This window comes from Pelophylax lessonae, assembly GCF_965119305.1.
Source record: "Pelophylax lessonae genome assembly, chromosome: 13".
Classification (NCBI taxonomy): Eukaryota; Metazoa; Chordata; class Amphibia; order Anura; family Ranidae; genus Pelophylax; species Pelophylax lessonae.
The window spans coordinates 150,718,518-150,790,606 of record NC_138780.1 but is presented as its reverse complement, the minus strand read 5'-3'; the positions used below and the strand labels follow the sequence as shown (position 1 = coordinate 150,790,606).

The following is a 72,089-nucleotide window of genomic DNA, read 5'->3' as shown; positions in this document are numbered from 1 at the left end:
AATTTACACTCTTCTTAATGACTTCTTCCAATGCATCAGATGAGGGCGGAAAATGATTTACAGAGAACACAAAATGCTTCAGGCTATTGTGAAATATTGTGCTATGGAAACAAGATGTTCTGTGATCCTGTCACATGAATCGTCTAATTTCAATATCACAGGACCATGGGGACTCCGTCTAATTGCATTCTGTTGAAAAAGCTGTTTGCTCCAGATTTTGAAGAAATTACTGAACAGTAATTTAGCTTAGTTAAAAAAAAAAGAAAAGGAAACTCCTCACAATACAAACTATATCCAAAAGCATCACCAAGCAGCAAGCAGAATTATCTGATGAGATGCTAATGTTATCCGTGTGTAGGAACCCTGCCAATTCTATTGTGTCCCCAATTTAATTGAATGTGTTTTGCAGCTAGGCTGTAACCAGCCCTAGCTCTGTTTACATTTTTCTAGGCTCTACTGGTTTACCTAAACTCAGTGGGTTGATTGCTTCTGCCTGTTACTGTAAAAAGGGATTCCCGTAATCTGAGTGGAAAGGACAATCAGTAAGTTCTGAAAATGTATATCTGACCCAACCAATCCCTGAGGTCCTTGTATGGTTTGGGAAGAGAATAAATATTTGGGTCAAACTTCCAAAGTGTTCTGTCCCACTAGGACTTTTGTTGGAGAAGAAGTGTGTCTAGATGGAACTCTACCTGGGCCTTGCCTGAGCCTGGGGCATGTGCTGGAGGCATGTGCTGGTAATGGCCTGTTTCCTCAGGAGGATAGGTACATAAATACTCTAGAAATGTAATCAGAACAAAGAGGTAATGTACAGTATATATACAGTGTCTTGCGAAAGTATTCGGCCCCCTTGAACTTTGCAACCTTTTGCCACATTTCTGGCTTCAAACACAAAGATATAAAACTGTAATTTTTTGTGAAGAATCAACAAGTGGGACACAATCATCAAGTGGAACGAAATTTATTGGATATTTCAAAGTTTTTTAACAAATAAAAAACTGAAAAATTGGGCGTGCAAAATTATTCAGCCCCCTTACGTTAATACTTTGTAGCGCCACCTTTTGCTGCGATTACAGCTGTAAGTCACTTGGGGTAAGTCTCTATCAGTTTTGCACATCGAGAGACTGAAATTTTTGCCCATTCCTCCTTGCAAAACAGCTCGAGCTCAGTGAGGTTGGATGGAGAGCGTTTGTGAACAGTAGTTTTCAGTTCTTTCCACAGATTCTCAATTGGATTCAGGTCTGGACTTTGACTTGGCCATTCTAACACCTGTATATGTTTATTTGTGAACCATTCCATTGTAGATTTTGCTTTATGTTTTGGATCATTGTCCTGTTGGAAGACAAATCTCCGTCCCAGTCTCAGGTCTTTTGCAGACTCCATCAGGTTTTCTTCCAGAATGGTCCTTTTTTGGCTCCATCCATCTTCCCATCAATTTTAACCATCTTCCCTGTCCCTGCTGAAGAAAAGCAGGCCCAAACCATGATGCTGCCACCGCCATGTTTGACAGTGGGGATGGTGTGTTCAGGGTGATGAGCTGTGTTGCTTTTACGCCAAACATAACGTTTTGCATTGTTGCCAAAATGTTCAATTTTTGGTTTCATCTGACCAGAGCCCCTTCTTCCACATGTTTGGTGTGTCTCCCAGGTGGCTTGTGGCAAACTTTAAACGACTTTTTATGGATATCTTTAAGAAATGGCTTTCTTCTTGCCACTCTTCCATAAAGGCCAGATTTGTGCAGTATACGACTGATTGTTGTCCTATGGACAGAGTCTCCCACCTCAGCTGTAGATCTCTGCAGTTCATCCAGAGTGATCATGGGCCTCTTGGCTGCATCTCTGATCAGTCTTCTCCTTGTATGAGCTGAAAGTTTAGAGGGACGGCCAGGTCTTCGTAGATTTGCAGTGGTCTGATACTCCTTCCATTTCAATATTATCGCTTGCACAGTGCTCCTTGGGATGTTTAAAGCTTGGGAAATCTTTTTGTATCCAAATCCGGCTTTAAACTTCTCCACAACAGTATCTCGGACCTGCCTGGTGTGTTCCTTGTTCTTCATGATGCTCTCTGCGCTTTAAACGGACCTCTGAGACTATCACAGTGCAGGTGCATTTATACGGAGACTTGATTACACACAGGTGGATTCTATTTATCATCATTAGTCATTTAGGTTAACATTGGATCATTCAGAGATCCTCACTGAACTTCTGGAGAGAGTTTGCTGCACTGAAAGTAAAGGGGCTGAATAATTTTGCACGCCCAATTTTTCAGTTTTTTATTTGTTAAAAAAGTTTGAAATATCCAATAAATTTTGTTCCACTTCATGATTTTGTCCCACTTGTTGTTGATTCTTCACAAAAAATTACAGTTTTATATCTTTATGTTTGAAGCCTGAAATGTGGCAAAAGGTTGCAAAGTTCAAGGGGGCCGAATACTTTCGCAAGGCACTGTACAATAATCTATTATGAAGAATGGATATACAACTGTCTAAAGAATACAAATGGTACAAGAGAAAAAGGGGAAAAAAAGAAAAATTAAAACATAGTAGATGTCTCTGCTCACCAGTAGTACAATAGGCACCAAGATCAGGTGATAACCCGACCGAGTTACATAATAATAGATTATGGTATATTTTGTGTATATATGCATTACCTTTTTGTTCTGATTACATTTCTAGAGTAGTTACGTAGCTATCCCCCTGAAGAAGCGGGCCATTACCGTAAAATATGTAGAGGAACAAGCGCACAAAGTGGATTCATTACACCATGTTTTAAGTGCACCAAGTACCAATAGATACTGTTTAATACTTAGTTGGAAATGCTATCAGCTTTGTGTTTTTTTTTTTATTTGTTGTCTCTATAATTTATCATTCTTTCTATGTAAATATATTATTGAATAAAATGTATATATTTTTATATATATTTCCGATACATGATTCTATATCCAACGTACCTATAAAGTCCAACATACACACCTTCCCCCTTTTTGATATCTGGTGATTATTTGTTTGGGGAAATAGTTTCCTGCCTCCAATTAATCACTCCAGTCAAATGCCCTCTGAAAAGCAATCCACTACAGATCCCTGTTAAGAGGGGCAGCAATAAAAACCACGTCTAATCAAGCCTTTAGGAGGTCAAAAGCCAGATTTATTAGAGAGAACACTACAACTTAAGAAAAGACTATGGTTGCTCTAACAGGGTTAAAGATCTGTCTGGTGGCTCTCACAGGGCCAGCAATTACCAAGTGGCTGCTTTTAATGGGCCCATTACTTCTGTCAGAATATCTGCCCTATTTTTGTGCTATTTTGGGGTATCCTGAACCCCTAAACTCTCTCTCCTAGAATTGAGTTCAGCAATAAATGTTGAAAAAGCTAAAGTGACTGGCACACAATTTATTTTTCTCCCCACCATACATACAGTACCTCCCAACTTTTTGAGATTAGAATGAGGGACACCTATTAGCAAAGGTATATAGGCATAGGACACACACCTTAAAGGAGAATAATACAAAAAATGATTAGTTAAACCCACAAGTGCCTTTTTTACCACTACTATTCCTTTATACTGGCTTCTGACATTTACCAATGCAGCAATTTAGAAATTGGATGAAAGGTTTAGCACTGGGAAATACTTTTGGAAAGATAAAAAGTGCATTTTATATACAACTATATAGATTAGACCAAAATGTGGGTCACATGAGGAGGAAAGAAGGACGGAAGGACATTGTTTCAAATCAGGGACAGCCCCTCGAAATCAGGGACAGTTGGGAACTATGAATATACAAAAAACAAAGATCCAGACCCTGAAATGGAAATGTTAGCCTGCCACACTACAGAGGGGGTCATTCTGCATCACCTGAAAAGGAGGAAGAATACACTACCACACTATGTACAATCAGATTAAAGAGGAAGTAAACCCTGCACAAAAAAAAATTGAAAAAAAGCCTCTAAGACAAAGGCATAATGAGCTAGTATGTATAGCTCATTATGAAATACTAACCCTAGAACTAAGCCCCCGCAGTGCCGCCCGCACAGCGACAGGACGGCCAACATGTTCGGCCATCCTGCTTCCTGGATTGCGTCCTCCGGCCATCTAATTGGCCGGAGGCGCGATTACATCACTCCCACACATGCACGTGGAAGCCGCCGTTCACGGCACTGGGCTCTGAAGGACCGGCACGGGTGGCCGTTCCTTCAGAGAGCATGCGCCGGTGACGTAATCGGCTGCATTAAAAGTAAATATGCAAGTTTAGGAGATATTTACAGTACCTATAGGTAAGCCTTATTAAAGGCTTACCTATAGGTACAACTTCCAAGAGAGGGTCAACCACTTTAGGCATTAAACTTCAATTCATGAATTCAAGCATTTCTCTATTTCCAGACTAATCTGAGCAGGACAACAGCCTCTTGCAACTTATTTAATTATGTGTCACATATCTTGCTAAGCTCTCTGCATGCAGTCCTTCGTGTAGAGCAGTGATTCTCAACCAGGGTTGCTTCAGGGTTGCTAGGGGTTCCTTCAGCTGTGGCTAATTGACATCCCATGTGATGGTTCTTGAATAGTTCCGGAGTCGATGCCACTTGACAGAGATAGCCACAGGACACCAATGATTTTTTTAGCTGTCTGTAAAGTAGGCATTCTGGCCACCAATGTAAGGGCAGCCACCAATTCTGGTCACCAATGTAAGTGACGTTTTTTTCCCACTCACTCCCAATGAATTGGTTTTAGCAGGGGTTCCCTGAGACCTAAACATGATTTTAAGGGTTCCTCCAGGGTAAAATGGTTGAGAAAGGTTGATGTAGAGTGTGGGAGTGTAGCGGGTGTATGTACAACTGAAGCAGATCTAAACTATATTTCCACTTTTGCCTAGGACTATACAGACAATAAAATCTCTTTGCTTCCCCTCTCTCTCTGTACCCCTCTATCCTTTCTCTGTTCTTCTTTCTTTGGCATTAGGAGGCATTAAATGCTGCAGACAATGGTGCACCATTGTCTGCAGCATTCTTCTATGAGCCTAGGCTTGAGTGATGACACAGGGCAGTTCCGGGACAAGGTCCTTTAGTGACCACGGCAAAAAGGCCAAAGTACACCCCTCATAAGCTGTGAACCACAGCATAGATTGCTAGGTGGCTGCCTCTTCTGCCTACATGTTGGTCCAGCCCCTTGTCTCACAAGACAATGCTGCAGAGTGCTCATCTTATTATGACAGTATGCGTTCAGGGACATGCACCCACAACTCAAGTTGGGAGCAGTGGCTGTGACCATGTAGCCGCTGCGTTTCAACTGATATGAATGGGATTGCCTGCATGGGGATAAACAAAACACCTGTGTATTTCTGTAAGGGCAACCATGGTCTGCATACGGGCGTACACTTAAGTGTGCCAATGTGAACGAGGCCTAAAAAGTTTAGGGAAATCACCATTTTCTGTCCTGGTGTCAACAGTCACCAGGCAAATACCCAACAGATGTTCTAATCCTTCCCCACTCTATGCAAAACGTCACCCTCCCCGGGTTAATTTTGATCTTAACCCTCCTCTACCATCTCCTCTGGGTTGAACTGAAATAGTATACTCGCACTTCTAGCATATCCAGCACTGCCCTTCTGTGATTCAACAAAAGTCACTGCATGCAGGGTCCCTTGCGACCATCTTCTTTGCTGAAATCTTTAGGAGTTGTCTTTCCCTTCCAGGACCCTGCAGTCGGCCCCCTGATGATCCTAAACTGTGTATGTCCATGCCCCAAAGCTTACCGGAATGCGTGACATAGATATCGCTGGTGGGATGTAATTCGTGCCTTGGCGAGGAAGTTGGATGCACATGTAGGCAGGTCTACTTTCTCCAGTGTTGGGAGTGTTCAACCACAGCAACATTGCAGGTTGAGAGGAAGTCAAGAGGAACATGGTTCCTCTATGATTTCCTGGGTCACTAGGGAAACTACCTGGTTGGATGTTGCTTCCCCATGTGACATTGGCGGCCATCTTGGGTTAAGCAGAGTCTATTTAGGACTCTGACTCCCGGGCTAGGCGTGCATTTCTCTTGTGGTTAGTGTAGGGACAGGTCACCAGTGTGACAGGGACAGTGATTAGCAACAGGGAGAGTTTCCAGATGAGTAGGAAAAGGATAGGGACATGCCATCTGAAGACGGTGTGAACAGTGGTTTAGCCATTTTAGTTACCTTAGTTACTAGAAGCCATTTTATAATACTGCTGTGATAGAATGTTTTGTATTCTGCATACGACCTTTGTCCACGCTAATTCTCACAAGATAAGAGTCCCGCCTTTTATTGTAAATAATGTTACTTCCCCCGAAATGACGTGCATGTGCTTTCCAGCAGTCTGGGTCAAGTTGACCAGATGTCATATAGGCGCAAATAATACCCTTGTGGAGGGTCCCATGACCCACAAGGGGTGCAGATTGTTATGTATAGATTCTTGTATAACTGTGGAAAGTCCCATGACGTGTCAGGAGCGTATCTTAATGTACAATGTTTTTCTATGACAATGTTTTCGTTTATAAGCTTGTACGAAATAAACCGATGTCAGGTCATTCTGAACGAACCATACTCTGCGTGTGTATTGAGTTTAATCAGAGTGGCCTCCAGGCCTGCAGAGTCCAGAGGTCAACCGGGTCGAGTCCACAAGTCTACCGCTTGGAGTGGTTAACGCCAACACCATCCTTCCTGGAAGCCTCCCCATTTGGGTACGGACCTCCCAGGCCACATTCCGCCCCTCAAGAGAGATGCTGTTGGCATATCTGAGACCTGCTTTGCTGCACACTGCTGTTATATACTGTGAGTATTCCCAGTTGGGTGCCTTCCTAACGGTTTTGTTGTGAATTAGCAAAATCTACCTTAATACAAGTTCTGTTCTCTGCAAAATTCTGAGTGTTTACTGCCACCCCACCATCCTGCACCTCCCCAAACATATTCTGCGCTCCCCTTTGAAAAGGAAGAATATATATATATATATATATATATATATTTATTTATTTATTTTTTTTTGGGGAATTTGCTGAAGGGGGAGTAAGATGGAAGGAAGTAGAAAAAGTAAATGAAGGTCCACTGAGATATCCACTAAGATACACTTGAAGTTCATGTCAGTGTGTGCCTTGGGTCAAGGGATGCCTCAAAAGCACATCAAATACTTTTTATAATCCAGAATTGCTATTTATACATTTCACTTCAACATTTGACTCTATCCATCATCCACCTCTTTCCCCAAATGGCACACTTTTGGTATCTGTATAGAAAATGCTTAAATTATTGCTGTTTTAGCATTTCTGCAGCTCAAAATCAGCAAGCACACTGTACTTGTAGTCCTTTTGCACTATGCATTATTGCTTAGTCATGTATTGAAAACCATCAGTGATGAAAATGAATTCATGCCATGCCCCATCCACAAATATAGACACTGCAGCTAACATAACCTTTTTGTAAGAGAGACATTTGTAATCCCCTGCCTGATGGCTTTCCATGGCTAGTCCCTGCTTGGGTTTTGGCCAGCTTCTGCAGTTGCTCTTAGTTAAGCATCCTGCCACTCCCACGGATTCCTCTGACTGCCCACAAAAATTTGTAGCTTAGAGCAGATCAGAAATTATACATGAGCCAGCAGTAACAGAAGCGCCTTCTTTAGCAGAAAAATGTAATGCATCATGTAGTCTTGAACACAGAAATTGTACCTTTTGTGCACAAAGGGCATACAATAGTAATGTTTCTGATGCAAAAGTTTTGAACAGTCAACTTTGCTCAGGCTCCATCCAAGGTCGGCATCTACTTCCTGTACCGAGATGTCTGACACAGATCAGCCTCTGCTGCAACCTCCCACAGTGTGACTTAATAAGAGCTCAAGGACTGCATTTTAACAGTAAAAAGTAGAGATTTTTGGAAAAAATTAGACTGTTGGCCAATATATTAAATCTAAACATTCAAGGTCCAGATCTCGCAGGCTGCCAGTATAAATGATGCCTCTTCATGGACGAAGTCCTCTTGTTTCTGATTAATTCGGATCTTGCCAAATCTTCTGTTCCTGTTAAACCAGGAGTGTCCAACTCAATTTCATTGTGGCCTGCATCAGCATTAGGGTTGCCCTCAAAGGGCCGGTTGTATCTGTAAGACTATGGATCTACTTGGATACTTAGAAGTATGAAGTGTACAGAGTGTAGCGTTCACGAGCGCGCTAAATACAGATTGCAGAGTTCAGGAGTGTGCTGTGTACAGACTGCAGGGTTGGGGAGTATATGACATACAGAGTGCAGGGTTTACGGGTGCGCTATAAACAGAGTGCAGAGTTCAGAAGTACCTGGCCTGCAGAGTTCAGGAGTGTGTTGTGTACAGACAGCAGGGTTGGGGAGTATATGACATACAGAGTGCAGGGTTTATGGGTGCGCTATAAACAGAGTGCAGAGATCAGAAGTACCTGGCCTGCAGAGTTTAGGAGTGTGCGGTGTACAGAGTGCCCCCACCCCCAAAAAAGCTTCCTCACATCACATCTCATCTGCCTGGCTCTAGTATCTCCGGGCAGTGTAGGTGGCTCTGCATCTCTCTCACTTGCAGGGAGATCATTGGTCAGCACTTCTGTGCCCCGCTGTGAGTGCATGCAGAATAGGCAGGGACCTACAAGATCTGGAGGTGGCGGAACGGAGTTCTACCACATTACAGCTGGAAAAAAAGCTCTGGGTGCGAGGGCCACATTAAAATAGCCTGGCAGGCTGAATTTGGCCTGCGGGCCTTGTGTTTGACACCTGTGTGTTAGACAAACTCCAGTTATCTTGAGGCTTGAAATCAATAAATAATGAATGTCATGCCATGTATATGTGTCATGTATATATATATATATATATATATATATATATATATATAGATCTATTTACTTATGATTATTGTTGGAGTCGTCTGTGTGCCCCTTTAAGTCTGCTTTTAGAGGAAATCAGCCTCTCACAGGAAGTAGAAGAACAGGATTGTGGGAGATATAGTTCTGAATTGATAGCAGACTGTTATCTGGATTGCTGAGGGAACTGTTCTCCCAGGGAGCAACAGGGAAGCAAAGGGCCATGGGAGAGACTATAAATCTATCTGCTCCACAGTGTGAGGCTCTCTTGCTTCACGGACTCAGTAAGTGCACATCAGCCTGTCGTGTGTGAAGGACTGGCTGCAGCTGCGGCCTAGTGCACAAGGCCTGACCTGTTTTCGGGAACTCATCCTCAGCGGAGCGGATGCTGATCGTTGTACAGTGAACGCTGTCACAGTATAGCTGAAGAGGAAGTGAGTGAAGACCAGCCGGACAGCCTGAAGAGGCAGAGCATTGCTCGTTCCCAGATGCCGTAGCATGGGAGAGCACATTGCATATCTTATTGGGCCCTCATTGGCGGACATCCAGGAGAGAGGGTGCCTGTGTCGGGTTCTGATCGCAAGTATAACCTTTTCATATACACACTGACTACAGACACTGCAATATACATCACTTCCCATGGGATTACAAATTAACATTTGATTTTCCTACTATTTTATAATCACCTTGGAAAGTGTTTAAGAGCTCCAACTGCCGGTGAAGATATAGCAAGGCCTTGCTAAGGGAGGGGTATTGATATCTACTACTTCTTAAAGGGGACAGGTTCCATTTAATTGCAGTATTGCTGGTTAGGATATTAATGGTACAACAATAGTTCTCCTTTAATCTGAATATTACATTATTATCATAGAGAGTTGTTCTAACATTTGATATTGCAATTTATTGTTCTGGTTATTTTGTGTCAGTCTTGTTGAACCCCGCTGTTATTGGTGGGATTCGGTTGACTGACATAACTATATCAGTTTATTCACTAAATAAAAGGTCAAAACTAATTTATATGGTGTCAGTTTGTTCTTAAAGGTCCATACACAATGTCAGAACCTAGAGTGTTAGGTGGGCTGGATGGTTCACAGGGTCATAGGAGTGCTGAGGAACACCCATCAACCAGCAGCCCTCAAGGGGGAAGTGCTACACCCGCATGAGTCATGGACCATGGCACAGAGCTCTGAAGGAACGGCACTGGTATACCGCCCCTTCAGAGCGCATGCGCTGGTGACGTCCCTGGCTGCATGCAGTGAGAACATCTCCTAAACGGTGCAGGTTTAGGAGATATTCACTGTACCTAAAGGTAAGCTTTATTATAGACTTACCTGTAGGTAAAAGTGCCAAAAAAGGGTTTACTACCACTATAAATTAGTAAATGGACTAGAAGTCTGCCATAAGAAACTTCACAGGTACAGTATTTAGCAACATGACAAGTTCTTTCAAATAGGAAAACTTTATTAAAAAACAAAAAGAGAAAACAAACAGACATACTTTTATCTTTCCTCTTCCATTTTCCGCTGCAGTTTTTTTCAGATGGTTGCCCTGTAAAAACATAAGTACCGTATATACTCGACTATAAGCCAACTTTTTCAGCATGTTTTTTATGCTGAAAAAGCCCCCCTTGGCTTATACTCGAGTCACTGTCTGACTTACCTTTTAAAAATGGCACCGCCTGGCGCCAACATGTCACTGCTCAAGCGCCGCCTGCTCGGGAATAGCCGAACGTGTACGGGCTTTCCAGAGCATCAGCGGCGCATGCGCAGTGACGTGTTGGCGCCGGGCAGCGCCATTTTTAAATATAAAGCGCCTCACCAACAGGTAAGTGAGACTCCTCCGCAGCCCCTGCATTTCCTCATGCAGTGCTGCGGGCATGGTACAGTACATTCTACTGTACCATGCCCGCAGCACTGTATCTCCTGTACAATCTGTGCCATGCCTGTGTACCATCACCTGTGCCATGCTTGTGTACCATGCCTGTGTACCATCTCCTGTACAATCTGTGCCATGCCTGTGTACCATCTCCTGTACAATCTGTGCCATGCCTGTGTACCATCACCTGTGCCATGCCTGTGTACCATCTCCTGTACAATCTGTGCCATGCCTGTGTACCATCACCTGTGCCATGCCTGTGTACCATCTCCTGTACCATCTCTTGTGCCATGCCTGTACCTTCTCCTGTGCCATGCCTGTACCATCACCTGTGCCATGCCCGAATCATCTCCTGTGCCATCTCCTGTACCATGCCTGTATCATGCCCACAGCCCTGCATCTCCTTCACCATGCCCGCAGCCCCTGTTTTGTGTCTCGTGGAGGTCCAGTAGCTGCTGCATTTCCCACCCTAGGCTTATACTCGAGTCAATACGTTTTCCCACTTTTTTGTGGTAAAATTAGGTGCCTCGGCTTATATTCGGGTCGGCTTATACTCGAGTATATACGGTAGTTATCTTACATATCTATATATTACATATCTGACACTTGGTTAATAAGCCTGTCCCCTAAGCCAACTGTCTTGTGTAGCACTCTGGTCCTAAACTGGGGCTATCGTGTAAATGTAGTTTTTGGCTGGGCTGTAGACAGTTTAGGTTGATTGTACAGTTTATCTGGTCTTTTTCCAATCTCAATTAGGTTGTTCATTTATCACTGTCACCAGTATTTTAAGGTGGAACTAAGGTCAGGAATACCTATTCTCCAGCAGTGTGACAACTGTGAGGTCCTTAACCAGCATCTTCTTACCAGCTTGTTCCATGTGATGGACTTCAGCTGTCCTGATTGGCCAGTATGGGACGACGTTTCATTCATCCTGGCACACAGGCACTGTGCCGCTTGCGAACAGACAAGTAAGCGTATTTTGTTGAAGAAGAGGCACTGGGGATGATTTATTAAATGCAAATAGACTGTGCACTTTGGAAGCACCAGAGCTTAGTGAATGTGGTGAAGCGTCACTTTGTAAAGAATACCCAATCAGGTGCAAGGCAAATAAAATGCATTTTTGCTTGCACATGATTGGATGATGGAAATCAGCAGAGGTTCACCACATACACAAAGCTTTGGGGAAAATTGGTGCAACTGCACTTGCATAGTACACATTCTATTAGCCTTTAGTATGCATGTCTCTTCTTTAATAGTAATTGCTCGAAATTTTTTGTTTTACTTTTAGTTTCGCTCTAAGTCACTTTCGCTGTAAGCCCACCCTAACACTAAAATCCCTGCATCCAGGGCCATCTTTGATTATCATTGAGCCCTGGGCAAACATCCCCCCCTCCCCATGCAATTTCACTCTCTACCTGCTCTGAGACATGCAATAAAAATAGCAGCTAGACTCAAAATCAGTTTACTACAGGTGCTGAGATTACAGTTTATCAATCCCACACTCTAATTGGTTGCTAGAGGGTACAACACATTATGACCACTCACTGATTGGTTGCTAGAGGGTACTACACATTATTATCGTTCACTGATTGGTTGCTAGAGGGTACTGCACTTCTTTACCGTTCACTGATTGGTTGCTAGAGGTTACAGCATATCATTACCGCTTACTGATCAGTGGCTAGGGGTTACTGCACATTTCTGCTTACTGATTGGGTGCTAGATGTTACTGCACATCAATACCACTCATTGATTGGTTGCTAGAGGTTACTGCACATCATTACTGCTCACTGATTGGTTGCTATTGGTTACTGTTCATTATTACCACTTACTCATTGGTTGCTAGAAGTAAACGTTGCAATCCCTCTATGGGGGCCCCTGGACTGAACGTGGCAGTCTCCCTATGAAGGGGCCCTTGGAATGGTGGGTGCAATCTTTCTATGAAGGGAAGACTGGACTGGAGGTAGCGGTATCCCTATGGAAGGACCCCTGGACTTGAGGTAGCAGTCTCCTTATGAAGGGGCCCCAGGACTAGAGGTAGCAGCCTCCTCTATGATGGAGCCCCTGGACTAGAGGTGGCAGTCTCCCTATGGAGGGGCCCCTGGACTGGAGGTGGCAGTCTCCTTATGGAGGGGCCCATGGACTGGAGGTGGCAGCCTCCTTATGGAGGGGCCCATGGACTGGAGGTGGCAGTCTCCCTATGGAGGGGCCCCTGGACTGAAGGTAGCAGTCTCTCTATGGAGGCCCACAGAAGAGAAACTGCTTACTCCATTGAGGGACTACTACCTTCAGTCCAGGGGCCCCTTCATAGAGGGAGACTACTACTCCAAGTCCAGGGGCCCCTCCTGTTGTATAGAGACATAGAATGGAAAGCCTCAGTAGTGACAATAGTGACAGTAGTGAGGAACATTGTGCTTCCCCCGACAGTGTAGGAGTAAAGGTGCCCGCCCGGTGTGTGCCCTTATTGTGGGTCTCACCTGAGCTAAGTTGAGCCCATGTGGCTCTCCCCTCCTCCTTTACAGCAGGCAGGTGCCAATCAGTGTGGGTGCAGGGCGCTTTCTCAGAGGTGAAAGCAACAGAACTGTCACAGTGGGGCTGGGGGGTTTGAGGAAGCAGACAGCCCCAGACTCACAGCACGCACCAGCGCCACCTAGTGGAAGTGAAGCTGTGCAGGGAGAGGCAGAGGACAGATCACTCCACCATAACAGGGCTGCAGCCGGGACTACAGGAGTAGTGTCGGCAAATGCGGCCGACTGCTCATTCTATGGCACCTGCCCAGCGGTGACAGCGTCTTTTGATGGAAGTGGCTACCAGAGCCAAATATACTATTGGCAATGGCAACCCTGGACAGTGGGCTTAAGGGGCAGCTGCTTTGGGCCCCACAACAATGATTGGGCCCAGGGCAGCTGCCCCTTTGGCCCTGCCTTAAAGACGGCCCTGCCTGCATCTACAGACATCCACCATCTAACACAATCCTATCTAACCCTGTAAAGAAGAAATCCATATCCATACCATTTTTTAAGCCAATCTGATCCTGATTCTAGCGGCAGAAGCTCTGAAGAGGAGACAGCCGACAATGGCTGTGAAATGAATGGGAAATGACTTCACCTATAGACTTGCTATGGGGGTTCCATTGTGGGTTGTGTCCTCTGCAACCGCCTCCACAGCAAAGCCATGGCTGACAGCTCAGCATGGGATCGGGTCGGATTGGCTTCAAAAAAGGTATGTATACTGATTTCTTCTTTACAGGGCAAGATAGGTTAGTGTTAGATTGTGGATGTCTGTGAATGCAGGGATTTTAATGTTAGGTTGGACTTCTACTTTAACTATCCACCAAAATCCACTTACCTGTGTATGGCTTAGCGATCAAAAGGGTTGTCGATAATAGATCAAATAATCCTATCAGAAGAAATCAATCGGAAAATAAAACGATCATTTATCAAAGAATGTATGGCCACCATTGGAAGCAGCCCTTGTGTTTTCAGAGACGGGCTTTTTCACGGTTCTTGACTGCGTTGAGTATTCAGCGTGCTTGGCACTCAGAAGTCGCAAACAATTGTTTTACACTTCTTTTAATAATGTGGTTGATAATGGAATTCAAATTATTATTCTGTGTTTATAAGTCTCTACAGAACCAAAATCCCTCCTACACTAATCATCTCACCCACAAACCCTCTCTGGTCCTTACCTGACCTACTTCCATCTCTTCTGCAATCCTCTACTGTGAATCGAAAGGTCTCCTGGGAAAGTCTTCTTTTAGAACTCTCTTTTAAGATGAAATCTCTGAAATGCTTTTCATCAAGCAGATGCTGAGTAATAAATAATTGAAGCCCTGCTGTTATTTTTTGTTAGTTTTAGAGCAGGGAAGGAATGGAACCTCTGTCAGATTTCTACAGCTGTGTGGCCCTACTGGGGTGATTTCCCTTTGTTCCTGTTCTGTGTGACATTGGGGTTCATTTACTAAAACTGGAGAGTGCAAAATCTGGTGCAGCTGTGCATGGTAGCCAATCAGCTTCTATCGTCAGCTTGTTCAATTAACCACTTGCTGATCGCAATACGTATACATTGCAGTTTGCAAGTGGTTAACCCATGAGTTCTGGGGTTTCCCCTACATCAGCCGTAACCCCAGTATTGTTTTTTTTTTCTCTTGAAAGCATTCAGAGCACACATGAGCCACTGGAATCCTTTTAGAAGCGTCAGCAGGGGATGGCGCCCCCCTCCCTCCACTGTTTCTCTGGCAGAGTGTCCATTCACACGTCGCAGTCCATGCAGTGCTACAGGACCCGTTCTAATAGGAGCGACACAAGTCGCTCCAACTTAGAAAAAGGGTCCTGTACAACTTCGGGGCGACTTGCATAGACATTCATTATATGAAGTCCGTGCAAGTCGCAGTGCACGCGACTTCACAGGTCGCCCCCTAAGTCATGCTGCGTTAGTGTGAACCGGCACTTACTGTTTCTGCCGGTTCGCTTGTTTTTAACGATCCAACAGTATGGCCGGCTGCTCCCATAGGTGATCAGAGTAGATCCGATTTGATCGCCTCTATGGCCTTGGAGGACCAGAGCGACGTCATGATGCCACTTCCAGGTCCAGGGTGGAAGTAAAAAATGTTTTTTTTTTTTACAGCAAATAATCAAAAATTATTATTTTTTGTTTCTAAAAAGGTAAAGAAGAGATTTGGGTCTTTCTGGCCCCAGAACTCTTCATAAAGAGGACCTATCATCCCTATTTCTATTAGAAGCGATGTTTACATTCCTTTTAATAGGAATAAAAGTAATAAAAACAATAATTAAAGGCACAGTATAAAAATAAAAAGTAAAATAAATAGGACAAAAACATTTTTAAAGCACCCCCATCCATTCGTGCAGAAGTATATGCAAGTCACGCACGCATATGTAAACAGTGGTCATACTACACATGCGAGGTAGCGCCACGAACGTTAGAACGAGAGCAATATTTACAACACTAGATCACCTCTAACTCTAAACAGGTAACCTGGAAAGGTGTTTAAAATGTCACCTATGGGGATTTTTAAGCACCAGAGTTTGTCATAATTTCATGAGCGTGCGCAAATTAAAATGTGACATGTTCAGGATCTATGTACTTGGCCTAATATCATCTCTTACATTTTACAAAAAAATCGGGGTATATGTGTTTTTTTTTTTTTTAATTCACTAAAATGTATTTTCGCAAAACCGCTGCCCAAATACCGTGTGACATAAAAAAAATGCAACAATCGCCATTTCATTTCCTAGGGACTCTGCTAAATATATATATATATATATATATACATACTAGTGATCGACCGATGATCGGCAAAGCCGATATATGGAGGGCCGATATGCACTTTCCCTGATATATCGGAATCGGCCCCAGAGGTTACCGATATTGCTGATATTTCGGGAAAGTGCTTGTGCCGGAGTGATGTCTGCAGCTAGAGGCATCACCCCGGTACCAGCAACCATAGCCGACGGTCGGCTGTCTTGTAATGACAATTGATGCGGCTGAGAAGCTGCTCGGCTGTTATTACAAGGAGCAGGGGGGACGTCCCCCCCCCCTGCCGCCGCCTTCCACGCCCGCCGAAGACTCGATCATAGCCGCATTTGGCTCTGATCGGGTCTCCATGTATAAACCCGGAAGTGATGTCATGACATCACTTCCAGGTACTGGGCGCCAGATTAAAAAAAAAAAAAAAAAAAAAATTACAGCATTCAAAAACAGCCAAACCTCCATCACAGCCGCAGCTGCATCTTCCAACTTTAAGTCTCAAACATAGATACAATCAGTGCATCCACCACCACCTTTTCGTGCGCGGTTGCAGAGGAATCATCCTCACTATCTGAGGATTCAGGGCGTGTGGTCGCATGGCGACTGAATCACATTTAGGATCTGAGGAGACAGATGAGGCAGGGGAAGGAGGGGGGGGGGCGGTTTATGCCAGCCCCACCCCCCAAAAGCCATCTCCACTAGGGAGTCGGGACTCCAGGACTGCCGTCAGTGCATCGATGGATGGTTGGGACCCGGAAGGCCCCGCAGCCCCAGAGAGAGGATCAGGTGGGGAGATGTGCTCTAAAGCCTCCATGAGTCAGCAGGGGGACCCCACAAAAAAGTACAAAACACTGCTAAGGGGCAACCCCCATTGCTCTGGCAGCGGTTGCCAGTCACAGAGCACCAATCGATCCTCAGCAGACTCACCACCTCGCAGAAACCAGACACCGCAGCCACCAGGAGAATCTGCACTGCACAAGCAGCAATCAGGAAATGAAAGGATTCAGGAGTCAGCACTTGGGAATGAGGAGGGGCTCCCACCGCCCACAATCGCCGCCCAGAGGACTCCACTGTCATGGTCCCTGCTATTTTCAATGGCAAACCACTGCAAAATGGCCGGACTACACAAACAAAACATGGCCGCCATGCATTGAGCACACAGGCTACAAGAAAATGGCGGCACCATGAGGCTCCCAGGAGGGATCCTTAGGCCTCAAGGACAGGCCCAGGCAGGACAGGGGGCCCTCGCAGGAGCCCCCACCAGGTACAACCCCCCACCCTGCACAGCCGATCCTCCGGTTGCTGGCGGCGCACTCCCCCGCCCCTCATCACCAGCATAGCGCCCTGCCCCCACCCCAGGAGGTGAACCAGACCACCCACACACAGACCCAGCATAAGTGGAGGGGGGGGGGGACAGATGAAGGGGGTGCCTGACAGAAAGGGGGGGAACCCGGGGCTCTGACCGTCCCAAGGAGGGGCCCATGTCCACCCCAAAACCCTCCAGGGGGAGAGGGGGGACAGCTACTCACCATACCAGGAACCAGGCAGGCACCGTTCCAGACAGAACACCTCGCCATCGAGATTGGGGCCTGTCGGGCAGGAGGAATGCTGCGACTCAGGCTGAGACCCGGTCATATGTGACCTAGCGAGGCGTTTAACTTGCAGGCCAGCCCCCGTGCGGAGGGTCTAGGTCACTGCCGACCTAGCACGGTCTGCGTGTGCTCAATGGCCAGACTGGGGTTGACCACTGGATCTAGATTATGAAGCCCGTTGCCCAGGCTGGCAATTGATTGTAGATCTCGCAGAAGAAAAAACAGGAGAAAAATTCTATCTAAAATAAAAAATTGCCAGGACCAGAGATCCAAGCAAGGAACTAGGTCCTTACTCCTGACTAGGCAGAAAAAAACTGAGTATCTATAGCAGAGAGAGGGAATATACCCCCTGGGACTGCCCATAGGTGTAGCCAGACTTTTTTTTATGCTTAGTGTCTGCCTCCTGTAGGGGGCAGTATAACCCAATGGTTAAGAAGATCAGAAGCTGTCTCCGTCAATGAAAGAGAAATGTGCATTTTTTTTTTTTTGCTTGGAGCTTGTAAAGCATTGCACCCACAATCAGCAGATGGCAGGTGCCATGCAAGTTTCCTGCAGACTTGTCAGTGTATCTGCCTGTTCAAACCTCATATGGCCAGGCAGACACTCACTGAGGGGAATAATGAATGAACTACTAGAGCGCTCAACAGCTCCGTGGTAGTTCATTGAAACTGCAAGCCGAGAGTCGCAAAGTCTGTCGGCTGGGCAGACGGAGCCCCACATAGCCACAATATTTTTTAAACAGTGGTAACGGGCACCCCGGAGAAGATGACCACCCGCTGTCACGGGGGGGGGGGGGCGATGGCTGCTGGAACATGTTATATGGTCCGCCCTTAATACGGGTGGAACATGTAACATGGTCCAACAAAACCTTTTCCTTTAATTTAGGGGCTTGACAAATTTGCTTTGAACCTAGAAGCCAGCTAAAAAAGTTAGCGCTAGTTTTTTTTAACAAACAAATCTTACGGGTGGAACATGTAACATATTCCCAAAGGTGAACCTATCCTTTAACCCTTTCACAGCCAGAGCCATTTTTGCATGTTTAATAATTTGAGCCCTGAAGATTACATAAAACTCCCAAACATTACATATTTTCTGAAAGCAGAAACCCTAGAGAATAAAATAGCGGTAGCTCCAATTTTTTGTTTTACATGATTAAAAAAAAAAAAAACCACACATTAAAATTTTTGTTTTAGGAGGCTCAAAAACGCAATAAATTACCCAATTTTTTGTAAAATATAAAACCCGAAATTGCACCGAATAAATAGACCCAACATGTCAAACCTTAAACATGTAAGTGCCCTATATTTTCCATAGGCAACACTTTACAGGCCCCTTAAAGGTCATCAGTTTAGCATCACGAATTAGGTCTGGTGCTAGAATTATTGCTCCCATTCCAGCGTGCGGTGGCAATATGTAACATGTGTATTGCAATCGACATTTTCAGGTGTAGGCCCCGCTACGTGCGTTTACGTTCGGACGTGCATATATGTGGGGGTGGGGGGCCCTCAATTGGGGCTATGTGCTTGGATGTAATTTGAATTAAAAAAAAAAAAAAAAAGAAGAAGATTTTATACCTACCTTTTTTTCTTTTTCCCCCATCACCTAGGGGACGAAAAGTCCCCTATGTGATGATTTTTTTTTTTTTTTAGTGACCTGTTCTCTCTTTTTAATGAGACATCCAGGGTCTAAAATATCCTATGTGTCTCTCCTGTGCTCCACTGAATGTACTGCAAATCGCACCGCATTACATTCTTTCCTGGCCTTGATGGCTGGGGTACCTGTCAACGGGGACCCAGAAGTGACATTACACGTCACTCCCGGGTCAACAACTAATAGTGGAGGTGAATGGACGTGTGTCCGCTCTCCTCCCTCACCTCTAGTAGGCACCCTGCTATGCCGATCCTGCAGATGGGCAGGTGAAGCCTAAGATACATAATGGGTGGCACTTGCAGGGTGTGCGGAGCATTCGGGCGGCAGCCCAGGCGCCAGGATGAAACTTCTTGTCGCCATGGCAACCTGGTGCCTGGGGTTTGTCAAGCTCTGCTTTAATCCAACATTTTGCTTTGCCAACTGAACAGAAACAGGGTATATCTTCCAACAGGGGAAACTTATTCTGGTGACAACTGTCTAAGAGAGGGTACATCCCTTACATTGAAAAGATATCCACGCCTCCTGTTTAAATGCAGGAACCCTGGACAGGTGAGTGTCCTATTAAAAGTCAGCAGCTACAGTATTTGTTTATTTACCCCCCTCTTATGAGTATTACAACCGGGGATCATTGTGTACACTGTCATGTGAATTTACTAAGACTGGAGCAGACAGAATGTGCAGCAGCTGTGCACAGCAATCTGCTTCAACCTATTTCAAAGCTTAAGGGCTCGTTCAAACTAACATTGATCTCTAGCGAGTGATCCCCAATCGGATCGCTTGTCAGAAAGCATTTGACAGGAGGGGAGGAGGCGTTGTATTGCCTCCTCATCGCCTGCTTTAACCCTTTCAACCCCACACTTGGGTGTTGCAACTGCATACACTTTTTCAAAATGGCCCCATTTACTTGTATGGGTCACTCAGAGCGTGCGCTATGCTCGCCAGGAGCAACAGGGGCTATAATTACTGCCACAGCCACATGTGTAAACCCCCAGCCACTGCTGATTGGTTACCATGCACAGTTATTCCAGATTCTGTCTGCTCCAATTTTAGTGAATTCCCCCTCCCCCCCCCCAGATAGATGCTGATTGGTTGCTCCAATCTTAGTAAATCCCCCCCCCCCCCCCGTAGATGCTGATTGGTTATTATGCACAGCTGTTCCAGATTCTGTCTGCTCCAATCCTAATAAATACCCCCTCCTTCCCGGGGGTAAATACTGATTGGATACTATGCACAGCTGTACCAGGTTCTGTCTGCTCCAATCCGAATAAATACCCCCTCCTTCCCGGGGGTAGATGCCGATTGGATACTATGCACAGCTGTTCCAAAATCTGTCTGCTCTAATCTTAGGAAATCCCCCCACCCCCCTGAGGTAGATGCTGATAGATGCTAATTGGTTACTTAGATCTTAATAAATCCCCCCACACGCCCCGGGGTAGATGCTGATAGGTTTCTCCAATCTTAGTAAATCCCCTCCTTGGGTAGATGAGGATTGGTTACTATGCACAGCTGTTCCAGATTCTGTCTGCTCCAATCTTAGTAAATCCCCCCCCCCCCCCAAGATAGATGCTGATTGGTTGCTCCAATCTTAGTGAACCACCCCCTTGGGTAGATGCTGATTGGTTACTATGCACAGCTTTTCCAGATTCTGTCTGCTTCAGTCTTAGTAAATTCCCCCCCATTCCCACACCGTCACGTCATCCATCTGTGAATAAAAAGATTACTAGTCCCATTTGACACTGCAGCAGAGTGGCTCATAGGGTTCAACAGAGTAAAAGTGACATGGTGCCACTCTATTCGTAGTTGATTGATTACTTCTTCCAGCTCTATAACCAAAGGTCTGTACCTTCACACAGATTTTGGGGCTTGAGAAATAGTCTGCAGGAGCCCGTGCATTGCACCTGTTATGATCCGATTGCAGTTGCAATGCTTTTCAGGCTTTAATGCTAATTAAAAAAAAAACAATGCACATTTTGTTTTTTGTTTTTTCCAATATGGGTGCTTTTCTTTTTTTTTAGTATCAAAAGGTTGAATATGCTTTTAGGTCCATTAAAGCTCTTAAGTTGTAAAATTGGCAAGACTTGTATAGACGGGTACAGGAATACTACAAAATGACACAGTGTTTGATCTACTTTATGATTACTATTTGTAATAAACCAATATAAATAGACTATATTTTACAGCAATCATACACTGGATAATGCAGCCAAAGTTCATCACCACTGTGAATTTCCAAAACATAACAAGAATTCATGCGAAGTAAGAATATGTAAAGGGCAGGAGTTCTGCAATACATTCAGTCGTAGCTATGCAACCTATAAGAAGGTACCCCGATATACTCTCTACCAGTCAGAAATAAAATACTCTCTACCAGTCAGAAATAAAATACTCTCTACCAGTCAGAAATAAAATATAGTGAAAATGAAAATAAAAAAAAATATATACACAAAAGAAAAAGTACATGTCTGGTGCTAAATTGTCAGAAGGATGCTACCTGTACTTTGCAAAGATGCTTAAATACCTTCCCCATCAACAAAAATATAAAAAACATTTTTTCATATTTAAATCTAACATAAGTGCAGGCTTCCTGGGTTAAATCTATGTTTATATAAGTCCTATGTTAATTAATAAAGCTTTGGTATATACTCTAAAGAGGTCCAATCATATAGATGTGTCTAGGCTTTCTTGAAGTGCTTAGAGTTATAGTGCGCCCTCATGTCTTTTCTCAAGTTAAATTTTGCACCGCAAACTCCGCAAGTATAGAGGTGGATGTCCATATGCTGCTCTAGCTGGTCGTTACTTGGGAAAATCTGAAAGCACACCTGACATATAGTTTCTCCAGCCGCTAAATGGGATATCATGTGGCGTACGTGATCGTGTTTACGGAAATTTCCCTGGTCACAAAGCGAGCAAACGTATCTAGCCATCCCAGTGTGCATGTCATTATGCAACCTTAGCTGCCGCTCCCTTAAAAACTGCTTCCCACAGGTTTGGCATGAAAATTGCTTTTCCTTGGTGTGTACGGTATAATGTTCCCGTAAGTGACAACGTTGGTAGAAGCCTTTGCCACAGATGTCGCAGAAATGTTTTCTCCGATGGTCCCGATCGTTGTCATCAGAAACTGAACTCCTGTAGACGTCATGCTCCATACACTGGGACATGTGTTCCACCACCTGGTTTTCAGACTCAAAGCGTTGACCGCAATTTGGACAACGATAAGGGCAGGAGGAATGTTTATAGACTTGTTTTGGAACGCTAACAGCGCCCTCGTTTAAGTCATCCCACATATCTACTAATACCTCTCCAACGGCAGATGACTCTTCCATGCCATCTGCAAAGTGACCTCTGTCATCCATGCTCCTCTCATGATTCTCAAAAGGCTCCTGGGGTTCCCCACATCTCTGAGCGTGCTCTTGCAACTGTCTACCTTTCACAAGAATTTGCCCACACTTACCGCACGCACATATATTTTCTATATGCTTGGCTAAGTAATGAGATGAGAGGTCCTGCTCATTGAGAGTCAAACCACAAAGTTCACATGATATCTCCGACAAACGCTCAGTGGCATTACTTCTTTTTCTACTTGAGCACCCCAAATTTTTTCTATAGCTTGCAAACATCGTCTGGGAGTTCATAGTCATGTTATCATTCCTTTGGTTGCATGGTATACCAATGTAGTAAGCACCTTCATCAGCTTCATCATCTAAATCATCAATATCAGAAGATTCCAAATAATCTTTATCGGAGATCTTTACAATATTGATGTCATCCATTTCTGCCAGTGAATTCTCATCAGATTCGATTTTGATAATAACTGGGTTTTTCTCGGTAGTGTCTATCGTTTCGCTCTTCACCTGGTCCAACGTGGCTCCAGAATCTTTTGTACTTTCAGCAGCTTCTTCCATCGGTTGACTGGAGTCCACTTTGTTCACGTTGTCTTGCGAAGGTGAAAACTTTGACACCGGCGATTCACTTCCGCTCTGGCTCTGCTCGTTGTTATTCTGTTCCCTGCCGTGAAAAAAGAGCCTGTTGGTGCAGGTTTGAGCGTGCTCATCCAGCAGCTTTTCGCAACTGAATACAAATCCACAACCCTCACAAGTATAACTACGTCCAAAGCGTCTGGTTCCACGTTCTCTGGTGTTATGCACTTTTGGCGAAGGCGTCTTTTTGCATAAACTCCTAGTTGGTTGCCGGCTGTGATGTGGCAGATTGTTTTCAGCCTGTTTTTCATTCACCGTATTTGTCGATAAGGCCGACTCTGAGGTCCATTTGCCTGGTTCCTCTTCAGTCTTTCCCGTGGGTTCTTCATACATACGCACTCCGAAGACCATTTTACTACTTAGGCTACTAGATGCAGAAGACGAACATTTAATGGAGGAATCCATATCCTGTATTTCTTCCAAGCAGTCCGGGATAACATACAGTTGCAGATAAGTCATGGCATGCTTTAGCTGTTCGAAATTTTCTGGGGCAGTCATTATTTTACCCAAATACATGAACTGAAGGATGAGGTCAAAACAATCCGGACTGATCTTTGTGTTGGTGAGATTGATTTGCGCCATGCTATGCTGATGATTGATGAACATCATTTTGAAGTAGGAGCTGCAGGCTGCCAGGACCGCCTTGTGAGCCTGGAAGTAGATGTCGTTGATCGAGATGCAACAGTCGCAGAGAAATCCCCATTCTCTCTGGTTGTAAAGTTGCTGCAGCACATAACTACAATGGCTTGATTTACCCATCATCTTGGTTTTCCAACAATTCCTTTAAAAAAGAAAAGGAAAAAGTTTCAGGACCAGTACTGAGAAAAGTAAAAAATAAAACATTTAACCACCTGAAGCACAGGTTATTCAGACACTTCTCTCCTACATGTCAAAATCAGTATTTTGTTTGCTAGAAAATTACTTAGAATCCCCCACACTTGAGATATTTGTAAGCAGAGGCCCTAGAGAATATAATGGTAGGTGGGTGTGCAATTTTTTAGGTCATATTTGCGCAGCAGTTTTTAAATGCAACCTTTTTGGGTAAAAAAATATACTTTAATGAATTTTAATGCACAAAAAAACAACACCCATTTGTTTGGTAAAATATAAAAGATGTTAATTCCGTGGAATGGCAAAAAAACAACATATGTTATATTATCCATAAGCGGCGCTTTAAAAGCCTTTACAAATTACCACTTTTATTTTTTTTTTTCTAATGCAAACATCCCTTGTGATAGCAATAAAGCATGACAGGTCATCTTTACTAAGATATTTGGGGTCTCTCATTTGCCCTTAAAGGGGTTGTAAACCCTCTTTTTTTTTTTTTTTTTTTAAATAAAAATAAAACCACGCCTATACTTACCTGCTCTGTATGATCGTTTTGCAAAGAGCAGCCCTGATCCTCTTCTTCTGGGGTGCCCCACCAGCTCCCCAGGCCCCTCCTCCTCATTAGGTTCCCCCACAGGAAGCTGCTTTCCCTGGGGGCACCCATGTGAGCTCGCTCCTGAGTCCTGCTGCTGCGTCCAATGATACAGACAGCAGGACTTGGCCCCGTCCCCTAGTCACTGGATTTCATTAACAGCAGTGGAAGCCAATGCTGCGATCAATCTGTCCAAAGAGGAGAAAGAGTGGCTGGAGCTGCTGTGCTTGTGCAAATTGCTGATCGGATTAGACCATAGAGATAATCAGGGACATTCTGGTCCCTGATCAGCTCTATGATTAGACGGTTCACTGCCAGCTTCAGTCCCGGGCTTCCCAGTGGGACGGGAGAGCCAAGAGAGAGGCACGGTTAGGATCGCTTTTGCATTGTAAAGAATCTATAAGGCTCTAAAAAAAAGAAAAAAAAAAAAAAAAAAAAAAAGGAAAACTGGAGTCATGATTGCAGCTACAGCCCGATATAATCACACAAACTGCCGCGAAGTACCAGTACATCATTTAGCGGCAGGTGGTTAAAGGAGATGTATACACTGAGTAGCCATAACTTTTTGACCACTGACACTACAATGGCATCTGAAAGTCGATAAGATATATTAGGCTACAAGTAAACATGCTGTCCCTGAAGATGACATACTGGAAACAGAAAAAAATGGGCATCGCAGTTTGTTTTGTATGGGGCTGCATAGGCGCAGACCGATCAGGGTGCTCATGCACAGCCAAAAGCGTCTACATGGGTATGTGAGCATCAGAATTTGAACATGGATCAATGGAAGAAGGTGGTCTGGTCTGATGAATTATGTGGATGGTTGGGTGCTCGTGTATCATTTACTTACTTTACCTGTGATTGACAGCATCGAATCTGTACCTGTTTGCAGTGTGGATGGGGGTGTGTCCCTTCCCTCCAATCAGCTCTCCACACTGATGTAACTTTAGCTACCCATCCCCTGCTTTTCAGAGCTGAAAGATCTTGTATAAATTCTGCACTTTGAACAAATGTAGAGAAGAGAAGAGAAGTCTTCAGATAAACAGGTACAACTTATAAAGGAGGATTTGTTTCATCCCTGTATATCACCGGAAACCAGTCACTTCACTGGGTATATGTGAGGGTTTACAACCACTTTAAGGAGATGATTTTCTCAGGATGGGGGGTCCTTGGTAACCCACTTGACTTATGCATGTTAGGCTGGCCATACATGATCCAATTTTCTGTCCAATTTTCTTGAAATTTACCTTCAAGTATGTAGTACAAAGGCCTGCCTAATTGGATACAAGTGAAAGTGTTGTTTAGCTTTGATCTCACATTATGTGGTTTGTGGTAAATCTATCAGAAAATTGTACAACAAAAATTGAACATGTATGGCCAGCCTAACATTCACTCCAAAGCACAGCAGACCCACATGGCTAACCTACGTTGAGAACACTTTGTAGCGCAGCTATTACAGAGGAAGTAAACTTCTATCTTTGAATTTTACCTATAGGTAAGCCTATAATAAAGCTTACCTATAGTTAGTGTAAATATCTCCAAAACGTGCACCGTTTAGGAGATATTTACTATACATGCAGCCAGTGACATCACTGGCTCATGTGCTCTGAAGAAATGGCAACCCGTATCGTTCCTTCAGAGCCCTGCGCTGTGGCCAGCGGAGTGACGTCATCCCGGCTCCGGCCAGTCACAGAGCCAGAGTCCGTGAACCCAGAAGCAAGACAGGTGAAGATGCAAGCGGTCTCCAGTGATGACATTTCATCACTGGAAGGCTTCATTTTCAGGTAAGTTTCACATAATGTGCTAGTATGCGATGCATTTTAGCACATTATCTCTTTGCCTTGCAAGTAAGAGAAAAAAAATAAAAAAGTGCAGTGGTTCACAACCGCTTTAACCATTTCCGAAGCACTCAACGTATTTTGACGTTAAATACCGGCGTGATGGCAGCAGCTAGCTGCCATAACCCTGGTATTTGTTCTACACAGCTGGCAAACTGGAATCTGATAAAAGTTGTCCCGGCAGCGGATTCGCCACGGGAATCACATTTTTTGGGCAGTGGGAGAGGTGCTCCTCCAGCCGCTACCAATGGCCCTGATCCGATTCTGTGCATGAATGGGCAGGAAGTTGAGTGAGGGAAAGATGGCCCCTACTCGACTCTATGCCCCTGGAGGACCGGAGCGAAATCAAAGTGTAAGTGTAAATCTTTTAAGTGTATTTGAGAGATCCGAGGTCTTTTTGACCCCAGATCTCCCATTAAAGAGGACCTGTTGTGCCTTTTTCTATTACAAGGGATGTTTACATTCCCTGTAATAGGAATACAAGTAATCAAAAAAAAAAAAATTTGTTAAAAAGGGACAGTGTAAAAATAAAAAACAAAAAGGAAAATAAATAGGAAAAAAAAAAAAAAAAGACAGTGCTCCATCCTCTGAGCGCAGAAGGGAACACATACGCAATTTGCAACTTGGCATATACACTGAATTTAAGCATACTTGTTGTGCATCAGTTTAGATACCACTATGGGTTCTAAAAATGGGATTTTTGACTTTCCGTAAAATCCATTTCTCTGATGTTCATTGACTGACACAGCTCCTGATCTTCTTACCCATTGGGTTATACTGCCCCCTACAGGAGTAGGACACTAGGGAGAAAAAAAGTCTGGCTACGCCTATGGGCAGTCCCTGGGGGTATACTCCTTCTCTCTGCTATAGGTACTCAGTTTTGTTACAAGCAGTGTCAGAGAAGAATACAACTCCACAGAGGGGTGGGTGCTATATCCATCAATTAACATCAGAGAAATGGCTTTTACAGCAAGTCAAATAGCCCATTTTCTCTTTCGTTCATTGACGGACACAGCTCCTGATCTACTTAACCATTGGGACGTCCCAAAACAGTGTTAAACATGAGGGGTGGGAACATCAAAAAAGAAATTCCCAAGACTAAACTATAGCCAACCAGGTAAACAGGAGCTCAACCAAAACAACTTGAGCCCAACTGAAAAAAACAATACACCCTCAAAGAGGACGTGGTCCTCTAAACAGCAGCCTGCAAAACCTTGCGGCCAAAAGAAGCATCTACAGATGCCAACACATCCACTTTATAGAACTTTGTGAAAGTGTGCACCGACGACCAGGTGTCCGTCTTGCAAACCTGCGTCACTGACGCCTGATGACGGAAGGTCCAGGAGGCACTGAGCGCCTGAGTAGACTGCGCCTTGACAGGGAAAGGAGGAACCTGACTTGATGGAATAGGCCTGAATCACCGTCTGTCTGATCCATCTGGAAATGGTTGCAGAGGAAGCGGACAACCCTTTCTGAGGCCCATCTGAGAGCACAAATAGTGAGTCCCTAAAAGACTCCGTAGCTGCCAGGTACACCCTAATTGCCTGAACCACATGCAAGGCAAGTTCCTTCGGATGTTTTGGCCTGGGACACAGGGAAGGCAACACAATGTCTTCATTCAAACGAAAATTAGAGACAACCTTTGGAAGGAACAACGGACCGGGGCGAAGAACCACCAAGTAAGGTGAACGACAGGATAACGCCAACAATTCAGACACCCTGCACGCAAAGATGATAGCCACCAAAAAGGCCACCTTCTGGGACAGCATAAGCAGGGGAATCTCCTGAAGATTCTCAAAAGGAGGCTTCTGGAGAGCACCAAATTGAGGTCCCAAGGCAGCAAGGGAGACCGCACTGGAGGGGCCAAGTGCCTAACTATCTGAAGAAAAGTATACACCAGGGAGTGTGTGTGGCCAAGGGCCATTGAAAGTAGACCGCTAAGGCCAACACCTAGCCCTTGATAGTACTCAAGGCCAATTTCTGCTCAACCCCCCTTTGAAGGAAGGTCAAGATCCGAGCCACCAAAAAAGAGCGAGGATGAACCCCAAGAGACTTTTACCACGCAATGTACGTCTTCCACTTACGATGATAGATCTTTCTAGAAGTAGATTTCCTAGCTTTTAAAAGAGTTGGAATCACCGACCCAGAAAAACCTCTATCCATCAGCACCTGGCGTTTAACAGCCAAGCCGTCAAAGTCAGCGACTGTAAAGCAGGATGGAAGACTGGTCCTTGGGACAGCAGATCCTCCCTGAGAGGAAGCTACCAAGAAACTACGGCGACCAGCTGCTCCAGATCAGCATACGAAGCCCAGTTCCAGGCCACTAAGATGACCGGAATCCCTTTTGCCTCGATCCTGCGTAGAGTCTTGGCAGAAGCTTGAGAGGAGGGAAGGCATAAATCAGATGTTACTGACCCCATGTCTGTGGCGTCCGCCAGAAGATCCTGTGACCCAGCCACGAACCTTTCCTCCTTTCTGTTGAGCCGAGACGCCAACAGATCCACCCGGGAATGCCCCACCGGAGACAACTGATGAAACCCCTCCAGATGTAGGGACTACTCCCCTTGGTCCAACGCCTGCTGACTGAGGTAGTCCGCCTGCCAGTTTTCCACCCTGGGAATGTGTACGGCGGAGAGGACTGGAACTAACCATTCTGCCCACCTTAGAATGCCAGCTACCTCCAGAGCCGCCACGACACTCCTTCTGCCCCCCCTGGTGATTGATATAAGCCAGGCCATGGCATTGTCCGATTGAATGCGCACTGGACATCCCTGGACTGGACTGGATCCATCCAATGTTCCAGGCACAGTCTGATCGCTCGGAGTTCCAAGACATTGATCAGCAGTCTGGACTCTTCCAGTGTCCAAACCCCCTGAGCAGAATTTTTGCCAAGGACACCTCCCCAGCCAGACAGGCTGGCATCCGTGGTGACCACTGTCCAATACAAGGGAAGGAAGGATTTACCCAGCCGAAAGCGCCGCAGAACGAAGCCACCATATCAGGGACTCCTTCGTTCCCAGGCTCAGCCAGATCTGATTGTCCAGAGACTGTGGATTCTTGTTCCATTTGCCCAGAATCTCCCTTTGCAGGAACCTCGTATGAAACTGTGCAAACGGAACCGCCTCGAACGTAGACACCATCAGGCCCAGCACCCCCATGTAAGTCCGGAGGGATGACTATCTGCTTGACAGCAGGAGACGAATTACAGCCTGCAGTTTCTGGAGTTTGTCCAGAGGAAGGAGCACTCTGGCTAAGGCCGAGTACAGAGTCAGACCCAGACAGTCCAGCTTTGTGGACAGAACCAGAGCAGACTTCCGAAAATTCAGAATCCAGCCAAACTTTCTTAGAGTTCGTATGGTAATCTCCAGGTTTTCCACCAGAGCAGTAGGAGACTCCACTTGCAGAAGGAGGTCGTCCAAGTAGCTCAGTACCCCGATCCCCCATTGGCATAACAAGGGTAGCACCGGGGCCAACACTTTAGTGAAGACCCGAGGAGCAGAGGCAAGACCAAAGGGTAACGCCACAAACTGATAATGCTCCTCTCCCACAGTAAAGCGGAGGAAGCGCTGGTGACCAGCACATATTGAAATGTGAAGGTAAGCATCCTTGATGTCGATAGAGGCAAGAAAATCCCCCTGATGCAGGGATGCCATCACCATGCGAAAGGACTCCATTCTGAACTTCTGCACCCACAAAAAGCAGTTCAGTGCCTTGAGGTCCAGGATTGGACGCACCTTGCCTTCCTTCCTGGGAACTGTAAACAGGTTTGAGTAAAAACCTTGAAAATGTTTCGATGTCGCAACTGGGACATTCACCCCTTGAAGTAACAGGTCTTGCACCACCCCAAACAAGCGGTCTGGGGACGGGTGCAAGTTGGAAGGAAAGAACCTTGCTGGGGGGGTAAGAGCGAAACTCGATCTTGTAGCTGGACTGTATGACTTTGTGGACCCACTTGTCTTGTACCAGTGAAACTAGGGATGCACCGATCCGATATTCGGATCGGATATCAGCGCCGATATGGCCATTTTTGATGGATCGGGAGGGATCGGTAACATTGACCGATCCACTGGCCGATCCGGTTTTTGCTGAGTAACGGCTCAGCCATCCCTTAGTGGGTGCAGCAGTAGTATGGGATGGGAGTCGCTACTTCCTGTATAGGTCCGGCTCACAGGCGGAGTGATATCAGATGCACTCCACCTGTGACTGGAGGAGCCACACACATGAAGCAGCGGCTTTGCTCTGTACTGCAGCTGCTTACTTTGTGTGTAGCTCCAGATCGGTTCCGGTATCGGTGAATTTCACAACGCCAGATATCGGTATCTGATCCAAAAAAGTTGGATCGGTGCATCCCTACCTAAAACCAGCGAAGACGTCCTGATATGGGTGAGGGCGCACCTTCATCCTGAAGGAGCCATGTCCGCCGGTCTGGAGAAGCCCGCTCTCTAGTTGCCAGACCAGGTTCGTTTGGAGCCACCAGAGGAGGCCCTGAAAGGCTTCGAGCCCTTGTCAGTCGCCCCTGAGGGACGAAAAAACGTATGAGCCGAGAAGGATGGCCCACGTCTACGACGAGGGCCTTGTCCTTACTAGCCTGTGGAAGAAACCCTTTATGATGTCATCCAGGCTAGCTCCAAACAGGCGATCTCCTTGAAAAGGAAGATCAGTCAAGGCCTTTTTAGAAGTCTGGTCCGCAAACCAGCATTTGAGCCAAAAAATACGCCGAAGGACCACTGCTGAAACAGAGAGCCTAGGGACTAGGGGAGCCGTGTCCACAGAGGCATCACAGATAAACTGCAGCCCCTTGACCAATTGGTCCACCAGGTCAGCAGGGGGGGGGGGGGGGGAGCATAGCAAATCGCTTAGGGACTATAAGGGGACATATTGGCCATTCCCACTCTTTAGCAACAATTCTATCAAAATAGGCAGGGAAAGGAAGCATCTTTGCGCTCTGGATTGCTTGTGATTGCCAAAGGGAACCGAGGCCTCCGTCACAGCTTCAGCTGCGTCCTCCATTTTTAAGGTCTTATACACAGATAGATACAATCAGTGCATCCACCAGCGCCTTTTTGTGCTGGATACAGGAGTGTAGGAATTATCCTCACTATCTGAGAACTCAGGGCACGTGGTTGTAGACCCAGCAGAGTGACACACGTCCGCAGCAGCCAAATCAGATTTAGGATCTGAGGGAACAGAGGTGGCAGGGGAAGGCGGGGGGACAAAGGAATCTAGGACCACTGTCAGTGCATTGATGTATGGTTGGGACCCAGAGGGCCCCGCAGCCTCAGAGGGGATCAGGTGGGGAAATGTGCTCCAAAGACTCCATGAGTCAATAGGGGGACCCCACAAAAAAAAAAAAACCCTGCTAAGGGACACCCCCACCTCTCAGGCAGCACCACTCGGTCGCCAGTAACAGAGCACCCAATCGATCCTCAGCAGAGAGGGAGAGGACCCCACCAGAATCACCACCCAGCAGAAACAGGCACCTGCAGCCACCGGGATAATCTGCACTCCACGTGAGCACCAGGGGATGAGGAGGGGCTCCCACCACCGAAATCGCCGCCCATAGGTCTTCTCTGTCATAGCCGCGGCAATTTTTAATGGCAAACCACCGCTCTACTACACAAACATGGCCGCCGCGCATCGAGCACACAGGCTACAGAAAACCACGAGGCTCCCAGGGACCCAGGAGGGATCCCTAGGCCTCAGAAAACAGGACAGGCAGGAAGGGGGGGGGGCCTGGCAGGAGCCCCCACCAGGTACAGTCCCCCCTCCCACAGCCGGTCTGGCAGACCCCTCCCCCCACCCCCATCGCCAACACAGTACCCTGTCCCCATTTCAGGAGGTGGACCAGGCCACCGCACAGCCCCAGCGCAAGTGAAGGAGGGGGGTGTGGGGGGCAAGATGGCCCACAGGGACCACCACGGGGGTGCCTTACAGGAAGGAGGGGAACCCTGGGGTCCGACCATCCCAAGGAGGGGCCCACGTCACCCCAAAAACCCTCCAGGGGGAGAGGGGGAACAGTTACTCACCATACCAGCATCAAGACGGGCACCGCTCCAGACAGAACCCCTCGCCATCGGAATGGGGGGCTGTCGGCCAGAAGGAATGCTGCGACTTGGGCCGAGACCTGGTCATATGCGACCTCACAAAGCGCTTAATTCGCATGCCAGCCCCTGTCCAGGAGGGCTATGTCGCGGCTGAGGTCTGCGTGCGCTCACTGGCCAGACTGAGGTAACCACTTGATCTAATTATCCAGCCCGTTGGCCAGTTGATTGTAGATCTCACAGGAAAAAAATCAATCGAAAAAGAAAAAATTGCCAGGACCAGAGATCCCAGCAAGGAACTAGGTCCTTACTCCTGACTAGGCAGAAAAAAAAGTACCTATAGCAGAGAGAGGGAGTATACCCCTTGGGACTGCCCATAGGCATAGCCAGACTTTTTTTCTGCCTAGTGTCTTACTCCTGTAGGGTGCAGTATAACCCAATGGTTAAGATGATCAGGATCTGTGTCCATCAATGAGCGAAAGAGGGGGGTGCTCTGTTCAGGTGTGTTTCGAGAAGTTAAAGGAGATATAAAGTCAGAATGTTTTTTAACTTAATATAGGATAAAAAGCCTTCTTTGAGTGTAGCAGCCTCCCCAGCACCCCCTAATACTTACCTGAGCCCCATGTCTGTCCAGCGATGTCCTCGAGTCCCTCGGCTTTCCGGGACTCCCCCTCCTGATTGGCTGAGGCACAGCAGCGGCGCCATTGGCTCCCGTGGCTGTCAAAGTCAGTTAGCCAATCAGAAGAGAGAGGGGGCGGGGCTGAAAGGCAGCTTCATGTCTAAATGGACACACGGAGCTGCAGCTCGGCTTGGGTGCTTGCTGTGGGGACACTCGACAGGAGGGAGGGGCTAGAAGCAGCAAAGAGGGACCCGAGAAGAGGAGGATCCAGGCTGCCCTGTGCAAAACCACTTCACAGGGGAGGTAAGTATAAAAAAAAACAAAAAAAAACCACGAGACTTTACAATCACTTTCAATGCAACATCATGCACTTTGGATCCGGTACTGACTGTCTCTATGATAAGAGTCCCCATATGCAAACAAAAGGCAATGCAAATACAGTCAAATCATCAGTGTACAGGTGCCCTGGAGAAACATTGTACAGGTGTGTTAGAATGCATATTGCAAACCAGGAACAGCCTTTTAGTTTATTAGACAATCTAACTCCTTTATAGGGGAGGTGGGTGTTTTTAATAAAAGCCCCTGCTTGTGATATCCTTCTATGCATAGGCTTCTTCCAAACGGTCAGCCAGCTAGCAAAGGTGATCTATGGTGGAATTACTTTTCTAATCACTAGAGCAGGGCTACAGGCAAACAGAAGCTAAAATTGCTGCCTCCTAAAAGCCTGCTTTTATATCCCAATGAGGATTTTACATTGAAATGCTCTGCTGCAAACCCCAAGGGTGTGTTTGGATGCAGCTGAGGCATGGTCCCATTAACGTTAACCACTTACCTTCCAGGATCATTTTTACACTTTTTGCACACGTTAACCACTTCTGGACCAGAAGGTTTTACCCCCTTAATGACCAGGCCATTTTTTGCACTACAACACTGCGTTACTTTAACTGACAATTGCACGGCCGTGCAATTCTGTACCCAAATAATAATAATATCACACTAATGAACCCCCCTCCCTCCTCTATAGATCACACTGATGAACCCCCCCCCCCTCTCCTCTATAGACCACACCGATGTCCTCACTTCCTCCTTTATGGACCACACTGATGTGCCCCCCTTCTTCCTCTATAGACCACATCAATGTACTCCCCTCCCTCCTCTATAGACCACACTGATGTACTCCCCTCTCTCTTTTATAGACCACACTGATGAACCCCCCTCCCTCCTATATGGACCACACTGATTAACCCTCTCTCTCCTCTATAGACCACACTGATGTACCCCCTCCCTCCTCTATAGACCACACTGATGTACCCCCTCCCTCCTCTATAGACCACACTGATGTACCCCCTCCCTCCTCTATAGACCACACTAATGAGCCCCCTCCCTCCTCTATAGACCACACTAATGAGCCCCCCTCCCTCCTCTATAGACCACACTGATGTACCCCCTCCCTCCTCTATAGACCACACTGATGAGCCCCCTCCCTCCTCTATAGACCACACTGATGAGCCCCCTCCCTCCTCTATAGACCACACTAATGAGCCCCCTCCCTCCTCTATAGACCACACTAATGAGCCCCCCTCCCTCCTCTATAGACCACACTGATGTACCCCCTTCCTCCTTTATAGACCACACTGATGTACCCCCTTCCTCCTCTATAGACCACACTGATGAGCCCCCCGTCCTCCCTCTATAGATCACACTGATGTACCCCCCTACTCCTCTATAGACTACACTGATGTCCTCCCTTCCTCCTTTATGGACCACACTGATGTGCCCCCCTTCTTCCTCTATAGACCACATCAATGTACCCCCTCCCTCCTCTATAGACCACATTGATGTACCCCCCTACCTCTTCTATAGACCACACTGGGGCACAGAGCAGTGCGTCCCAAGCCCACCCATTGTGTGACAATGGCGAATGAAAATTCGCCATTGTCACACCGATCCTCCTCCTGGCCAATCAGGAAGCAAGGCAAACCCCATGCCATTGGCAGAGGAGGAGGCGGGAGCGAAAGGACTGGAGGAGAAGCGCCACCGGTCCCCAGGACTGAGGAGAAGCCGCCTGCCGCTGCTGCTCCAGGTAAGTAAGGGGGCACGCACGCTGATCTCTGCATTGGGGACATGTATGCTGGTCACTACATTGGGGGCATGTATGATGGTCACTACATTGGGGGCACGCACGCTGATCTCTGCATTGGGGGCACGCACGCTGATCTCTGCATTGGGGGCACGTATGCTGGTCACTGCATTGGGGGCATGTACGCTGGTCACTGCATTGGTATGCTGGTCACTGCATTGGGGGCATGTACGCTGGTCACTGCATTGGTATGCTGGTCACTGCATTGGGGGCATGAATGCTCTGGTCACTGCATTGGGGGCACGTATGCTGGTCACTGCATTGGGGGCATGTACGCTGGTCTCTCTGCATTGAAAGGGGGCACGCTGGTCTCTCTGCATTGAAAGGGGGCACACTATACCTTAATTACTGAAGGTCCCTTTCACACTTTTGTGACCTCAAAGTCACACAATTTTTTACAGCGTTTTTTGCCGCAAAGCAATGCCTATTACATTTTTCTGTTTGCGCCCCCCCCCCCAAAAAAAAATATTTTGAGCACCAGCCGCCACTGACCCCCTCCCTCCTCTATAGACTACACTGATGTACCCTCCTCTGTACACCACACTGTTGTACCCCTCCTGTGTACAGTGAAGACATATGAAGTGTTATGATCATGGCCCAGCCTGAGCTGTCATCCTGTGACGTCACATCCCCCGCTCGGCCAATCACAGCGCTTCTATGAGTTGCAACTTGTGTGACCCCGGCCTGTCAATCAAACCCCAGAACCGGGACCTGTCCCCGGACCCCTCCGCACACCGGGACTCCTCCCCCCACCCCCAGCCCAGGGAGAGGGGAATAGTGGGAGCGGCTGTCAAGAAGGACGGAGCGGACATACCTCGCTGCTGGGCCGGGGCTGCATGCAGATGTGTGTCCGGTGGTGACGGTGAGCGGAGTCCGCTGTGCACGGTGACTGAGGGGTGCGGCCCGGAGCAGACTCTGTGCAACGTCCGGCCTCACCGCCCCCGATCAATGAAGCGGCACCGACTCCCTCCTTCCCCACCCCGGGAGAGGACGCTGCACCGAGCTTCTTCCGTCTGTGCGGAGATCACACCGAGCGACACCTGCTGGACACACAGCGTACTGCACCGCCTAAAGAGGGACTCCACATAGAACCAGCGCAGCCCGGCCTCCCCGAGCACACCGTGTTATAGGACTGGCCCTCATATGGCAGCTGTTGTATATAAGCATGTTGGTTCACAGCACAGTCTTGCATGGATTATGTATATATATATATATATATATATATATATTTTTTTTTTTTTAGCAAAGACCATAGAGAATAAAATAGCAGTGGTTGCATTTTTTTTTTTTATGTCACACGGCATTTGTGCAGCAATATTGTAAACAATTTTTTGGGGGAAAAAATACCATTTAATGATTTTTACTGCATAAAAACACATTTTTTTGTAAAATATAAAAGATGATTTTACGCAAAGTAAATAGATGCGTATGAATGAATGTGAGTTAGGGACCATAGAGTGTAAGCTCCTTGAGGGCAGGTATTGATGTGAATGTACAATGTAGATGTAAAGCGCTGTGTAAATTGACAGCGCTATAGAAGTACCTAAAATAAATAAAATACCAAATATGTCACACTTTAGAATTGCACACATTTGTGGAATGACGCCAAACTATGGTACTTAAAAATCTCCACACAGGTGACGCTTTAAAACTTTTTACAGATTACCAGTTTAGTTACAGAGGAGGTCTAGTGCCAGAATTTTTGCTCTCACAACGATCGCAGTGATACCTCATGTGTGTGGTCCGAACATCATTTACATATGTGGGTGTGACCTGCATACGCATTTGCTTCTGCTTGCGAGCACAAGGGGACAGGGGCGCTTTAAAAAATATATGTACAGTATATTGGTTATTCATTTTTACACCGTCTCTTTCATTTTTTTTTTTTTTTTTATCACTTTTAGGGCCGGTGATGCCAGACATCGCATGTGAATCGCACTGCACTGATGTGTCCGCACATGTCTGTGCGATGTGAATTCAGCCAGACAGATTGCATCGCTGAATTCGCATTGCATCTGGACCAAACTCGTGCAGGACCCTTTTTTTTGGTCCGCACCAAAATCACGTGTTCACGTCCATGCAATCCGATTCCTGTCCAAATTGACAGTTTGCACTGCGATATGGGGACTGATCTGGGGGGGTGTCATTACCTTTGTATTGACACTCCCAGCAGTTTGCATATGGCAGTGTGAACTGCTTGCGAATGGGGTGCGATGTGGGAACCCGCAGTGGATTTTGCAGGGTTCCCGCATCACACCAATGTGAACTAAGCCATTATCCTATTTCAAGAAATGTAAACATCACTCACGCAAAAGAAGGGGGGCTTTGGGACTGTAAGCCCCGGTTCACATTTGTGCGATTGCTGAGATCGCATTAAATTCGGAGCACACTGCTCCTAAATTACATGCGATCTCATGTGCGGTGATTTGTATGGCTGAATTTACACCGCATCAAACTCGCACATGAGGCTTTCTTTTTATCCGCAGCAGAATCGGATCGCATGGTGGTTCACACTAGTGCGATCCAATTCTGTGCGAACTTGCAGATCGCACTGCGATTTGCGATCGCAACTGGAGGTGTCAACTTTTAATTGACACCCCCTGCGTATCGCATATGGCAGTGTGAACTGCCAGAGGTGCGGATGCGATGCGGGATCATGCTGAATATTCGCAGCATTCCCGCATCGCACAAATGTGAACCACCACTTAATGAGGCACATGCAGCATAGAAAATGTAGTCCATGCTAGAAAACAAGAAATGTATCCTCTTACATGATACATGTATATCATGTTACCATGTACATACATCAGTTTATATCAATATTCATAGTTAGTTGCATAAGAACTAACAGTCACATAATGGTACATAGCATGATAGATGTAGAGCAGCTATCTTAGATGACATGAACCACTTCAACAACAGGATATAGTAGTAAAAACTGAATTGATAAGGCAAAATGAGCCATCTGATTAAAGAGAACATAGTGCATCAGATAAGCCCTACGCGTTTCGTGGAATCACTCCACTTCCTCAGGGGAAGATGCATCAAATATCTGTGAAGAGACATAAGAACCAAATGGTCTCATGTCATATACCAAAAGTACATGAGGAAGGCTGCGCATGAACCACACTGATATGCAATGGATAAAGGAGTCAGGTGAACATCCAGTATAGAAAGGGTTAACAGTTTGTTGGTATTGATAACCAGAAAACAAAGTACATAAAATGCTTACATCCCCCTGGGCTGGAGTGGACAAGGGCACCTGGCAGCAAGCAACACGAGTGCGAGGAGATCAGTCTCTTAGGACCACCGATCGGTGTGTGCACAAAGCCGGAAACCAGCCGGCGCGAGGATGAAAGGACTCTGCTGTAGTTCCGGAGCGGTGACATCAGCCGGACAGGCGCCACTTCTGGGAAAACACCAGGAACCAGGGTGGGACACAAGCTATGTGGTTGCCATGACTACATGTTTCACGCCATGCACTTTATCACGTCATGGTGCAATCACGTGGGGCTGAGATGCATGGGGATGCTACTTTGGTGCAATGCAACACAATTTTGTGCCCTATAGACTTCAGTGGAATTACACCAAAAATGCAAGCCCCAGAAATGAGGGCCAGTTCACACCGTAGAAACGCGTTCCAGGTGCTCTTTTGCATGCGCATTTGTGATGTGTTCCAGTGCGTTTTTTATGCATTTTTGATGCAGTCCAATGCTTTTTTTTTTTTCTCCCCTTTTCTTTCTAACCTTAAATAAGGACATGTATGTTCCGGTGCAATTAAAATGCAGCATGTTCTACTTTTTTTTTCTGGAACTGGAACTGACCGCACTCGTGAACTATGCCATTGAAAAATTATATAACCTACTATTCATGCGTTTTTGATGCAGAAAAAAAAACACACTGGAATGCATGTGCTGTGAACTGGCCCTGAAAGTAGCTAAATTTTACCAGAATTTGGTCACCTGCCAATAAAGGAAAATTAAGTCCTGAATATTAATTGGCTCCAGTTTCCAAGATACAGCTTCAGGTCAAAACTACAAAAAAAAATAATTAAAAATTAAGAGGGGGATGTGCGATTATGCACCATAACTTTCCTGCAAAATGTGGTATGGCAATGAGAATGGTGCCACACCAATTAATTATAAATGTATCTTTTTATTGATACCAAAGGTTAAAGTTTGGGTCCGCTGACACTAATGGCCCTGGATCAGCTGCAGCCTCTTCATCATCATCTGAGTCTAGAGAGTTGGATTCTGGTGGATCTGGAATTGGCAAGTCCTCACCATGGGGTAAAGGATGCAATGCGGATGGAATGTTTGGATATTCCACGATCCACTTCTTCTTTCTTGAAATCCTTTTGCAATTGGGGGAACCATGCAAAAATAGCAGTCACTACTATGATTGGTGGGTTTCCTCCAGGGGAGGAATGGGCCAGGGGGCCAATTGCCCCCTGGGCCGCTCTGATGCCCCGTAAAAAGGCTGCACCGCTTCTGCCACAGACATGCCTAAAGGATTCCTGGGGAAGAGAAGTAAAAAGTCCCTGACACTGACCTACTGACAAGACAAGGACAGAGCGCAGGCCTCACCCTCCCCCCCATAATGGATGGTGTAAACTGTGTCTGAGCAGAGGCCGGTTCCATGCCCCACTGGAGACTCTTCTCCCCCAGCCAGCCCCAACCGAGCTGTCCCAGCTCCCCCCAACCGCCCCCTTCTGGCCAGGTCAGGAACCCGGATTCAGCCGGTAACTAGAGAGTATCTGGAGCAAGGCTTTAGCTTGGCATGGGGTCAGGAGGAGGATGGGAAGAGGGAGAGTGGGAGGGGGGCCGAGTCGCTGCACCATGGGCCTCTGGTTTGTACTTGCCCCCTGGGCCAAAAGTTGCCAGTCTGCCCCTGGTTTCCTCCACACCATTGGAACTGCCAAAGGCATGGACTTTTTCTTCTTGTTTAGCCAATGATGCAGCTAAATTGCACATCCAATCCAACAATAATAAGGGGCCCAGCTCATGTCCTAATCCCCTATTTTGCATCCAAATTCTAGGTGGTATGCTTTTCTTACCACTGCTGTCACACTGTACTTTTGAGATGCAAATGTAACATCGGCACAAATGTAGAAGTTATCTCCGTTGTTTACACAGCTTTGCGGCATCTTGGCTTCTGAGGGGAAATATCACGCAACTGTTCCATGGAAATGTTAGGCAATGACACTTTCACAAGCCACCAGATGTAACTGTATGGTGCGTAGATCTGACCAACACTCATTTACTTTGCAATAAAAGAACAATAAATTAGATAGGGAAAACATTTTAGCTTCAAAGTAAAGATACATTTATGCCCTTCCATATGGTACCATTTCCATAGTTCTACTGTACTTTGTGGAGAAGAAGATACCAGGCATCATGATCATCAGACACCTCCCTACTTTGAAGGACAATTTACTTGCCTGTGTATAAATCTTTGTGAAATATATTTAAGCCCATTTTTAGCAATGCCTGTCAGCATATAGTTTACATGCCCTGATTATCAGTGTAGCCTAATCAGTACAAAACAGTGCAGCCTATCAGTGTCCGCCTATCTGCCCAGCATCATCAGTGCCGCCTATCTGCCCAGCATCATCAGTGCCGCCTCATCAGCGCACATCGGTGAAGAAAAAAAAAATTACTCATTTGCAAAATTTGATAACAGAAACAAAGAAAAACTTTTTTTCTTTTTACAAAATGTTTTTTTTTTTTCATTTGTTTAGCAAAAAAAAAAAAATGTAAAACCCAGTGGTGATTAAATACCAACAAAAGAAAACTCTGTGCCCGGTATAGAAGTGGTTAAGCTGCCAGGAGCTGGCCAAACTTGGCGCAGTGCCCAGCAGACATCTCTCAACTGAAAAATTGAAGGATCCAAGCAGAAAACGGTCAATGAACTGTCATCCAATCAGATGAAGTTGCTGTTCATCAGTCACAATACAATATCCGCAGCAGGAGAGATGTCCATCCAGGCTGTAAAGCAGAGGAATCTGTAAGATTTTTTTCATCCAGCCTTTAAAATCTGTGTTTATGACCAGCTTTATGCAGTGTTCAGGTTTTCATGTATTTCCAAGCAGAATCCAGCAGGGGGCAGACTAAACACATTACTCTGCAGTAATTCAGCTGATACCGGATGATGATGATGGACTCCCCAAAATCTATCCACTCAGTGGACACACACATCTGTGAATGTCCCTGTACACAGAGTATACAGACAGGGCCAGGCAATGTATACCTAATGTTTTCTGTGTGCAATAAAACATTTGCTTCCCTAAGCTTCACTGATGAGCAGACGTGTCAGTTTATGGAGTAAGACTGGGTTCACACTGTGTGATGACAAATATCGCATGTGATTCCCACCCCATTGCTGTGCAGATCACATGCGATGTCTGTGAGATGTGATGTCAAATTGCATCAGATTCGCACCAAAATAATTGAATGAGTGATCCAATTCCTGCACCATTTGACAGTTCACACTGCGATCTGCGAACAATATTACACTGTGTTTGGGGGTGCCATTCCAGATGAATGGCAGCCAAATGCATGTTGTGTGTTCTGCTGCAATTTGGAATTGCAGACAGAATTGTATTTGATTCTGCCCCGATTCCTAATCGCCCATATGTGAATGGAGCCCTAATTGTATCCTGATTGGATTATTTTAGCTAGGTTGTCAGATGACATTATTTTGGTAAATCTTAGGTTGATTGTATAATTATTGGATGGTCCTGTGTACGGTGAGCCGGTCACTTTACCTACTGAGATTCTGCTTGTAGCCCATGTTTGCTGTCACTAGTCCCTTCCCTGCTGTCCTGCCTGCCACACTTCTTGGAAGTACCTGGTATGCTGTCACATTGGGGCGGGTCCTTCAGGCTATGCACAGACACATGGGGGCGGGTCTTCCAGACTATATTGTCACAAGGGGCGGGTCCTTCAGGCTATGCCCTGCCACATAGGGAGGGTCCTCCAGACTATACTCTGTCACATGGGGGCGGGTCCTCCAGACTGTACTCTGTCACATGGGGCGGATCCTTTAGGCTGTGCACTGTCACATGGGGCGGATCCTTCAGGCTGTGCACTGTCACATGGGGCGGATCCTTCAGGCTGTGCACTGTCACGTGGGGGCGGGTCCTTCAGGTTCTGCCCTGCCACATAGGTCAGGTCCTTCAGGTTCTGCGTTGTCACAGGGGAGCGGATCCTTCAGTCTGTATACTGTCACATGGGGGAGGGTCCTCCAGACTGTACCCTGTCACAAGGGGGCGGGTCCATCAGGTTCCGCGCTGTCACATGGGGGCGGGTCCTTCAGGTTCTGCGCTGTCACATGGGGAGCAGGTCCTTCAGGTTCTGCGCTGTCACATGGGGCGGGTCCTTTGGGCTGTGCGCTGTCACATGGGGGCGGGTCCTTTGGGCTGTGCGCTGTCACATGGGGCGGGTCCTTTGGGCTGTGCGCTGTCACATGGGGGTGGGTCCTTTGGGCTGTGCGCTGTCACATGGGGGCGGGTCCTTTGGGCTCAGTGCTGTCACATGGGGGTGGGTCCTTTGGGCTGTGCGCTGTCACATGGGGCGGGTCCTTTGGGCTGTGCGCTGTCACATGGGGGTGGGTCCTTTAGGCTCAGTGCTATCACATGGGGGCGGGTCCTTTGGGCTCAGTGCTATCACATGGGGGCGGGTCCTTTGGGCTCAGTGCTATCACATGGGGGTGGGTCCTTTGGGCTCAGTGCTGTCACATGGGGGCGGGTCCTTTGGGCTCAGTGCTGTCACATGGGGGCGGGTCCTTTGGGCTCAGTGCTGTCACATGGGGGCGGGTCCTTTGGGCTCAGTGCTGTCACATGGGGGCGGGTCCTTTGGGCTCAGTGCTGTCACATGGGGGCGGGTCCTTTGGGCTCAGTGCTATCACATGGGGGCGGGTCCTTTGGGCTCAGTGCTGTCACATGGGGGCGGGTCCTTTGGGCTCAGTGCTGTCACATGGGGGTGGGTCCTTTGGGCTCAGTGCTGTCACATGGGGGTGGGTCCTTTGGGCTCAGTGCTGTCACATGGGGGCGGGTCCTTTGGGCTCAGTGCTGTCACATGGGGGCGGGTCCTTTGGGCTCAGTGCTATCACATGGGGGCGGGTCCTTTGGGCTCAGTGCTGTCACATGGGGGCGGGTCCTTTGGGCTCAGTGCTGTCACATGGGGGTGGGTCCTTTGGGCTCAGTGCTGTCACATGGGGGTGGGTCCTTTGGGCTCAGTGCTGTCACATGGGGGCGGGTCCTTTGGGCTCAGTGCTGTCACATGGGGGTGGGTCCTTTGGGCTCAGTGCTGTCACGTGGGGGCGGGTCCTTTGGGCTCAGTGCTGTCACATGGGGGTGGGTCCCTCGGGCTGTGCGCTGTCACATATGGGTAAGTCTTTCAGGCCCTGCACTGTCATATGGGGGGGGGGGGGACATTATCTCTGTGTACCTCAGTATGAAGCAGTCAGTGTGTCCCTGTAGGGTGATATATATATATATATGTGTATATAAGCTGTGGGCAGGATGTGAAATGCAGACCATACATATTAGGATCCCTGTACATGATTGTAGAGCGGGCACTGTCAGGTGATGGCGCCTTCACCGCAAACACACTCCTCCTCCGGACACTGCCCCCTCCCCCCTCTATTGTCGCCTTGGTATCAGAGGAAGGACAGCAGCAGCTACGACCACACACTCCGCTCTCCCAGGCGCCATCCTGCCAGTCATGTGACGCTCCTCCCCCTACTCTGTGCGTGAGAACGTCAGAGCGAGCAGAGACCCGCCCACCCGGCGTCCCCAGCCTCGGCCTGTATCTGGGCGGTGTGCAGACAGGAGAGGCGCGTGCTGTGCTCGGTGAGCGGGGCATTGTGGGTAAGAGCTGCGAGCCGTTCATCAGCCGCTTCCTGTGGAATTTTCCAGGCGGGTGGGGAGAGCGCGCGCCGAGGAGGAGAGGGGCGGGGCCAGGCATTGCTGCAGACATGTACGGGAGAGAAGCCGGGACATCCCATTCCTTTCCTCCGATAACCGGGGCCAGGAAAGCCTGAGCTCTCCACTCCGCAACTGGGACGTCCAATATCACATAAGAGACCATTATTATGAATATAGAGAAGTGCTGCTCTATAGACGCTATATGTGTGCTCTGGGGACACACAAGCTGCTCTCTGAATGGAATAGGAAGGGTTAAACCAGTGGCAGTATTATTTTGTAGCCACCTGTGACTCATTGGGGAGTTTTCCTTTCACTTCCTGTTTGGGAGATTAAACAGGAAGTCAGAGGACATCTCTGCAATGTGGGGGAATGACCCGTACCCATGGTAACAGGGAAAAGGTGGCTCCATTAGACGATTTCCCTTCTATTCCTGTTCTGATGACCACACAGAATGTTGGATTCCCCCTCCTATCTGTTCCTGGTGACACCGCTGGTCAGTAATATGGGTTAGGAACACGTATGTAATCATGCATGTTACAGACCAACACACACTATTTAGCAGGGGTGCCATTACCGCTTCAAGTGGAGTTCCACCCTATTTTTATACTTACCTCCATCTTCTCGCTCCGGGTCACCTGAAAAAGAAATGGATAATCGCATATTTTTTTTTTTTTTACTTACCTCGTAGCGAACAAAATATACTTACCTTACTTCCTTCTTCCTCCTTCCTCGGCCGCGGCCCGTCGTCACTTCCTGGCTCTGCAATGATTCCTGGGAGCTGGACGTCATCGCTCCCAGGAATCATTGCGCCTGCACCGGCCCCGACGTCAGTTCCGGGTCGCGCGCGTCATCCCCTTCTAAACAGCTTCTGGGCATGCCCAGAAGCTGTGGAGGGGTGACGTGCGCGACCCGGAAGTGACGTCGGGGCCGGCGCAGAGCATCGTGGGACCACAGAAGGCGGAAGAAGACGCCGAAGAGGACGCGCTGGCTTCAAGCTGCCCACATCTGAGATGGCAGCGCTGGACAAGACGTTTGCAAGGTAAGTATTTCGTCTTGCAGGTAAGTGCAACCCGGGACAGATCAGAGGCTAGCCATTGTGGAATGCACTAGCCCTGACTGTCCCGGGGGTATTAAAAAAAAAAAAAACAAATCCAGGGTGGAACTCCGCTTTCAGGTCCGCCCCGTAGCAGTTTTAAGCACCTGTGCCCCGGGTTATGTTTATATAAATATATACACATTAGGGATCGACTGATTATTGGCAATGCCAATATATCGGGGGCCAATATGCACTTTTCCCGATATATCAGAATCAGCCCCGGAGGTGACCAATATTGCTGATATTTCGGGAAAGTGCTTGTACCGGAGTGATGCCTGCAGCTAGACGCATCACCCCGGTACTGGCGTCCATAGCCGACTGTCCACTCTCTTGTAATGGCAACCGATTCGGCTGAGAAGCCGCTCGGCTGTCATTACAAGGAGCGGGAGGGGACGTCCCCTTGCCCGGGTCTCCCGTTCCACCGGGAGACCCGGGCAACCAGCCTGCACGGCTGCCAAAGACCAGATCAAAGCCACATTCGGGTCTCCATGCAAATCCCCGGAAGTGATGTCATGAGTGACATCACTTCCGGGTACTGTCTGGCACCAGAATCAAAAAAATTTACAGCATTCAAAACAGCCAAACTTGGCGTTTTGAATGCTTTTAAGTGCAGAGGAGGAGTTTGGGGTCTTTTAGACCCCCAGATCCCTCCACAACTGTACCTGTCAAGAAAAAAAAATTTTTTTTTTAAATGTACAAAAATATCGGCTGATACCGATATGCATTGGCCAAAATATCGGTATCGGCACCGAAAAACCGATATTGGTCAATCACTAATACACATGATCTGACATTTCCAGGTAGGGGGCGCACATGTGCACGGCCAGCAGCTCACTCCCACTGTGATTACACACAGTGGAAGCTGATTGGTGGGTGCTTGATGTCCTCCAGCCAGCACCGGGACAGGGTCATCCAGGGCAAGGATGCAGAATTGCACCCCCCTCCCCCCACTAATAATACATGCCGTAGAATGGGTGTACCATTTTTTTGCCCCTTTGATTTACTGTGCCCAGAGCAACTGCCATTCCTGCCCACCCCTTGACCTGGGCCTGCCTCCGCCACCCACCAATCATCAGGCAGAGACACAGAACTGCCTATGTACACCAGGCATATCACCGTTCTGGAAGGAGGGAAGGCATTTATTCTGTATCTCTGCAAAGCATGGAATGCATTCCATCTCTTCCCTTAGTAAAAGCACCTCACACAGTGTAGTAAAACACTGGCTAGGCACACAGTTAACCCTTTGATTGCCCCTGATGTTAACCCCTTCACAGCCAGTGTCATTAGTACTGTGACAGTGCAGATTTTTAGCACCGATCGCTGTATTTGACCCTTTTCACACAAGCTGTCCGATTTTTGCGCAGTAGGTGGAGACGGGCCTGTCATCCACCTGCTCAGAGAGGCGATCCCCGCTGATCTAGTGGAGTCCAGCAAACAGATCCACCCATGTGAAAGCGGCCTCAGTGTCGCTGGTCACCAAAAAGTTGTCAGAATGTCCGCCACAATATCGCAGTCCCGATATAAGTCGCTGATTTCTGCCATTACTAGTAAAAGAGAAAAATATTCCAGTTTGTAGATATAACTTTTGTGCAAACTAATTAAATATATGCTTATTGGGATTTTTTTTTTTACCAAAAACGTAGCAGAATAACTTTTGGTAAATTTATGAAGAAAGGTCAAGTGGTTAAAGTATAACTAAATGCAAAACTTTAAGCTTATAGAGTGGAGAGGGATTCAAAGCTCTCTTAGGTTTTGTTGCTGTTGTGGATGACCTGGGGGACCCCTAAGGATCTCCTTAATTTGCAAGGATTTTCTCTCACCTCCTGTTTGGTTATGGAACAGGAAGTGAAGGGAAATCTAAATGGGACAAAGACGGTAATAATAAACCTTACAGGGGTATAACCCTCCTTTACTCTATCCAAAATTAGAAAAAATAAAAGTTTCACCTATAGTCCTACTTTACTACTTGTGGACCAGTGACGTACCCATAAGTCGCTGGACTTTGAGTGGTCATATCGGGATCACCCCAATACCGCTTTTAGGAGCCGGTGGTCGGCTCTCCTTTAAAAGCAATCCTAGAAGCCAACTAGCCGCTGTATTTCTTTTACAAGCAGCAGAAGGGAGTGTTCCCCCCTCCCACCATCTTTCTGTTGCTTTAACGGGATCTCCCAGCCCACATGTCCTCCGGCTGGCCGAACAAAGCCGGGATCAGCTTTGATTGGGTCTCCGCTATAGTAACCTTGAAGCAATGACGTGATATCACTTCCGGTTTACCCAGATAGCAATGGCTCCATTTTAAAAAATATATAAAACGTTCAAAAATGAATGCTTTTAAGGGCAGAGGAGGGATTTGGGGTATTTGAGACCTTATGTTACAAGGTCTCAGGCGTGAATGGGGAGCAGGTGAGTTAAATTTGGTGTTATCGCTCTCACTCTCTCATACTGGTCACTGGAAGTTCAACATGGCACCTCATGGCAAAGAACTCTCTGAGGATTCGAAAAAAAAGAATTATTGCTCTACCTAAAGCTGGACTAGGCTATCAGAAGATTGCCAAGACCCTGAAACTGAGCTGCAGCACGGTGGCCAAGACCATACAGCGGTCTGACAGGACAGGTTCCACTCAGAACAGGCCTCGCCATGGTCGACCAAGGAAGTTGAGTGCACCTGCATCATATCCAGAGGATAGATGTATGAGTGCTACCAGCATTACTGCAGAGGTTGAAGGGGTGGGTGGTCAGCCTGTCAGTGCTCAGACCATACGCTGCACAATGCATCAAATTGGTCTGCATGGCTGTCATCCTAGAAGGAAGCCTCTTCTAAAGATGATGCACAAGAAAGCCCGCCAACAGTTTGCTGAAGACAAGCAGACTAAGGACATGGATTACTGGAACCATGTCCTGTGAACTGATGAGACCAAGATAAACGTATTTGGTTCAGATGGTGTCAAGCGTGTGTGGCGGCAACCAGGTGAAGAGTACAAAGACAAGTGTGTTTTGCCTACAGTCAAGCATGGTGGTGGGAGTGTTATGGTCTGGGACTGCATGAATTCTGCCGACACTGGGGAGCTACAGTTCATTGAGGGAACCATGAATGCCAACATGTACTGTGACATATTGAAGAAGAGCATGATCCCCTCCGTTTCGGAGACTGGGCCACAGGGCAGTTTTCCAACTTGATAACGACCCTCAAACACACCTCCAAGACGACCACTGCCTTGCTAAAGAAGCTGAGGGTAAAGGTGATTGACTGGCCAAGCATGTCTCCAGACCTAAACCCTATTGAGCATTTGTGGGGCATCCTCAAACAGAAGGTGGAGGAGTGCAAGGTCTCTAACATACACCGGCTCCGTGATGTCATCATGGAGGAGTGGAATAGGACACCAGTGGCAACCTGTGCAGCTCTGGTGAACTCCATGCCCAAGAGGGTTAAGGCAGTGCTGGAAAATAATGGTAGCCACACAATATTTTGACACTTTGGGCCCAATTTGGACATTGTTAGATGACATTCTGTGTATAACAGCACTGAATGCAGACGGGGAAACAGAGAGTGGGGGCAAACAGCTGGATGAGGCTGAATGTAGTAGTAGGTGAGATTATAATAGCTTTATGTTAGTGATGGGCCTATTCCATTTTGGTTAAAGATGCCGAAATTAATGATGGCGGGCAAAGCGCAGGTTTCAAAAGTCCCGCCTCTGGCCGGCGGCTCGCCGCCCGGTGATGTTACTACTATGACTATGTGTATGAATGAACTAACACACCGGGCAGGCGGGCGAGCGGCCGCTAATAGCTATAATTAAGAGAGCCCTTCACTTCCCTATCAGGCGGGTATCTCTGATGACAGGGAAGTGAAGGGCTCACTTAGTTATAGCTATTAGCGGCCACTCGCCCGCCCGGTGTGTTAGTTCATTCATACACATAGTGGTAGTAGTGACATCACCGGGAGGCGGGCCGCTGACCAGAGGCGGGACTTTTGAAAGGAAGGACACAGGAGGAGCGGAGAGTTTGCCTGCCTGTGACATGGAGGTGCCGACAAGTAAGGAGATTGCAAACAACAAACAAACACAGGGGCGCACCGGCCTAGTGCATTATCCATTGGAAGGTTTATTTAAAAGTAAAAGGATTAAAAATACTCACAAACGAGTTCTTGATAAAAGCATAACGCATAAGGAACGCAGTCCTCAGCAAAGGGATCCCAGGATGAGTCGTCCCCTGAATTTGTGAAGGCTAACGCGTTTCGAGGCTTAGCCTCTTCCTCAGAGCCTCTTTTAAGGGGCAGCAAGGCCGCCGCATTCTTCCTGGGTTGTCGTGTCCACAGCTCCAGAAACAGCTGCAAGATAAGGTGGATTAGAGACTACACATCTCTGAGTGCAGGAAACCGGTGCTTTGCACCAAAAACTTTATATACTGCTAAGTAAGGAGATTGCCATCACTGGGGTGGGGGGCGCTGAGGCAGGTAGGAGGGCGCTGAGGCGAGGTTACCAATGGAATTTGTATTATGCAGCCCAAATTATTTTAAAATAGATAGAACAGGGGCATACGCCAGAAACAGGCAGCGACATACACCTGTAGCTGCCACCCTGTCGCAGTATATGTACTGTGATGGGTTGGCAAGTGGTTAATTTAATTAACCAATGGTATTGTGCAGCATGAGGGGGTTAAGGTATTGCCACTGCTAGTCACTGATGCATTAGTGACCGACCAGTGGCAGTTAATTAACCCTTTTGTGCTGCATTAGTGCAACCAGTATCAGTGTCAGTGCAACCAGTGTTAATTAACACTGACACTGGTTGCACTAATGCAGCACAAAGGGGTTAATTAACTGCCACAGGTCGGTCACTAATGCATCAGTGATCAGCAGTGGCAATACATTAACCCCCTCATGCTGCATAATACAAATACCATTGGTTAATTAAATTAACCACTTGCCAACCCGTCACAGTACATATACTGCGACAGGGTGGCAGCTTCAGGTGTATGTCGCTGCCTGTTTCTGGCGTATGCCCCTGTTCTATCTATTTTAAAATAATTTGGGGGAAAAAAGTCGTTTTCGGTTTTGGTTTTCGGCCAAGGGCATCCTGCATTTTCGGTTTCGGCCCAGAATTTTCATTTCGGTGCATCTCTACTTTATGTTATGCCATAATGGTACATAATACTATTATGATCTCACTTCCGGCTACATTCAGTCCCAACCAGCCACAGGCCCCTGCACTCCCCCCCCCCCCCCTTTGTAGTCTGCATTCAGTCGCATACACAGGATTTCGCCCATAACAACATTCAGCCATGTGCTCCCACTGGCAGCACTCCTCCTGGCACCACCATCACAGGTTCAGAGGAGCTGGAACTATAGGGGAGGCACCAAGTATCAATGCACATTGGCAATATTAGCTGTCAGTGCATATTGAAAACAACATTTTCCATCAATTCTTATCCATGTATGTAGTGAACAAGGCCCAACTGTTACCATAGTCTGCTGTCCTATTTATGAATCACAATATTTGGGAGTTTTGTTCAAGTTCAGTAAGGCCTCGTTCACAGCATATGTGCAAAAAAACGAATGGAAAATATGTGAAAAATTGACTTGCTTCGAATATTTTGGGCTTGTTCTAATGTAGGTCTCTGCAAGGACATAAAGAATACTATTGATTTCTATGTGCCCTGTGTTCACACTATAATGTTGGTGTCAGGTGAGTTCTAATATTTATTCTATTATATAAAGCTATTTCTACAATATTTGTGGATACATCTACAGCTCGCTAATCAGATCCAATGTTCAGTGAGCTGTAGATCTGAAATTTCTTTTTAGGGGTTCCCCGAGATCTCAGACTTTTTGCCAAGGGTTCCTCCACGGTAAAAAGGTTGAGAAACACTGCTCTAGGATCTCTGAAAAAATATATAATGTTTGGGGGATGTAAGTAATTTTCTAGCAAAAAAAAATACTGATTTTTACATGTAGGAGAGAGATGTCGGGATTGGCCTGGGTGGGAACTTGTTAAAGGTAGGTGGGAGTCCCAACTGGGTGCAGGTTTTCCCTCCAGATTAATTTAACTTTAACAAGGGGTGCCAGGACTTGCAATCCCATGGGGCCACTTCATGATGTTTGTGGCCCTGAAATTCACTTAGTTTTACTAAACCTCAGGAGCCTGCATTCTCTATATCTGGCCTCCCACAGTACACAGAACACAGAAATACAATTATTTTAGTAAGTATAAACTGCTAATAAACTACATTTTCTCATCAGCAGTATATAGCAGTCTTGTGACTTCTATCAGTGTCTGCTTAAAGCTTGTAGGAGTTTTTATACTGTACTGGCTGTCCTATCAGGATGCAGGATCCCTCACCCTCGGTCTGGACTGTGCTGATTGGCTCTGTACTGATCACATGCACCCTCACAAGAAAAAAAATAAAAACTCTCTAGCACAACACGCCAAACTGAGCATGTGCTGTGCAGATTGACTCAAGTAACTCTTTCTTATCTGGACATGTTATGGGGACAATGCAAGAAGGGGAGGATCTGTGCATACAGGATCAAGCAGCCATTTTAGACAAAGCAGAGGATTAACCCCTTAGGTTGCACAGTGAGTATAACACGCATGTTTTACTGCAATGTACACACTGATTTTACTGTTGTGGGTTTAGTAACAATGTCGGCGCTATATAAATCCTATATAATAATAAAAATTTAACAGACATTCGTGTACACTGTCTGTTTGGACATTGGTTTATTGTGCTTTTGTATGTGGATTCACAATTGAACAAATGTATAATTCAGTTTAATTTGATAAATATCTACCTTTGTTCTTTATAGGAGCCATGGATCAGTCAAAGCACAGCCTGGTTCTGTTGCAGCAACTGAACATGCAGCGCGAGTTTGGTTTCCTTTGTGACTGCACCGTGGCCATCGGGGACGTCTACTTCAAGGCACACAGAGCCGTTCTTGCTGCCTTTTCAAACTATTTTAAGATGATCTTCATTCACCAGACCAGGTGCCAGCATCTCTTTATGTTGAAAATTGCATTTTTGTTTGCAGGAATGAGAAATAGATTATATTTCCTTCACAGCATATGGGAAGTGGGTATAAATAATAGAATTTTACTACTTCAAAATGGAATTGAGTGATCGAAATAGAGTTTTAAAGGCTTTGAGTGTTTTGATGTTTGTAATGTGCTTATAATGGGAACATTTTATGGCATACATCAGATGTAACTCTATATTCACCACTAGCAGTTTATAGTTGAGTTGGCCATACACTATACGAAAAATCGTTCAAACTCATTTTCAAAAAACGAACAACACTCAGTCGTGGGAGCAGACGATCGTGCCATCATGTAATGACCGATAAATCGTTCAATGGACATAAATAAATCAGTTTTTAGTTTTTTTCACATATACCTAGTGCAAACAGTTTGGAGGAGAAACACATTACTTTTCAATTTATCGTTCGTTTGGCAGAAAATTTCCAAACTTGTCCTTCATTGTTTTTTTGCTCAAAAACGTCACAATGGATTACCGATTTGTGCCCATTAACTGGCCGAAAAACGAACGACATATCTAAATGACGAATTTCGCCCAATTTTTTGTATAGTGTATGGCCACCATTAGTTTCAGTCATAAACCCAAAGGCAGCGAAATTTGTATAGCTCATACTGGAGTCTAAATAAATCACAAGATAAATTATATACAGTTTCTCACAAAAGTGAGTACACCCCTCACATTTTTGTAAATATTTTATTATATCTTTTCATGTGACAACACTAAAGAAATGACACTTTGCTACAATGTATAGTAGTGAGTGTACAGCTTGTATAACAGTGTAAATTTGCTGTCCCCTCAAAATAACTCAATACACAGCCATTATTGTCTAAACTGCTGGCAACAAAAATGAGTACACCCCTTAGTTAAAATGTCCAAATTGGGCCCAATTATCCATTTTCCCTCCCCGGTGTCATGTGACTCGTTAGTGTTACAAGGTCTAAGGTGTGAATGGGGAGTAGGTGTGTTAAATTTGGTGTTATCTCTCTCACTCTCTCATACTGGTCACTGGAAGTTCAACATGGCACCTCATGGCAAAGAACTCTCTGAGGATCTGAAAAAAAAGAATTGTTGCTCTACATAAAGATGGGCTAGGCTATAAGAAGATTGCCAAGACCCTGAAACTGAGCTGCAGCACGGTGGCCAAGACTATACAGCGGTTTAACAGGACAGGTTCCACTCAGAACAGGCCTCACCATGGTCAATCAAAGAAGTTTAGTTCATGTGCTCAGCATCATATCCAGATATTATTGGGAAATATGTATGAGTGCTGCCAGCATTGCTGCAGAGTTTGAAGGGGTTGGGGGTCAGCCTGTCAGTGCTCAGACCATACGCCATACACTGCATCAAATTGATCTGCATAGCTGTTGTCCCAGAAAGAAGATGGTGCCAAGTGTGTGTGTGGCGGCACCCAGATAAGGAGAACAAGGACAAGTGTGTCTTGCCTACAGTGAAGCATGATGGTGGGAGTGTCACGGTCTGGGGCGGCATGAGTGCTGCCGGCACTGGGGAGCTACAGTTCATTGAGGGAACCATGAATGCCAACATGTACTGTGACATACTGAAGCAGAGCATGATCCTCTCTCTTCAGAGACTGGGCCACAGGGCAGTATTCCAACATAACGACCCCAAACACACCTCCAAGACGACCACTGCCTTGCAAAAGATGCTGAGGGTAAAGGTGATGGACTGGCCAAGCATGTCTCCAGACCTAAACCCTATTGAGCATCTGTGGGGCATCCTCAAACGGAAGGTGGAGGAGCGCAAGGTCTCTAACATCCACCAGCTCCGTGATGTCATCATGGAGGAGTGGAAGAGGACTCCAGTGGCAACCTGTGAAGCTGAAGTGTTGAGTTATTTTGAGTGGACAGCAAATTTACACTGTTATACAAGCTGTACACTCACTACTGTACATTGTAGCAAAGTGTCATTTCTTCAGTGTTGTCACAATGAAAGATATAATAAAATATTTACAAAGATGTGAGGGGTGTACTTACTTTTGTGAGATACTGTATTTACTCAAAACATCGTTCACCAAAGTCTACCCTATTTATACATGCTTATATATTAAAAATCTGAGTGTGAGCTGACTATCGTGCTAAAAAAAGTCTAATCCTCTCTGTCAGACAGCACTGCTAGGATCTGACCATACTTTTTCTGTAAAGCAGCCTTTCTTCACCTTTGTTTTGGTCAGGACACCCTTTAAATGGACAATTTCGAGTCGCCCCAGCTGAATTATAGTACCGAGGAGACATCAGAGGTCTCCCTATAAAGAGGATCTAGCCTTGTCAGCACCCTGGTGATAGTAATATGGTATACTGAAAAAAATCGACTTAAATACACTGTATTACCAAAAGTATTGGGACAGACACCTGCCTTTACACGCACATGAACTTTAATGGCATCCCAGCCTTAGTCCATAGGGTTTAATATTGAGTTGGCCCACCCTTTGCAGCTATAACAGCTTCAACTCTTCTGGGATGGCTGTCCACAAGGTTTAGGAATGTGTCTATGGGAATGTTTGACCATTCTTCCAGAAGAGCATTTCTGAGGTTAGGCACTGATGTTGGATGAGAAGGCCTGGCTCACAGTCTTCGCTACAATTCATCTCAAAGGTGTACTATCAGGTTGAGGTGCCTGCCAGTCAAGTTCCTCCACCCCAAACTCGCTCATTCATGTCTTTGCTTTGGCACTGGTCCAAATCATTTGATGGACGGGGAATAATGGTGTGGGGTGTTTTTCAGGGGTTGGACTTAGCCTCTTAGTTCCAGTGAAGGGAACTCCTAAGGCGTCAACATACCAAAACATTTAGGACAATTTCATGCTCCCAACTTTGTGGGAACAGTTTGGGGATGGCCCCTTCCTGTTCCAGCATGACTGCACACCAGTGCACAAAGCAAGGTCCATAAAGACATGGATGAGCGAGTTTGAGGTGGAGGACCTTGACTCTGACCTCAACCCGATAGAACACCTTTGGGATGAAATAGAGGGGAGACTGCGAGCCAGGCCTTCTCTCCAACATCAGTGCCTGACCTCACAAATGTGTTTCTGGAAGAATGGTCAAACATTCCCATAGACACACTCCTAAACCTTGTGGACAGTCTTCCTAGAAGAGTTGAAGCTGGTATAGGTGCAAAGGGTGGGCAAATCATTATTGAACCCTACAGACTAAGACCGGGATGTCATTAAAGTTCATGTGCGTGTAAAGGCAGGGGTCCCAATACTTTTAGTAATATAGTGTATATACATAAAAATGTAAAGGACTCCTTGTGTTAATGCACCTGGGAGCCGATTGGGTATCGATGCCTGAGTGTTAGAAATAATTACAGGACTGTTATTTATGGTTAACATCAAACAGATGTGCTGTAAATGTCCTTAAAGAGGAAGTAAACTCTGCACAAAAAAATTGGAAGAAAAAAACCTATAAGACAAAAGCATAATGAGCTAGTATGCATCGCATACTAGCTCATTATAAAATACTTACCTTAGAACGAAGCCCTGCAGTGCCGCCCACACAGCGACAGGACGGCCAACATGTTGGGCTGTCCTGCTTCCTGGTTTGCGTCCTCCGGCATGCGCACGGGAGCCGCCGTTCACGACACAGGGCTCTGAAGGAACGGCACGGTTACAACTACTTTAAGCACTTGACCTCCGGAAGATTTACCCCCCTTCATGACTGGGCATTTTTTTTGCGATTCAGCACTGTGTTATTTTAACTGACAATTGCGCAGTCGTGTACCCAAATAAAATTGATGTCCTTTTTTCCCACAAATAGAGCTTTCTTTTGGTGGTATTTGATCACCTGTGTGATTTTTATTTTTTGCACTATAAATAAAAACAATTGGGGGGAAAAAAAAAAAACAATATTTTTTTACTTTCTACCTAAAACACATCCAATAAAAAAATGGAGAAAATCCAATTTCTTCGTACATATAGGCCAATATGTATTCTGCTACATGTTTTTGGTAAAAAGAAAATTTCCAATAAGCAGATATTGATTGGTTTGTACAAAAGTTATAGCATCTATAAACTATGGGATACTTTTATTTATTATTATTATTATTATTTTTTTGTACTGGTAATGGTGGCAATCAGTGACTTATAGCAGGACTTCGATATTGTAGCGGACATTCTGACACTAACGTTTTTGACACTAATACAGTGATCAGTAGCTAAAAAAAATATGCACGGTCACTTTACTAATGACACTGCTGGGAATAAGTTAACATTAGGGGCAATCAAAGGGTTAACTGTGTGCCTAACCAGTGTTTTACTACACTGTGTGAGGTGCTTTTACTAGGGGAAGAGATGAAATTTACACAAATTTCATGTCTTCTCTCCTGTGAGAACGGCGATCTGCCTCGTCTACATAGGCAGACCGCCATTCTGCCTCTGTGTTCGATGATCGGCGGGTGTCAGCAGACATCGAGTTTGCAGTACCTGCCACTGGGCTCCCGCTGTGCGTGCTCCCTACATGGAAGAACCAGATCAAGTATATGTATACGTGATCGGCGCAGAGGTACCACAATGTAGCAGTAAAACTTGCTATAGGTCAGACCTTAATTGGTTAAAATGCTGCCTATTTGAGTTCATATTTTTCTTTTTTTTCTGCATTTCGCAGGAGTTTGCAGTTTTAGGGCTGGTTCACATCTGAATCGTGCAGGCATGCGCTCTGCGTTCCTCTGGGGTTCATTGTGATTAAATTTTCAGCCTATTTATTTGAATGGATAACATAAAAAATAGTACATGCATTACTTTTAAAAAAATCACTGCACTGGATTGCATAATAATGTGGTTCCATGTCATCCAGTACAGGCAAACGCACTGCATTTGGGGTGTTGACACCCACAGCAGATCGTGCACCCAGTGCATTTTGAAAGCGGTGCGGGAAAAACGTATGGAATGCTGGTTTCCCGCATTGTGCTCCGGTGTTAACGAGCCCTTGAGGAAATATTACTATTTGTTTACAGTATTGGGTTACCAATGGGACAAAGTACAGTATGTGTAGTACTGTGTTCCATCATCCTAGGTTCCCTTTAATGCTAGCTAGGATGTCAAAGAGGGCCTTTGTTAGGGACGATCTGTCTACGGCTCCAAGCACTTGCCTGAGGCAAGCACCTTACAGAGAAATGCAGAGAGAGGTGAGATGTGTCATCCAGTGCTTGCCTGGGGCAAGGACTTGGAAGCTTAAGATGGGTACTCCCTACCAAAGTCTACTTTTTCTCTGATAAAGTATAAATAAAACTTGAATTATTTGGTATCTGTTTAGTCAACACAGTCTTGACTTTTATATTTTCCAAGAAAAAAAAGCAAATAATATAGTGTGTGTGCTCTAAAATGTAATTAGCCTGAATATTTCCTGAAAATATAGTTTTAAAAAGCCGTTGCACAAATATTGTGCAATTTGCAACTACTATCATTTTATTTTACAGAGTCTCATCTTTCTGAAAGTATACAATATTTTGGGGTTTTAAGTCATTTTCAGGCCTAAAACTTGCATTTGAACAAATGTTTTGAATGCAGCTTTTTATAATGTTGTTTCCCAGGGTAAAATATATCGCTAAGGTTGATGTGCTGCATATATAAGTTGAGCTGGGGATAGGTAGCTGGTACAAAGCTCCCTGGGGTGAGCACACTTTCAGGCACAGATACTAGTCCAGTGATGTAGTGACATTGCAGTGCAGTGTTTATTGGAGCTATTTACAGTGCTTTACAGTGTCCACAAAAATAAATAAGGCAAAAACTACAAAACAAAAAGCCTATTGCTTGTTAGTCTCCACATATGCAGTGTTACAGATTTCACTAACCTTACAGATTTCACCAACCTTGCAGCTCTCACAGACATGACTTGTCTGTTCCCCCAGGCTCAAGAGCACTGACTCTGAGTTCCAGGTGAGTCTAAACTGCCAAAAGGGAGACGTGGGTAAAAATTTAGAGGTCTCTAAAAGTGTATGGGAGGAGCCTGGGAGTTATGTAAATCACGAGCAGGACTTTTTCAGGCTCCCTTTCAGACACTCTGCTACAATAAGGATTTGATAATGAATACATAACTGGGTGTATTTTATATCTACCTCCACTTTTTATTTATATTGTTCCTTTTCCTTCTTTTAACAGTGAATGTATAAAGATCCAGCCAACAGACATTCAACCGGACATTTTTAGTTACCTTCTGCATGTCATGTATACAGGGAAAGCCCCTAAGCAAAGTGTGGACCATTTTCGATTGGAGGAAGGGGTTAGGTTTCTTCATGCTAACCTTCTTTCCACATCAGCTAATGAGCCAAGTCAAATTTTGACTTCAGAAACAATGCAGTCTTCCAATTTATATGGAATTCAGATCTCATCAGCTCAGAAAACAAATAAGGAAACTCTTAACCTAAGAAACATTCCACCATCTGCTGCAAGGTCCGCGCCACAAGGAGAGCAGCCGCAACTTCAGCTGTCTCTTGCGATTGGCCTTGAAGGTGTAGGCTCTGAACAGCAAAGTTCACATTTTCCGTCTCAGATGGGCACCGCAGTTAAATCTATAGAAGACATTCAGAACACTGTAAAGACTATAAAGCAAGAAGCCTGTGATACTGAATCTGTAAAATCTCCACAGCATTCATTGCTGTCTCAAGAAGAGGTTGAGTCAACGTTTGTTAAGACAGACAGCAAAACATACTCCTGCCACTACTGTGGTGAACATTTTGATTCCCGTGGCACATTGAGGGATCATTTGCATATTCACGTATCCCAGTCTCTCCCTTTTGGGGTCCCTACCTCCATTTTAGAAAGTGATGACCTGGGAGAAGTCCGCCCCATACTTGAAAACATTCAGAACACGGAGAGCTGCCACCTTGGCCCTTACGAGGCTCTTCAAAACGCCACCCAAACTGAACAGCTGCAACTCAACCAGCTTTCATTTTTGTCCAAGGATACTGATCCCATAGAGCTAAACTGTAACTTTTCCTTCTTACGAAAGAGGAAATTCACTTGTACGGTGTGCGGACACAGATTTGTAAGGAGGAGCCTATTACTGGAACACTTATACACACACAAAGCAAAATCCCACAAGCCCAGCCGCTATCAAAGGTTCAGCAGTCAGACCGATCATTCCTTACATAATTACTGTAGCAATCTGACTGATAACAATCAGAAGGATGAACCTACAACTCTCGAACCCCCATTCCTTGAGGACATGGAAGGCACCAACTCACAAGAAAACATGGACTCTGTACTAGTTGAATAATATTTATTCACGTTGAACTTGATATTTGTGGCTGTTTTTTATGATTGTTTAGTCTTTGGGGTTTTTCTTTGCTCCTTGTTATATTGTATTTAAATAGTTTTTTTGTGTTAGCTGTATGAAAATAACTTTTAAAGGCTATTTACTGAGTTGTATTATGATTGTGACCACATTTATTGGTGAAGATCTTTTTTGTGTGTGCCAATGATTTATCTTCGGTTAAGCACAAAATGTCACTAAACAATATTTGTTTATAAAATGGGAACAATATGGCATCTAAATGTCTTTGACTACCATTTACTCATGCAGGAACTTCAGTTGTTCATCCTGTGTCTGGTGAGGAGATCTGAACTAAGAAAAGATGCTTCGCTCCCATAATGCACTAGGAATTTTCTTAAAAGGAAATAATAAGTAGGCTGTCAATGCTGAGCTTCTGAAAATGCTGGATGTCTGTCTCTGGCTTTTATTCTTTCGTTTTTTTACTAATTGTTTATCTGAAACAGTTATGAAGGTCAGTGTGATGTCAGAACCTATAATTGGCTACTGCTACTTGTTCCAGGTCAGAGACTCAGAAAGTACTGTAAGCCAATGGATCATTATATCAGCCAGTTTTTTTTTTTGTTTTTTTTAAGCTCTTCTGTAGGGACTGTCTTGTCCAGTAATGGACTAGTAGGATGTAATAGAGGGAAGGAAGAGGCGCATAAGATCTAATTGTCAGTTCCTGGCCGCATCTTCGCTGCATTTGGCATTGCAGGGTAAGAAGAAAAACCAGAAAGTGGTTTGACTTTGTTTTATACCCTATATAGTAGTTGTTTATACAGTATGTAGCAGTTTTATTCACTATTCACTATACAGATGGCCGCATCTTCGCTGCATTTGGCATTGCAGGGGAAGAAGAAAAACCAGAAAGTGGTTTGACTTTGTTTTATACCCTATATAGTAGTTGTTTATACAGTATGTAGCAGTTTTATTCACTATTCATTTTAAAACATAATCCTGCTATTCAGGGGACAAATAGGACAAATAATGGTATAAAATCTACTTTTAAAATTCCATTACCTATGCTGAAGAAAGTAGTTCTCAGCTGGCTTGTGTTGATTTGCAGTTAGTAATATTTGAGGGCGTCCACAAACTGAACTTCATTAAATAATCTGGTTCCAGCAACCAAAGAGAAGGCTTTGTGGGGAGGGGGCTTGAATGGCATCCACAATATGGCACCTTGTTTGTATAAAGAATCGTAAAATATAGCAAAACATTTTCCTGCCTCTCCCCATCACTTACCTAGTCATTGTTAAAGTTAAGAAAAAACTCAGAAGCAGGAGGTGATGGGAATTCTTCCAATGGTGACAACTATTTAGGAGGGCATTTCCCTTCACTTCTTATCAGCCTTTTTTTAACTCTGCAATAGAGGAACCCTTGAGTAATAACTAAATTAATGTGACATACAACGTATCTGAAACCCAGAAATGATCAACCTCCCTCCTTTATATGACAACATTTATTTCAGTAATAATCATAAAATAATGCCTAGAGAAGTGAAAATGTTAGTCCTCCCTATTACAATGGTGGTCAGTGAAAAGGTATTCTCTACACTGGTGATCCATGTAGGACTCTATTACATTGGTGGTCAGTGTAGAAGGTTGCCCCTTACATTGGTGGCCAGTGAAAGAGGTGCCTTCTACTTTTAGTGGTTACTGAGAGACCACCCTTGCACTGGTCGTCTGTAAAAATGATTGCTCGTTACAATGGTGGTCAGTGGTGCAGTGCACCTTTCCATTGATGGGACAGTAAGAAGACTGCCTTCTTATCTTGGGGGTAAGTTAAAAGAATGCCCCTCACATTGATGGTTAGTGTAGTGCCCATTACACTGATGGATAGTAAGAAGAAAGCCCCCCTTACATTTGGAGTCAACTGAAAAGAAGGCCCCTTCCATTGATAATCACTGTGAAGAATGCCTTGAATTGAAGATACATTTGAGGAATGCCTCATACTTCAGTGGTCAGTGAGAAGAATGCCCATTGGTGATCAGTAATTACTTAAATGAGATCCAAGAGAAGAGGCCCCACCTGTCTCCCACCACTGGTTCTGTTGAGGGCAATTGGTACTGCAACTCTGCAGAAAGAGTCAGGCAGGAGAACGATCCCACACTGCTCAAAGAACCCCTAGCAATCTGCAGGAAACCTGCTTGAGAAGTGAAAGAAAATCTTCACAACAGTAATAAAGACACTACCAAAAGCAAACAAAAAAGTTTTGGCTTTGGATACACTTTTAATGTTTAAATAAAAAGTTCCTGGGGGAACAGGGAAGGCAAGGAAATCTAGTCTTTTAACGTGTGGTGAGGCAGATGTTCCACAGATAAAGTAAGCTTCTCCACATCTGGCAGGTTTTTGGAGCTGTTGCAGACAGAATGTTTGAGATGGAACTGACGGATCAAACAAGCCGGAAAAAAGTTTTGTTTTGGTGGGCTTCCCCTTTGGTGTCCTTATGTTGCATTTTTTACATTCATCAGCCAGTGATGATGGTCAGCCAATGTCCCTCATCATGATTAATATTACATAGTTACATAGTTAGTCTGGTTGAAAAAAGACACAAGTCCATCCAGTTCAACCAATAAATGCAATAAATACTAGGCCAACTCAGTGCAGTTGTTATTCTAGATCTAAAGGCCCCGTTCACATTGCCGCGATCCGACTTGGGGGGGCGACCTCTGAGGTCGCGGTGCGAGCAGCGCGCCGCGACCTCGGAGCGGCCACCACGGACTTCATAACATTGAAGTCTATGGCGGTCGCCTCCGGGTCGCCCCAAAGAAGCTCCGGACCCTTTTTCTAAGTCGGAGCGACTTGTGTCGCTCCTATTAGAACGGGTCCGCAGCTTCCCTATGGAAGGCGACCTGTGAGGCGACCAGGTCGCCTCACAGGTCGCCTTAGTGTGAACGGGAACTAAAGGTGTAATTTATATTTTTTTATGTATGTTTGGGATTCTTGTTTATGTACTTTGCCCACTGTGTTGGATAACTGCTTGGAGATAACAATGCAATGTATTTAAAACCTGAATTTCACCTTCTCTTCCTTTTTATGTTTCAATTTCTCAAATAGCATATTGATTTACTGACTTCTCGTTAACTTAGCTTTAGTTTTGAGTGCATTTTTGTGCCTGTTGTGTGGAAATTTGTCTGAATCTCCACAAGGTCCTACGTAACCAATTATTCTCAGATTATACAGGTTTGTGTGATGTTTTGATGCAGATTTAATAAAATTTGCTTGCACAGATCATTTATTTTGTAACACAAGATACATATATGTAAGGTATTGCTGTGATTGTATCTGAAGCATTGTTTTATGTTTTTTTATTATTATTATGATATTGTGTTTGGTAAATTAATTTGAATTGTAATGGACATAATACATGGGTCAGTAATGATTTCCCGCATAAAGCTTAAAGTGGAATGCTGACTTTTATTTTGTTTCAGATAGTATTAAAAAGAGCTTATCTCTCAGGCTTTTACTGCTATTTGTCTCCCTGTTAAGAAGGTTTCTCCTTTTCCTATAGTGGTGATAAAACAAAAACTGAAGATCGGTTTGTCCAATAATGACACATAAAAAGTTTCTAACCTTTCCCTTCTTTAGGAAAGATTTTGTCTTTATCATTTTCTTTGACCCTGTTGGAAACATTTCTCCTTTCTGCCTGTTCTAGAGGCAGGAACTCGTGTGTTCATACATAGCCAAGTTTATACCTGCCAGTCACAGGCCCTTTTTTTCTGCTAGCTCTGCCTTTTATTAAAGTACAAAATAGAGAAACCCAGGAAAGGTGTTATGAAGTTTGGTGGATCCATTGGGGTTGCTTTTTTAAAACTGGAGAGTTCAAAACTAGTGCAGTTGTGCATAGAAACCAATTGGCTTCTAACTTCAGCTTATTCAGTTAAGCTTTGACAAAATCCTGGAAGCTGAATTCTATGTAGATCGGCACCAGATTTTGCACACTCCAGTTTTAGTAAATCAACCCCATTGGCTAAGCGTCATGGCAGATGACCAGAACAGATACAAAACAGAATTTAAAGAGTAAATCCAGGCATGGCTCAATTATACACAGGGCCATTGATAGAGGGAGACCACCGGTCCTCCTGTAGGGGGCCCGAGCACACATAGAGGCCCGGACAGGGAGAGGGATCGGTGCACAGTGGCAGTTACAGAGGCAATGCCCTTTGTGTCTCTCCCTCTTGTCGGGAGAATGCGAGACATATGATCTTGCCATGTGTGCCTGGGCCAGGCCACCTACCCCCCCTGGGCAGTGCTGCCTGCTTTCCTCTCCCCGAAACCAGAGGGATCTGTCAGGACACTGAGAGCGGGGGAAGGGACTGGTAAGTATTTAATTTACTGGCCCCTTCCTAGGGCTTTCTTAATGCACAGGCACTTCTGCAAACTGCCCAGGAGTCCTAGGTGCATGGAGGGCCCTTGAAGTTTCCGCCCTACAGTGTTCTACCAACAGTTCCCCTCTCTTTGTTTGGCTCTTTTTCTACAGGTCCGTTCTGTTATCTGTCTCAACAGTCTTCGGTGCTCTCTCCCTCCCTTGCATCTTCCTCCTGCCTCAGCCACTATCCTGTCCTGCTCCCCTTCATCCTCACACAGATCCATCCATCTCTGGCTGTCACACTGTCTCTCTCCAGATCGTTGTTACCCCTTGCTCACTTCACCTAGCCGATTTGCTGACATCTAGCAGCTCTGCAGATTTACAGCCTCTTCCCTGTCTTCTCCTCTGCAGACACTTAACCTTCATGGAGGTGTGCGTCCCAGGATCTACAGAAACTGCAAAACGCTCGAATCCCACCCCCCAACGCTGTCTCTACTAGTCAATAAAGATCACTCCTTCTCCCCCACTGTACCAGCTAGCCCATTTGATTTTTCTATAATGTGGCTATTCCATACCAGCTGACAGTATTTCCTATGCCCATCCCTGACCATCTCTCTCTCTCTCTCTCCAGTCCCCTTGAACTCCGTCTATATGCCTCTCCCCCTGTTCCCTCATGCAGCACAAATCTTTCCCCTTTTTTTTATCCCTATACAGACCAGGATCCCCCAGTTTCACTCCAGTTCTTCTCTACCTATCCCTCATCACAAACCCACCCCCACTTTCTCCCCCCCTTCTTCCTTACTCCATGGTTCTCATCCCCTTCCTCCCTATTTTTTAAGGGCTTAAAGAAGAACCCCGAGATGGAGCATCTTACTACTGCTGCTTGTGTGGGTGGGATGTGTACTGCACCAATCCCTGCTGACCCTCTCCTATTCATTCCATGTGATCAGTGCAGTACACATCCCACCCACACAAGCAGCACTAGTAAGATGCTTCACCGCTGGGTTCTTCTTTAACACCTGAAAAGCACCAGAAGAGAGCCAAAAACTCTGGAGGGAGGGAGATGTCATTCCAGTTGTAGATTTAGCCCAGTGACAACCTGCCAGAATAGGTAGGATCAGTAAGAGCTGCTTCCCTGCACCGCTTTGCTTGAGGAGGCCATATAATATATTACTGCCCCTATACTGTACCCTCCTGCCCACTGTACTGTGCCCTCCTGCTCCCCCCTTAACTGTACCCTTCTAATCACTGTGCTGTGCCCTCCTGCTCCCCCCTGTACTGTACCCTCCTAACCACTGTACTGTGCCCTCCCACTCGCCCCTGTACTGTACCCTCCTAACCACTGTACCCTCCGCCCCCCCCCATACTGTGCCCTCCTGCGCACCCCCCGTACTGTACTTTCCTGTCCTTCTCCTATTTTGCCCCCTGTATTGTGCCCTCCTTCCCCCCCTGTACTGTGCCCTCCTTCTCCCCTGTACTGTGGCCTCCTGCCCCCTCCCCCCGTACTGTACCCTCCTGTTCCCCATAAGTTTGTAAGTTATGTTTGTAATAGTAGAATAAGTTTCGCTGAGTGATGAAAAACAAACAAATCAATGTCCAACAATTAAATGTCCCAAAATGTGAACTTGAATATGTGAATGGTGTTAAATGTTATCGAGAATCTTGAACAGCCTCCACGGTCTCTTAGGAAATGCGCTTACCAAACGGGCAATGAAAATCTGCGAGATTCATATGCTGGGGTACATTCACATGCCAAGGAGATTGTCTGGAGTTCATGCGTCAGATCCTCAATATATATTGCCATTTATTAAACAAAAAAGAAAAAATACTCCATAGCGTGATACCGTACAAAAAATGAATTATAGTGATCAAATTAAATATATTCCACCACCTCAAGTGTGAATATCCTTAACCAATTGTGAGGCAGCTTACCAAAAGATAAATATAGACATGTATTTATGTCCCAATGATAGAAAAGGAGGAGAAACCAAGTTATGTTTGTGTCTGCTAATAATGATTTTTGTGTATTTTTAGCGAAAATATTGTTTTGATATCTTTTTAGAGGGGCCCTGCCAGGTAGGTTGTACTAGGCCCCGTAATTTCTAAAAGCAGTCCTGATCATACATAGTTACATTGGTTCAGCTTGGACCAATTTGACTATGCATACCTTCCTAATTATTGGTCCAGTTTGGATCAAACTAACTATGTATATACCTTGGAAGCTGGAAATCACTGAAGTAAACACTGCTGCTCCAGAGATCCTCACTTGCTTCCGGGTCCTGTGCTGAGCATCTGCCCTGTTACATTGTGAACACAGGAGGCCTCAGCATGGGCACCATTCAGAGAAAGCTATGCATTTTCTGAATGAATACAAAGAGTTCTCTCACCGAGGTGGAGAGCGGGATGTTGCCACCCACTCCTCCATCTTCTTCAATCAGAGAATGCTCTGGATGCATTGATGCATGATAATCATTCCCTAAATGGTGCCCCTGCCAAGCTGCCAACCTTCTGTTTTCAGTGAGCAGGAGTGCAGTCACTTGGAGGAGGACTGAGAAGCAAGTGGAGATCACTAAAATAGCAGTGTCTGTTTCAGTGATTTCCAGTTTCCAATGGCATCAGCTAGGCATGGTATATTCATAGTTACATTGGTCCCAGCTGGACCAAATATACCTATGTATAATGTAGCCCTGCCTGGAATTATTATTTAATATATTTCAAATCAGATGAGTGTTTGTGATTAGTGAAGCCAGACAGAAATCAAACAAATCCCATTGATCAGATACAGACTGAATGTCAAGCAGTATATTTAAGCACCCCTAATTAGTGCAGGTGTGGACTACAGCATTGCTTTAGCTGCAGTGCTCAGTAATGACCAGTAGGTGCAAAGGCTCAAGGCTGATTGTTACAAAAAAAAGAGTGGGGTAGCAAGAGAGAATACAACTACAGTAGTTCATACAGAGTATGTGGTGGCTTACACAGAGTTCAGCCAGTAGAATGAAAGAAGGGTCAGTAGCCGTTCTCAGGTTACATACAGCTTGATCATTCTGTGGATGGCTCTCCTACAGGTAATGCTATTAAAACGAAGTATTAAAATACCATTGGAAACAATATTCAGTTTCTGGCAAGGCATATGTATTTTTTTTATTCACTCATTTATTCATAGCATTGTATAGATAAATAAAACTGTATTTTCCACCCAATACAACCTTCTAAATAGAAAAATGTTAATTATTACAATTTATATATTGCATAAATTTGGCTCTCATTATATGATAACCCAAATATACTTTTGTATTTGTTTCAAAGGTTTGCCTCCTTGGGTTAGATGAAAAATCTTTAGGGGAGTTCGACAAATAAGAAAGCAGGTCACTTCACTAATTACCCAGGAAAATTAATTATGAGTGTTCTAATGAACAAAAAACACGCTGTGTTCTTAACCCTTAGGCCTCATTCACACTGGACATTTTAAAAAAGCCAGTAGCGTGTTAGCTGTAGCTAAAGCGTGAGTTTTACAGCGTTTTTGTAGTAGCATTTTTTAGCCTTTTTTTTAGCAAAGATTTACTCCCATAAAAGCTTATAGATCAAAAATGCTGATAAATGCAGAGTAACTGCGTTTTTCAGCTTTTATCAGAGTTAGAGCGTTTTTACAGTTGAAAAACGCCTCTTAACCACTTAAGCCCCGGAAGATTTTACCCCCTTCCTGACCAGGGCCTATTTTGCGATTCGGCACTGCGTGACTTTAACGGACAATTGCGCGGTCGTGCGACGCTGTACCTAAACGAATTTGACGTCCTTTTTCCCCACAAACAGAGCTTTCTTTTGGTCGTATTTGATCACCTGTGGGATTTTTTTGATCATGCGCCATTCTTACACAGGGGAGAATGACAGGCGGCTTTGTTTACATTAGCCGCCTGCCTTTCTCCCAGTGTAACGGACGATCGCGAGTGCCCGGCGGACATCGGGTCCGCCGGCACACGCGCAGGGGAGTCCGTGACCGAGCGGGAGCGCGCATCCGGAGGTGCGCGCTCGCTCCCCAGAGCCTCACAGGCTAGTGACGTACCCCTACATCGGCAAGTGGTTAAAACCCACTAGTTCTGGGGGTTTTTTCCAGCAAGAAAAAGCCCCTGCCAAAACTGCTGATAACAGCCTATGTGTGCATGGACACATAGGATAACAAGCTGGGGAGTTTACTGGCTGCAGAAAAAAATGCCTGAAGCCAAAAACAGCAGCTGGTAAAACGCCCAGTGTGCATGAGGCCTTCATGTGAGCCTCCAGTATAACTAATATGACAATAAAATTTGGGATTTTGGGTACCAACAATATACAAATGTTAAACTGGGTACATAGCCTTTTTTTTTTCGCATCATTTTTTCACAATGCAACGCTGTGCATCTTTTTTAGCACACATCCTACATTAGTAATGGATTTTGAAGTGTGCTGACATCTGGTGGTAATATTTGGTACTATAACTTTTTACTACTGTCATGAAATGTTGATGACAATACTTGATTTGGGGATAGCAGGACACTTGCATGACTAGCAAGGAGTATATTAACAAATTACAAAGGTGGGCAGCCCCTCACTGATATATCAGTCATGCAATAAAGTTGCTAATTTGTTACTTTATGCAAGTCCTGGAAGTTCCCTGCTACCCTCTACTACTTGGATTAACCACTGATTTGAGTCCATTCTTTTTCAGCTTTCCATGTTTGCTAGTTTTAGACAGATAACTGCCATCTTTATCCTTTTGTATTTGATGAAAACGGCAGTTTTCTGCACACCAGTTTTTGTGTTATCGTGCATAGGCAAGTCACTTGGGCTTCTTTCGGTGTCAGAGGTATTACATTTTAGCTGCAAATCTTCCATAAATAGCCACTTCTAAACAGACTTTTCCAGACTATAAATGGGTGTACCAGGGTCCCACTGGTTTCTTCCAGGTCTGAGCTGATTGTGTTACTTTACATCTACTAATTCCAAATGGAAGTCACCATGTGTTTGTCATCTGCTGCTCTACATTTCCGTGGCTGATAACCTTTTTTTTGAAGGACCATTTTTGGTCCTAAACATGGACTATTTCTTTGTGCTTCTGTAGAAGAGCTTGGACTGCACCTTGGAAAAATGGACCAGTGTTATTCCTATGGGCAGCTGTATTTAAGCAGATGTATATCTGCCCAAATGTAGTCAGGTCAATAAAAGCAGACCTAGACACAAACCTGTTATGTTTGATGGTCTGACAAACCTGGGTGTGAATGCAAAAAAGCATCCAGCAACCCATAAGCATACATTTCAGTCTGCTTATCACAGGTTAAAAACAGACTGCCGGAATACCTGTGTGAAAGGGGCCTAATATTTATTTATTTCAGGTACTTATATAGCGCTGTCAATTTATGCAGCGCTTTACATATACATTACACATTCACATCAATCCCTGCCCTCAAGGAGCGTACAATCTAATACATTTACAATACATACATCCTCCTAGTCTCTTTCACAAATAGACAGTTTTTTTTTTGTGAAGCTTTTGGAATTGTACTCTAAAATACCACTAGACAAATACAAATGAGAAAGAAAGTATCCCTTTAAAATATAATGAATGTAAAGGTTCCTTTCCTTAAATATGTGAAAAAATTTACCCAAAGGCTTTAATCCCATCAGTGGCTTTTCTGAACTGGAGATACAAGTCCAGATACAAATTAATTCCAATAAAAAGTTAAGGTGGTTACTCAGTCTATATGGCTGTTATTCTTCCGACTTATGGGGGGGGGGGAGGGGCAGCCCTACCCAACCCAATTTTAACCTAGGTTATATAGCTTCCAGCTGTCTCACCTGTTTTATCTAGATAAACAGGACAAACAGTGGGGTACCTGGCCTTGGTTTGCCATCCGACCGCCCACTTTGCCACCCACCCATTTCAGGTTCTACTGTGGGGTACGCGGGAGCATGGCCTACCACCATCTGAAAATCTGGGATCTCACAGTATGCATGATCAGGGCGCCTACCTTCCGTGCTCACACGCCTCTTTTGTGTAATACTAGTTTACCTGAACTCTTAACCTTTAGGGTAGCGTCCTAGATTTATATCAGGTTTTCACTGGAGCTGGGCTTAAATCCTTTCAAGAGCTTAAGGATGACTTCTCCCTTACCAATCAAATGCTCTCACTATTTACAACGATGGCATGCCCTACGCACCCAATTTCCTGAGCCCCCCATTCCCAGTTCCTGGCCCTCCCCACCCTGAATACAATACTGGGAACAGTTTCTAAAGGGCTATACACACTATAAGATTTTCTGAAGACTTTTTCCTTTAGATTTACCAAAACCATATAGTATGAGGTCAAACCTAAACACTTTCAATTTGTATGCAATCTGGCAGGCCCTTGCACTACATAGAAAAGGTAAATCTGAAGGAAATCTAACCACATAAGTTGGGTAGTGTGTATCCAGCTTTAGAAACTGATTTCAGTATTTTATAATGATCTTCTCACTCTTTCGGCCACTAGGTTGGCCTATCAGCTTTAATACAGATGGGTGTGGGATGTCGGGGACATGGAGGATGGAGACTGGGACGACATACTGGATGCTTGCAAGTCTCCTAAGCTCTCAGATCACCTTACACAGATTTACATTCTACATAGAGCATACCTGACCGCAGCACACATTGCCAGATATCGCCCTTCTCATTCCCCTACATGTCCCAGATGTTTTGACCCTGAGGGGTCTTTTTCCATATGCTGTTGAATTGTCGGGCTTTACACGATAACTGGTCTCAAGTTGTTCAATTTTATCATGTTGAGATGGGCTCACTTTTGACAGTCGACACAAAGCTGTGTCTGAAAAATGATATACAAAGTATATTCCACGCGCCCAGGAATTTAAAACGATGGTGGTGGAACGCAAGCTGGAAGTGAGTTGCTTTACTGTTTGCTCCGCGAGGAAGACGAGCAACTCGCACCGCTAGACCACCAGTGATGCTGTATTTTTGATTTTATTCACCTTATGGAAAAATAAAGACCCTATTTAAAAACGTACTATACCATTTGGAGTTTTACCCTTTCTCCTATATATGGTGTTTGGAATCGAGTACCCCGGAGCAGAGAGGCATCCTAGGAATCCGGAGGAATACACAGAAGGGAAACATCCTTCAAGACCAGTGGGCTTTATAAGCCTGAAAGGTTCTGGTGCCATACGGCATACAGAACCCACTTCATCTGGTAAGTGATTTAATTCACTCATTTATAAAGGAATTTGTATCATGGATAGACTTTTTACACCTTTGAATTGAGGATATATCTGCCATTAAGGACATTTTTACCCCTATCATTTTGGAGCACCAAAGTCATCCTAATAATTTGTTTTTTTATTAATTTTGAGCACAGCAGTCACTTTATATATAATGGACTTTTTTTCTATAACCATATATATTTTTCTATAATCATATATATATTTCATCCATATTAATTTGAAGCACAGAAGCCACTTTAACATTCGGGATAACCTTTTGGTTATATATATATATATATAATTCATCAATTGAAAGCACAGCTGTGGACATTTTGCTATTTATATATTTATAGAGAGACTTTTTATCATATTTTTATCAGATGTTTTTACTCTCTACATATTGAATGAAATTTGTATTTATATATATATTTATGCTGTGTTAATTTGCACTGATTTGCACACCTTGCACTGATTCGCAATTACCATTTAGTAGATTTTAAGCTGATGTTTTGTGGCAATCCGATGCTTTGATATATATTGGTATTACATATTTAGTTTTAGAGTTCCAAGCAAGCGCTGTATTTGATCTTTTATTGAGATCATATATATTTCAATCACAAAGCTGTGTCTGTTAGATTTCTTCCCCAACCCAGAAGATGATACGTTTGGGATACATTTTTTTTTACAGGAAGTGCTTTTTATTGCTAGGAAGCTTATTGCCTGTCGTTGGATGCAGCACTCCCTCCTGCGCTTCATGCCTGGTGTCATGAAGTCAATTCTTTATTGCCTCATAAGAAACATATCTATGTACATAGAGGGTGTCCAGCCAAGCGCAACAAGATATGGAATACAAAGTAAAAAATAAACAGTCAGCGCAGACACATAAATAATGATAAGAAAATTGATTGCCAGCTGAACACTTAAAGGTATTCACAAAACCTCAAATGCAGTCAAAATTAAAAGGAAGAGCAGCGCAACAACAGTTCAATCTGAAATCCACATG

The 72,089-nt window shown here is 45.3% G+C and overlaps 2 protein-coding genes across 3 annotated transcripts; one reads left to right on the top strand and one right to left on the bottom strand.

Annotated features, from left to right (window-relative positions):
* Positions 1-21,607: 21,607 nt before the first annotated feature.
* Positions 21,608-36,349, bottom strand: ZBTB1 (zinc finger and BTB domain containing 1). The gene is made up of 2 exons (XM_082242515.1): positions 36,052-36,349; positions 21,608-23,960 (listed from the first exon to the last, which is right to left on the bottom strand). Exon 2 carries the CDS (start codon positions 23,939-23,941, stop codon positions 21,875-21,877), a length of 2,067 nt encoding a protein of 688 aa, XP_082098641.1. The 5' UTR covers positions 23,942-23,960; positions 36,052-36,349; the 3' UTR covers positions 21,608-21,874.
* Positions 36,350-43,956: 7,607 nt separating this feature from the next.
* Positions 43,957-59,573, top strand: ZBTB25 (zinc finger and BTB domain containing 25). 2 transcript variants are annotated; one of them, XM_082275623.1, is made up of 3 exons: positions 43,957-44,091; positions 52,068-52,245; positions 58,406-59,573. In XM_082275623.1, the coding sequence occupies exons 2-3, from the start codon at positions 52,073-52,075 to the stop codon at positions 59,520-59,522; spliced, it is 1,290 nt and encodes a 429-aa protein (XP_082131749.1). In that variant the 5' UTR covers positions 43,957-44,091; positions 52,068-52,072; the 3' UTR covers positions 59,523-59,573. The 2 variants fall into 2 exon arrangements, with proteins under 2 accessions (XP_082131749.1, XP_082131748.1); XM_082275622.1 differs by having other exon boundaries at positions 43,986-44,109.
* Positions 59,574-72,089: the final 12,516 nt, after the last annotated feature.

Excerpts from the sequence above, each read along its gene's own strand:
- ZBTB1 (XM_082242515.1), bottom strand. The coding sequence starts at position 23,941 with ATGATGGGTAAATCAAGCCATTGTAGTTATGTGCTGCAGCAACTTTAC.
- ZBTB25 (XM_082275623.1), top strand. The coding sequence starts at position 52,073 with ATGGATCAGTCAAAGCACAGCCTGGTTCTGTTGCAGCAACTGAACATG. Across the intron at positions 52,246-58,405 it reads ATCTTCATTCACCAGACCAG|TGAATGTATAAAGATCCAGC; the intron begins GTGCCAGCATCT and ends TTCTTTTAACAG.